The sequence below is a fragment of the Macrotis lagotis genome, chromosome 2 (genome assembly GCF_037893015.1).
Source record: "Macrotis lagotis isolate mMagLag1 chromosome 2, bilby.v1.9.chrom.fasta, whole genome shotgun sequence".
Taxonomy (NCBI): domain Eukaryota; kingdom Metazoa; phylum Chordata; class Mammalia; order Peramelemorphia; family Peramelidae; genus Macrotis; species Macrotis lagotis.
Genome location: NC_133659.1, coordinates 18,790,404 through 18,862,492, shown reverse-complemented (window position 1 = coordinate 18,862,492; position 72,089 = coordinate 18,790,404). Strand labels below are relative to the sequence as shown.

The 72,089-nt window shown below is 41.6% G+C and overlaps 1 protein-coding gene across 1 annotated transcript; it reads left to right on the top strand.

Moving 5' to 3' along the window:
* Nucleotides 1–27,909: 27,909 nt before the first annotated feature.
* Nucleotides 27,910–71,884, top strand: HOOK1 (hook microtubule tethering protein 1). The gene is made up of 22 exons (XM_074221305.1): nucleotides 27,910–28,081; nucleotides 31,941–32,026; nucleotides 36,642–36,714; nucleotides 39,678–39,728; nucleotides 41,197–41,329; nucleotides 43,443–43,510; nucleotides 44,718–44,777; nucleotides 46,178–46,261; nucleotides 47,080–47,246; nucleotides 48,237–48,377; nucleotides 49,433–49,634; nucleotides 50,223–50,333; nucleotides 52,210–52,297; nucleotides 52,397–52,457; nucleotides 53,502–53,642; nucleotides 55,082–55,175; nucleotides 56,861–56,895; nucleotides 57,626–57,708; nucleotides 59,930–60,030; nucleotides 64,757–64,858; nucleotides 66,265–66,333; nucleotides 71,695–71,884. Exons 1-22 carry the CDS (start codon nucleotides 28,022–28,024, stop codon nucleotides 71,863–71,865), a joined length of 2,181 nt encoding a protein of 726 aa, XP_074077406.1. The 5' UTR covers nucleotides 27,910–28,021; the 3' UTR covers nucleotides 71,866–71,884.
* Nucleotides 71,885–72,089: the final 205 nt, after the last annotated feature.

The window sequence follows — 72,089 nt, the reverse complement described above, 5'->3', positions numbered from 1 at the left end:
CCTGGGCTATCCATTCTTCATTTAGTTAAAAAAGCACATGTCTGATCATATCACTTCCATGCTCAATAAACTCTAGTGGCTCCCTATCACCTTTTTTCTTGCTGTTTTTTTTTTCTCTAAGCACTAGGTTATTGGACACTGATCACAAGATGAGTGTCTTAGTCCTTAGTGACTTCTCAAACTCATGATACTTCTTCCAAGGATAAAAATATAGACCTCCAAGATTGCTGTTTATTTACTGGTGCTCAGGGAAAGAAATATCAAGAAGACATTGAGTATAAAGAGAGAAAGAGAATCAGAGAAATAGAAACAGAGAAATAGAGGGAGATTGAGAAAAAAACAAGATAGAGATATCAACAGAAGGAGAGAACATAATACAAGCATAATAGAATGTACATTATTTTCATATGCACATATATGTGTGTGTGTGTGTATTTACATATATATGAAAATAATCCTGCAGGTCAGGAGAAAACTCTCTTGATCACTTCCAGGACTCCTACTGCCTTAAATTACTAAATAAATGTGAGCTATTTCAATATCTGGATACATTTAGGATCTCATCAATATGAAAATAGAAACCTATCCATATCTCCTCATCTTGTGTGATTTTTTTACCCATATTATTCCCATATTTGGCCATATTAATGAAGCAATGGGCATTTATCAAGCATCTTTTACGAGTCAGACAATCTATCAGAAAGAAAAAGAAATTTCAAAATAAATTGGACATAAATTAGAAAGAAAAAAGACAAATCATGGAACAACCACTCCTCTCAAGGACCTTGTATATTCTATCTCCCAGCTATCACCAATCTAGCATAAAGGCTAGAGATGTGCCATTAGTCCTTTTCTTCTCTCACAGATACCAGAGTAGCACATGAATTTTCTGTTTTCTGACTCATCACAAGCTTCTCCAGACTTCTTTTATAGTTTCACTTGTTCTAGAGGATGACTCACATGATGGTCCCCGAGTGTCAATCCTCTTTGATAAGATGCTACTACTCACCTAGACCCACCATGTATTTTGTCATTTTCTTTGAATTTACCTAAAGTTTCATGAGTCCTCAGATTGTTCTGGGTTCTAAAACTAGCAGCTAGATAATATTACCAAAATAATATGTCTAAAAAACTTAATAGACTGTCCATTGCCTAAGAAATTAGACAATGTACATTTTTTCATCTCATTATTTTCTTCTCATGTGGATTGTTAAGTAACCAGGAATAATCAATAGACAGTCTAGCTTAGTTAAAAGTTCACTGGTCCTTGAGTCAGGGGAGAACTGAATTTAATCCTGTCCCCCAATACACACCAACCTTGTGAACCTGAACATCATGTAAGTTCTCTGACCCTAGTGTCTTTTTTCCTTTTCATCATAATTAGAAAATCAGATAAAATAAACTATTTTGTCTACCCAACCTGGTTTCTTTGAAAATTGAAAACAATATCAGTGATTTTTATCCCATGAATGGCCATATTTTATAATAGATTTGTTATAAGCAGACAGACCTTAAGTTAGGCAACCACCCTTAAAAAATAAATTCACAGGGTAAAAGGTCACCCAAGAAATCATGTCTCCTATTCGGTTTTTGTAGTTGATGCTTATTTGTTTGCTTTACTTTGTATCCTATACAAACTGTCAGATATTCTCATCCTGCTTCCTACTTCTCAGATGGAAGTTAGGTTTTAAGAGTTAGACTGACTACATTTGCTCCCTTAATGTTCTAGTTGTACTATCGAAGTGGGTTCTTGAGTGCTATCAGCTTGGATCCCCACTGGAGGGTTCTCAGTTGAGACGTATCGAGTCAGCCATCCCTTTTCATGAACAATTCATGCAAAATATTTCTCCAAAGACATGAAGCACCCTCTCCCACAAGAAATCAGTAGTCTAAGGGATAGTGGGTTTACGTTGAAAGAGCAAATACGGACAAGGGTTTGGTTTCTACAAGTTACTTTCTCCCATTAGTGGGGGATTCAGGAAGTTCCCTTGAAACATGGCAAATATATTTCCATCTGTCTTTGGTTTCCAAAGTGCTGAATGCTACCAAGTAATCCAAGTTTACCACTAGGACACTAATGGGAAGATGGCAGCTACCAATGTCCTAGGAGAAAATAGGACATTGATGGGAACATGACAAACCCAACATCCTTCGGATCCTTTAAACCTGGCAAGATAACTCTTCTAGTCAAAAGTAGGTGGGGAGAAAGATCTGCCCCCACCCTTGCTGTTCCTTTTCAGGGGTTTAACTAGAATTCTACACATAGCAATTCCTCAACTCTGGAGTCCAGAGGCATAAAGAATACCCATAGCTACTTGTCCAGTACCATTTCACTTTATTAAAAGGCTTTCAAATACTCTTAGTACTCAGTCTGAATCTTTTGACTGACTGATTGATCAAAATGTGTTCATTGTGGCACCAGGCTAAAGTAGGGTGGGCTGAATTTGACCCCATCCTTAACATCATTTTGAGGTTAAATTTGCCAGCAGGAGACATCTCATGAAGCATGCTCAGACTTGCTATTCATTCTGGTTCTGATCAAATATATGGGATATTGTGGATCTGATTTCAAACAATACTGAAAGGACTTTACATTTTGGCATGTAGTCATTGGTCCTTCCTAATACTTGAAAGATACTGAAGGGAAGGATGCCACGTTTCTGCTCATCCTACATTCACAGAGAGGGGGATGTCTTACAGGTTAGTTTGATCTGAGTGAGGTAGAACTGTGCAAAGTCATCAGTCTCTTTCCTCCAGAGGCATCAGAGTCCAGTGGCAAGGCATAGTTCAGGACAGCCTAGACTCTCTCTTTGCTTCAATTCAAGTGGTAAGTAGTATACTTTAAATTCCAGAGTATTTGGAGAATGATCTGAGCTCTTACTCCCATTCCACCATGGCTCACACATCAACCCCAAAGAATATTAACTTAAGGAAGGCTGGGTCACTGCACCTTTTTGACTTGTCATCCTTTCCAATTAGAAAATTAAACACCAGCATCAAGGTGAATGTGAACAGGTTCTGAGAGAATCTTGTAGTTTTTGGTGAGACACCCAACATACAAAGAAAGGGGCAGTTGGTTTTAGCAGAGGCAACAACAGTTGGTCTGACGGATGGAAGAATGTTGCTCTTAAGGTTCAGAAGAAATCCAGGTTTGGCATGGAGGGATAATGGAGACCTGAGGTAAACCTTAAAATGTTTTACTTAGCAGGTCTGCAAATTATTTTATGTCCTGATGACATTAAATTCCAGCTAATACTTACAACTGTTTTAAGTCACTAAACTTATTTAAGCTGTTGTGTTAAAATACATAATGTGGACTCTTCATGGATAACATTTCTTTGCAACTAAGACTATATTGCAATCATGTCATACATTGAGTTCCTTTTATATGCCCCAAGACATGAGCCATAACATAAAGCCTGAAGAAAATTATCCACAGGGGTTGAGGGATTAATGAGCCACAGAGCATGAGTACAGGGAGCCTAGCCCCTCTTGCTGGTCCCTCTAATTAGAGGGTTGTTCTCCATTGGACAGAACGGAGTCCAAACCACAGGTCTGCAACAGAACAGGGAATGGAAATAGCATCCCCCATTCCCTATGGGTCTAGCAACACTTCCTCAAGATTAATTTGGGTTTTTCTTTTATTATTAACATGCAATGCCACCACAAATTTAATGGAAAAAAATAAGTGCCCAAAGTTTAGTAATGAGGTGCTATATTAACCACTCGTGATTATTCTGCCATGGTCAGCACAGTGACACTTAATATTAACTTAAGGATTGGGGGTTTTAGATGGAAGCTTTTCTCAAAGTCTCTCCTGTGTCCCAGATGTGACCTAGATTCTTCCCAAGAAAGGAAAGCACGGAGCATGCTTAGTGGTGTACCAACACTATGCTTTGCATCTTGCCGGGAAAAAAAGGTTTCAGCTATTCTAGGAGCTATTAATTCATTTTGCAACCAGAAACAAAATACCCAATGCCAGCTGCCTATGGAAAAATGTAGTGGAAGCTGGAGAACAGAGTCCATTAAAACAACCACATCAAAACAATAAAAAAGGACCAAGATCTCTCATTTAAAAATTGTCCAAATCATTATTATTTTTAGACATGGATAATATTCTCAATCTTTCTTTACTTCAAGAACCATAAGTTAATCCATTTGAGTCTGAGCTCCATAAATTCAGAAGATTCCTCTACCTTTCAATAGGTGGTCTTTTGGATCAATATGGGAGAAAAGAGAAAATTAGTCACCTGGAGAACAAGATCAGGTAATGAGCCTCCAGGCTGGTTCTTGGCATGCAGTCACAAAATTTGTCTCCAAGACCAACTTACTAAGACTCATCATAACTTGTGCCCCACTGGCAAAAGAAACCAGTCACCATCTTGGTTCTCAAATTCCTCATGTATAAGATGAAGTCATTGGATTATTCTTAAACTCCTTCCCTCTCCCATCCCTGGTTCTACATCTTCCAATTTGTAATTGTCTGGATTGCAAGAAAAAATGGAAATATTCTGTGTTTTAAATTTGCCTAAAACTTTTGAGTTTTGCCTCTGATACATACTGGCTACATTACCTTGAACAAGTCTTAAGAGTTGTTTAAACTTCTGGTACTTCCAGAAAATTCTAATTTCCTTATGGAAGTGAAGTCAACAAGAATATGTATAAAGAAGGGTGGAAAAAAGACTGTCCCTGTCCTCAAGGAACTTACTATCCAAGGACAGGAAACAAGATGCAAATAACTTTATATGAATAAGATCCATTGGAAATAATCAATGGTGGGGGGGTGATCTTGAAAGACTTCTTGGTGAGATTTTAGCTGAAATTAAGAGCATCTAGAGGAGCCAGGAAAAGATGAGGAGAGAGTCAATCAAATATGAGGGAAAGGATCAATATTTCACCACCAGAGTTCACTCTCTCCCCCAAGATTCTTCCTATTCCAATCCAACTCCAACTCAACATCCAAGATGATTTCACCATGTCACACTTTCCCCCTCAATTACCCTTAGGACCAAATACAGATTCCTTTGCTTCTGATCCCAATTTCTTTAGTGATCTCTTTAACTTAGAAGAAAGCTTGTGAGAAAATCCTGGATCAAATGGCCTTAAACCATGAATGTCAATAGCAAAGGGCTGCAGTGTTAATGGTTTGATTTCTTTGAATTCCTGTCTGTGTTCTTTATCTTTTTAATGTCTCTAGTTTTATACAGGGCTGGATCTGGCATCAAGAAGACCTGAGCTCAAATCTGATCTTTGACCTTACTAGATGGGTGATAGTGAATGAGTGAGTCATTTTACCTTTTTCTGTCCCTGTTTTCCTTCTGGGATCACTTCCAGGAAATGAACAAATGGATTCTTTCAATGACTATTTTATTCTTTGCTTTTAGATTTTCCTTGAAGTTTTCCTTGGTAATTTCTTTCTTTTTTATTTTTTTTACTCATTTAAGGCAATGGGGTTAAGTGACTTGGCCACAAAGCTAGGCAATTATTAAGTATCTGAGTCTAGATTTGAAATCAGGTCCTCCTGACTCCAGGGCCAGTGCTCTATCCACTTTGCCACCTAGCTGCCCCCATTAGTAGTTTCTTGAAAGATGTTGTACAGGCTCTTTATTTTTATCATGGCTCCTAGAAGTCCAATAATTCTTCAATTATCTCTTCTAGATCTATTTTCTAGGTCACTTGTTTCTTTCACTGAAATATTTTATACTTTCTTTTCTTTTTTTTCATTTTTTGATTTTGTTTGAATAATTTTTGATGTCTCATAAAGTTATTAGTTTATACTTGACCAATTCTAAATGTTATGGAATTGTTTTTTTCAGTAAGCTTTTATATCTCCATTAAACGAATTCTAATTTTAAAGGAGTTTTCTTCAAAGTATTTTCCCCTTTTGACCAATTCTATTTTTTAGGGAGTTGCTTTCTTCAGTTAATTTTTGTGCTTTCTTTTCTAAGCTGTAAACTCCTTTTTCATGATGCTCCAGCATTACTCATTTTTTCCTCATTTTTTTCTTCTACTTCTCTAACTTGATTTTTAAAATCCTTTTTGAGCTCTTTTAAGAGAACATTTTTTGGCTTGAGATCAATTCATTATCCCCTTTCAGGCTTTGACTTTTTTCCAATTTCTTCTTCTGAGTTTGTGTTTTTATATTCCCAATGACATTATGAGTTTTCTATGGTTATGATTATGGTTATGATTGTTATATTTTATTTTCTAGTTCACTTATTTTTTCAATGAGATATTTGATAATTTCTTCTCTTTTTAAATCTTTTGATTTTGTTTGACTGATTTTTGATGTCTCATAGAGTCATTAACTTCCACTTGCCCAATTCTAAATGTTCAGAAAGTATTTCCTTCAGTTAGCTTTTTAAATCTCCTTTTAACCAATTCTACTTTTAAAGGAGTTGTTTTCTTCAGAGGATTTTTCCCCCTTTGGAAAATTCTACTTTTTTAGGAGTTGTTTTCTTCAGTCAATTTTTGTGCTTCTTTTTCTAAGTTGTAGACCCTTTTTTCATAATTCTCCAGCATAACTCATTTCTTTTCCCATTTTTTCTTTTATCTTTCTAACTTGGTTTTTAAAATCCTTTTTTGAGGTTTTCCAAGAGAACATTTTTGGTCTGAGATGAATTCATGATCCCCTGAAGCTTCACATATAGGTATTTGTTTCCATTTTCTTCTGAGTTGATGTTTTTAGCTTCCCTATCACATTAGTACTTTTTTTTTTATCATTATGGCTCTTATAGTTTTTTACTCATTTTTGAAAGTTGAGCTCTGTTCCTATGGCACAAAAGGGACACTGTGCCAAGCTTCTTGTGCTGGGGGATCAGTGGCCTGGTCACTGGTGCTGATTGCCCACTGCCATATTATTGGCTGGGGTGGCCAAGTCTAGTTGCCTCTGTTGTGCTGGGCTTCCAGGGCCTGTCATTTGCCTGCTATCCTGGGACTGGAGGTCTCACTGCTAGCCAGCAGGCTACTGCCTTATTGATCCAGGACTGAGGAGCACCATTGAAGATCTGTTGGTGGCTAAGAGCTCCCTGCTTGTTTTCCCACATCCCACAGGACTGGACTGGACTGGGCTGCCCTCCTCTCTTGCCCAAGTAAAACAGACTTTTCCTTAAATCTTTCTAAGTTAACTTAAGCTGGAAAAAATTGTTTTACTCCATCTTGTTGTGGAGTCTGTCACTCCAGAATCTACTTAGAGGCTCGATTCAATGTTGTGTCTAAGGGAAACTGGGAAGAGTTCAGGAAATCTCCTGGCTTCTCTCCATCATCTGAAGTGCCTCAGTTTTCCAGTCTGTAAAATGTGGATGATAATAGCACCTATCTCCCAGGATTTTGTGAGAATGAAATAAGATAAGATTGCTAAAGTTCTTGTAAACCTTCAAAAACTATAAATACTGGTTATTACTTGTAGAATTTGGGGGAGGAGAAAGGAAAGGACCAGGTTTCTACTCTATACCAGCCACTGGATTAAACCCTAAAGATATTATCTCATTTGATAATAAGGGTTGGGTTCAGTCTTGGATAATTTCAAAGAAATAAATGGAATGTCCTACTTATCTACAGTCTGTTTTTAGGTACCTGACCAAAACACAACAAAACAAAAAAAAGTGCAAAAATAGCTCCTCACAGAGGATTCGAATTCACCTCAGCCTCCACAAGGTTTTTATATAGCTTTATGTATCACCTTTTTTCCCCTTAGTTTTCCCAGGATACAATAGAAATGACTCTTTGTCATACTCTATCTCCTAAAAGAAAATCAAGTTTTAAATGTTTTCATCACCCCGTTTTCTAGCTCCATTCCTTCTCTTGTTGATTTCTCAAATACTAAATAAAATCTGAATTATAGAAACTAAAGTTTGAAGAGACTTTAATAGTCATATTGACCTCCAATATCATTTAAATTGTGACCCAGCAAAATTGTGACTGCCCAGTTTTGCAGAGCGAGGTCTCATATACAGATGTTTTGATTCCAGATGAAATTTTCTTTTCGTTGCTCCTCTTGCAAGACCTAGAATGGGTCCAAGTCATCTCCCAGGCCCCCAAGTTAATCCATTCTTTCTCAGGTACCCAAATCTATCATGTTTTTAAAAGCTTTTTGTCCTCTTTATATGCCTTTAAAAGCTTTGGTGATTGGCACATGTCAGATTAAAGATGATTCTTACTCAAAAAGGCATAAAAGATGATCTTAGAAGGCATCAGAAATGGAATTTTGGCTCTTGGAATAGGAAAGCCCCTGCAAGGTGATGGGAATATGAGTAGGAAGGTATTTGACTTCAGGGAGGTCCAAGAGTAGGTAGCAATGGGGTATCCTGGCAGGTGGGCAGAACATCAAGTTAAGTAGGTAGCAGGTAATGGGCAGTGGTCCAAGACAGTAGGTGGTCTTCCTCTGAAAGTTCTGGCAGAAGATAAACCTATTCATTCATAGGAGCTACTTCCTTGCCCAGGTCAGAGCTAACAATTCCAATCATTTGTAATTTCAGATTAAAGCTAATAAAGAGTTCTTGTAGACCATATTGTACTTTTTTCATGGGAAGGATCTTTAGTATTGCTGAGTTTCTCCATTCATAGGGGAAGGGTTTGTGATAGAGGAAAAGGAATATATACAGATGAGAGTATGCTCCTTCTTGGGTGTGGGTGGGGGGAGAATGAACAGGATCCAAGTCATGATTGAATCAATGACTAGAATCCATACTGGTCCAAGTAAAGTACATCTCAATATAAATCCATCAAATAGAGATGATTTTAATAGTCCAAAGCCAAAAGAGGGGCTGGGAGAAACAAGAGAGACATGCCAGCATGGAATGGACCGGAAACGTAAAATTCATTACATGCATCATTTCCATCTAAGATAAAAATCTTTCCACATAACAGCAACATGTCAGCTGCTCCCTATTACAGCTCAGGAGTTAGGAGTCCATGGAAGTTGTGAGCTGAAACACCAGGGTTCGAATCTTGAAGAAGTCACTTAACCACACTAACCTTAGTTTCTCCATTTCTAAAATGAAGAGGTCGGAAAAGATGATCTATTAAGTTCCTCCCCCTCTCTAATGCCATGATCTGTGATCTAGTCATAATCTACCTTTCTTACCTATTCTTCATGTAGATGCTCTTGGCAGTTGTGTAGTACAGGGAATAGAGCACTAGACCTGGACACAGGAAGATCTGGGTTCAGATCCAGCCTCTGATATTCATTTACCAATTATGTGACCTGGACAAATCACTTAACCTGCCTGCCTCGGTTTCCTCAACTATAAATAATAATAGCACCTACCTCCCAGGATTGTTGAGAGAATCAAATGAGGTCATATCTGCAAAACAGAGAACAGACAGTTTATAAATAATGATACTACTCCCCAGTAGACACACTAGTCCTCAACTTGTTCTCTGAATGTACAATGTACAATCCTGCTTCCCTTTTTTAATCAAATTTTTATCTTTCCAAGAATATTCTTCCTCTCCTTCCCTATCTATCTAAGGCAGGGGTGGGGAACCTTTTTTCTGCCAAGGGACATTTGGATATTTAAAACATCATTTGCCTGCTATATTGGATCACACATTTAATTCACCCCCCCCAAATTCCTAGATTTATTGAACCTCAAGTCTCTCCTGAAGTTGCTTTATCAGTGCCAGACCAAATGATTTTCCAGATCCCATTAACCCCCTCCCCACTACCACCTACCCTTGATGTAAATAAAGTCCTTTGTTCACAGTTTCACTCTAGCATCGGGGTTTAGTTGTGCTGGAGATGGCTCTTAACCTCATTTGTGTATTGGACACTTTGACAGCTATCTGGGAAGCCTTAGATCTTCTCAGAATCATGTTTTCAAATGCAGCAAATAAAATGCATAGGCTTACAAAAGAAACCAATTCTATATAAATACTAATATCAAAATATTTTTAAATGTTTTCCATTTTTTCCATTGTTTCTCCCTTATCCTTGTCCATAATGTGTTCCACTCATTTCTAATATACAATAAAACGTAGCTCCTCTTTACCTGGAGCCAAAATGTAGACAGCAATATTTAGTTGTAAACATGCCTGCTCCTCAGGACAGGTGAAATAGAGAAGGAGGAAGTGGAGAGAGGATAAACTCATCAATACTAAACTAGTTCAGCAGGAAATTCTGTCCAAGGCAGATCACACCTTAAGCCAGTCAATTGTTCATGATTATATTCCATTCAGAGGAATAGCCCTGCCCTGGCTGCTGGTGCATGCCCAGGGCTGGGCTGGAGCTAGGTAGAACTGCCTTTGAGCTGATTGTTAAATATCCAGTCTCTCAGTGGATTGTTAAATATTCAATGGCAACATTCACACCTTGGAAAACAGCAGATGCTACAAATCAGCACTTGATTCATTTTTTTGGTAGTTGTCTAGACTTTGAAAAGTGATAGAGAAAATGCTGATAAAAATGCAGATTAACCTTGTGACTTTTTTTTTCAGAAAGGTAAATGCTTACCATAACTGCTCCCCACTTCCATCTCCACTTCCCTCTAACCTCTCCATGGGGCGCAAGAGGTCTAGGACTTCCTTTTTGCCATGGCTCTCTCATTTCAAAGATTTATACCTTATGAACCTTCAGCCTCTCTTCCCAACTCAGAAATACTACTCATCTTCCTCCTTTCTGATAAGGGGTTATAGCAGACATTCCCTTTCTCAAGGCTTATCACTTTCATTAAGATTTTCTGGACAGGGTCCCGTGGTCACTCCCCTTTTTTTAAATCTCAGTAGTTCTTATGATCTATACTTTTTGACATGCTGATTACAATATGGAAAACTTAAGTTATTTATCTTTTACTGGTGGTCAATAAACATTTTCTGAAAATGAAGCCAGAGGTGCCCTGGAGCCAGTTCATTTACACGCTCAAGAGCTGATTATTGAATTGCCAAAAACTAAAATTTTCTCACCTCAGAAACTGGCAAATGCTACAAATCAGCGCTTGGTTCATTATTCTGTTGATTGTCTTATCTTAAGAGAGTGAGGGAGGAAATTTTAATAATGGAAAGTTAATTTAAAAGGCTATGCACACATTTATTTTTTACAGGAAGTTGTTATGATTGCCAGCTCACCCGTGAGAATAACGCTTATTTATAGACTATGAGAGTTACAAAATATTAAACAAATAAAGCCAAGGAGCATTTGTTTTATTCTCTACTAAAGACTTTGTAAATCCTGAAGACATAACTGGAAAAAGTTGAAGTACTGTAACCATGTTAATTAACTAAGATAAATTTTCAGCTACTTTTTTTAATTTAAAAAAAGAAAGAGGAAAAGGGAGACAGAGACAGAGAGAGAGAGAGAGAGAGAGAGAGAGAGAGAGAGAGACAGAGACAGAGAGAGAGAGAGAGACAGACAGAGACACAGAGAGAGACAGAGAGAGGAGAGGAGAGAGAAGGGGAGGGAAAGAGGGGAGAAAGGAAGGAAGGAAGGAAGGAAGGAAGGAAGGAAGGAAGGAAGGAAGGAAGGAAGGAAGGAGGGACTGAGGGAAGGAAGATGGGAGTAAGGGAAGGAGGAAACAGCAGAGACGGGGAGGGACCTTGGATCAAACTGACAAAATTTTAGACTGCTTTCAGCCCTGATTAATTAATAACATAGTGGAAATAGTAATAGTATTTTAGAAGACTTCCATTATAGTGAGCTGCCTGAACCTGTTTTCCATATCCTGGCCCCCATCCTTTCATGTTGATCTTTCCCCTCTCCTCTTCTTCCTCCCCAGCACCTCCTTTCCACATTTACCAATTTGTTGGGTCTGGCCATGAAGAAATATGTCAGTCTGCCCTTTGATTTAATTTTTTCTTAAAAGGCTGATATGTCTGAGTTTATGTCTTAAGTTTTCTTAAAAGCCTGATATGCCTGGTACATGAGGCAGCTAAGATTAAGTCATCAAAGAAACCAACCAATTGACTAATCCAGTAGATGATGGGGGGTGCTATTGAGATTCATTCTCTTTAGACATTCTCTACACATTCTACAAAACCCTTCCAGACTTGATTAATAATCTTATATCAGTTCTGCCCTCTGCCCACTTGGTGAGCTGTACTAGCACAATGGTGTGAGACAATATAATGTGCTCCCCCAAGGCCACTTCCATACCTGGCAAACCAGGAGAAAACCAAGACTTACTCTTCTGCTATTCACCCCTGTGAGGCTGGTAATCAAATCATGGCTCTTCTTATTTCATAGACCAGGAAGCATGAGGTTTGGAGAGTTTAAAGTCACAGCTCATGGTCATAAGCATCTAGTTAAGTCTCACAGCCAAAATCAAACTCAAGAGTGTTAACTCAGATTCAGACCTCTTTCTAAGCGAACCCTCTTGGCCTCTATGTAGATAATGTATTATACAGATGAGTTAGCTGAAGCCTAGAATGTTCAAGAGAATGGTCCAATTGAGTATCTTCTAGAATACAGAATAGAAGTCAATATTTTTACAACTTTTGTACAGTCCTGCCTTTTTTTCCCTTTAAAATCTGCCGCTTTTCCAGTCAATCACTTTGTCCAATCATAGAACATTTATTAACGACCTACTGTATGCTGATTATTGTTGGTGGTGGTATTGAGTCATTTCAGTACAGTTCCACTCTTCCTGATGCCATTTCAGGCAAGGATACTGAGTAGTTCCTACAGATAGAAACTGAGCCAGTTAAGTGACTTACTCACGGTCACACAGCTACTGTCTAAGACCAATTCGAATTCAGGAAGATAGGTGCTCAGTACTGTGTTAGATGTGAAGTGAGAGTTACCAAGGTGATATAAAAGATAGTCCCTGTCCTCAAGGAGTTTATAAACTTGGAAAATACAAAAAAAAATCAAAATATTGGGCACAGAGGTAAGAGATGTGGGGTCTAATTTCCTATCTGTTGACCATGGGAAAGTGACTTGAAGGCTAAAAGCCTCAGTTCTTCACTTGCTAAATGGAGTTAATGATATTTCCATAGACTATCTTAAGAGGGAATAAAAGGCTAAACCATTAATCTGATGAATTATAGAGGGATACTTGGTCAGCAATACCTCTTTGGTCCCTTCCAGAGTCTAAGACTACATGATTCTGTTAATAATCCTCTGTTTTGGAGTAGTAAAACAGTGCTCCATGAGGTCCCATCAGTTTAATGATCTCTTATAAGCCTTGAAGACAGAGTTCCCACAACTAGGAGTAACCTCTTGGGCATCAGTAAGAAATAGCTTTAAAAAAGTCTAATTGAGACTGCGCTCAACTGGTGATGCCTATCTATAGCTTTTGAAACTCTGTCTGAAAGGAGAAATAGAAATAGCCTTAATGAACATCAGAGGGAGAACACTGAGATCTTATCCTGAAGGGCAGGACAATGCTCCTGTGGTTGGCCACTCAATTTTCAAAGAGCATCCTATGGCAATACCTGCAGGAATAGAATAACAGCCGTCAACTCTCTTGTTCCTTCCACCCTATTTGTGGGGGATCTTCTTACAGATCCCCCCAATCCAGATAGCCTGTGTTCTCAGGTATTTTCCAACGCTATAAAATTTTCTTCTCAAGAAAAGGTAAAAGAGAGCCCACAGTTCTCCCCAGCATTGCTAAAATAGATTAAAATGTAATTGAGAGATAATTAACAAAAGAAAATTAAAAATATAACACAGATATAACATTTTAAAATTAAGTCAATATAAAGACCATAGGGATGTTTATATATGGTTCAGTCATTTTTGTTTGTTTGTTGTAAGTCATGTCTGATTCTTCCTGACTCTTTGGGGCTTTTTTGGCAAGATACTGGAGTGGTTGGACATTTTCTTCTCCAGCTCCTTTTACAGATGAGGAAACTGAGGCAAATAGGATGAAGTGACTTGCCCAGGTCACACAGGTAGGAAGTGTCTGAGGCTACATTTGAACTCAGGAAGGTGAGTCTTCTGACTCCAGACCTGGAGCTCTTTGCATTTGGAGTCACCTAGCTATCTAGCAATTCTGAGTTGAACATGGGTTATGGACTCAATTTGTAATTTCATTAGTAAAGGTCAGTGATTCCCCAAAATTTTTCACCTCAAACCCCTTGCAACAACAACAAAAATGTATGATGAGTTCTCAGGGTAATTTAATATACTACCTATATTATTCTGCAATTATTTGCTCCTTAAGGTGCTATTAAATAATTTTATCCTGAATCATCCTGGAGAACTGTTGTAAGATCTACTTATTAAGAATTAACTGGTGGAAGTAAGTCTAAGATGAAGAAGCTTCCTCTACTAATACAAACTTATATAAACTTTCTGCAATGTCCAGATCACAAAGGATATGACTTGCCCAGATTAGAAAGTCAGTCAACTTGAATCTAAGCCTGTCTGATTGACTCTTTTAGATCCTTGTCCAAGCAGAGTGTCTCTGAACTAATTCATATTAAAGTAGAAATGACTTAGTAGACTTTTCTTTCTTCTTGGGGATTGTGCATTTTAAAAGCAGACTAGTTTGCATTTGCAAGGGAATTTCAAGCTGCAGTGGAGTCCAGGGAAGCTATCTGAGGGAATAAATAGGCCTTCCCAGCCTCATGGAATCCTTGTTCCATAGGCAGCTTTTCTTTGAAAGACTCATCTAAGGTATTCAAGTCTTGTGGCTCACGCACACACATCCTTCCCAGATTCTTGCAAGGATTAAAAAGGAACATGAGACAATTAGCTCTTGTCCTAAAATCACAGAGGTCAGTTTTATGATATTTAAATCATCTTGCCTAGCCCTCAGGAGTCAGGCAACTATTTCCCTGAAAGGTAATACTCATCCATCTTACTTGTCTAGGCAAGAACCTGCTTTTTACTTTCTTATGCTATAAATGATAAGACTTCACTAAGCACCTTTCAGTGAAAAGGAAACGTTTACACGTGACAACTGAAGAAGGGACTGTTCATATTGGAGTAATAGAATTTTGAAAACTCAGGAATGCATGCTCCAACCTCCTTATAAAACAACGAGGGCTACATGGACCAGATGTCATCATCTTCATTTTGTAGGTGAGGAAACAGATTTAGAGAAGCTAGAACATGTTCTCAAATGACAGAACCAATTCATAGTATCTCTTCCTAAATTAATTAAACAATGGTGCCTCTCATAATTTTATTATCTCAATAGCCTCCTGATGATAATCAAATATTGATTTGACCTTTTAATTAATATTGAATTACCATAGTTAATAATATTTCATATTTACTCAGAAGTTTCAACTGAGATGATTAAATGTTTGATTAACTGACAATGATAAGTATTTCTTTATAGAAAGAGCAAAGCTACCCTTTCCACCCAAGCTACTTTCCCCAGCTGTTTAAATATGTTAACATAAATCAAGGTGTTGACAGTCTCTTTTGGCAAAATATCATGCCCAGTTACAACATAAAAAGTTGTATGGGGTGAAAAATTAAAAGATAATTGAAAAGTTATAATTAAATATTGATTTGATTTTAATTAGGAAGGCCACTGGGTGGCATGGTGGAGAGTGTGTCTGGCCTCAGACAATTGCTAGCTGTGTGACTTTGGAAAAGTCACTTAACCTCTGACTCAGTTTCCACATCTATAAAATGAGGATAATAATAGCATCTACCTCCCAGGGTTGTTGCAAGGACCAAATAAAGTAATATTTGTACCCCAGCACAGTGACAGGTACAAACTAAGTATTATGTGTTGTTTTTATTCACTTGAGTCTGACTCTTTGTGGGTTTTTTTAAGTCATTTGGGGTTTTGTTGGCAAAGATACCGGAGTTGTCATTTCCTTCTTCAATTCATTTTACAATTGAGGAAACTGAGGCAAACCGAGTTAAGTGACTTGTCTAGGGTCACACAGCTAAGAAGTATCCGAGACTGGATTTGGCCTCAGGAACATCAGTCTTCTTGACTCCAGGGCTGGTACAGCACCAGACCTCAAGTCTGTCCTCAAGTTTCTATATAAATGTTAGCTATATAAATGTTAGCTATAAATAGTTTCTATATAAATGTTAGCTATAAATTACTATTTTAATCAAATACTCCATTCTTAGCATATCAGAAAAATAGACTGATCAACAGCATCAAATATGTCTTCTTCAGTTCAGTAAGGGTTAGGTTGTTTTGGGAAAAAAAGTCTCTTCCAGTGACATCATTATGATTTATTGCACTGAAATGACTTGGGCCAAGCTTTATGGATATGAGCACTATTTATTTTCCCATCTCCATGATTACTTTAGGGTCAATAATGTGAGAATTAGGAAGAGGAATTACTGATCTTCACAGACATAGCCCTCATTTATTTCCAGTTAACATTCACATAAAGGCTTCATCAGCCTAAATTTAATCATAATTTTTTCATCTCTCCTCATGCTTTCCTAAACAATAATAAAATATATCAAAAATATGTCCAAGCTAGTGATTTACAGCCTTTTTGTAGTTTCAACGTTGTTTTTTGCTTATTGCTGACCCTTCTAAGCACACACGTCGTATATGGTGTATCTTTTCACATAGAGTAACTTAAAATTAATTTGGTTTTTAAAATGCTTAATGAAATTCACCTCATTTTTTGAGATTAATGGAGGTATCTGAGATAAATGAAGGTATTATCTCTGTAAATGAATTTTGATTTGATTAGAGGGAATAAAAAACCTGGGTAGATCACAGAACTGACCACTATGTGTCACTGTTTTCTTTATTTCTTTAATCAGATTAAATAGATACACAGAAAGAATTTGAATATAAATAAAATAGATCAGCTCTTTAAAAGAGTAACTGAATCCATTTTATTCTAAAAAGAAGAAAACTTTCTATATGCCATTGTGCTTAGAAGAGATTGACCACTTGGGTCTATTTCAAGAAGATTGACTACTTGGGTCTATTTCAAGAAATTAAACTGTTCTATAAACTGTTTCATTTGCTTTAATGATCTGAAGATTAATAAGTGAAATGAGATCATTTTTAAAGATTTGAAATTTAAGTTCTTCATATAAATCATGCTAATACATACTATCAACTTTTTGGTAGAATACCCATGATCCTCACTAGTTATTTTTTAATTGTTGAACAGATGATGATAGCTCAAAAATCTTATTCACTTAAAACACAATATTAAATCATTGCAGTTAATCAGAGTTTCTATTTGTTCAGAAGCTTTGTATAAGATGATTAAGTGTTTGATTAACTTAAAATGATCATTGCATTTTTACAGAAGGAGCAAAGCTATCCTTTCCACCCTGGCCATCTTCACCATCTGTTTAAATATGTTTATTCATTTAAGTCAAAGTGTTAACGATCTCTTTTGGCACAGATAGAAATTGAGAGTTATGGAGAGTGAGAAATTGCAGAGACTCTCTGGGGCATCAAACAATCAATCCCATTGTAAATTTACTTGAAGTGATAAAAACCCAGTTCCCATATCTCCTTGTCCCACTGTCCAAGCTTCTATAGGATCAGTTCATCTTAGTGCTCAACTTTATCCGTGGTAACAGCTGCTGATGAAAAAAAGGCTTTACAACCCATCAAACGATGGGGACACCAGGATTTTGTGGCTGTTCACCTCCTAGATCTTATTGGAAATGTATTCATTTCAGGTATTCTTCCTGCTGTTCTCACCCTTTCAAATTCTTCCCTAGCAGGTTCCCTTCATTTTGAAAGCACACTAGCATAGCCATATCCAGTTGATTCCCTTTTAACACTTGAAATAGTCATTTAAATAACTTTTTGGAGGGATGACACCCTAGAAGGTGTCCCTCTTATGTTGAAGAGCTATATGGTAAAGTCATCCTTGAAACCCAGAACTGGATTCAAGTCCCACCTTTGGTGGGACTTTATTGGTGTGGTAGTGGGAAAGATACTTTGCATTGATGTGAAGGAAGTAACCTTCATTGGTCAAAGGAGTTTCTATGCCAATGAAATCCCAGGTCCTGTACCTATCCTTTTATCTCAACTTTTCTTCTGACATGGATTGGGAAAACCCAAGAGTCACATTCTTAAATAAGAATCTATTTCACCTAACCTAGAGTCCTCTTTCATGAGTAGAAAGGAAGCCTTGCAATCTGGTCATCTAAGGCCATGACAATTAGAAATAAAAAAAAACTGTGAAGTCTTCCATCACGCCTCTGAGTGGGTCCCATACCTACAGGAACACAATCATAGAGGGTCTCCCGGTCTACCAGTGCTTAAGGTTCTGTAGTGGATCATGCCAAATTCAAACATGGGACTACTGGAGGGAAATTAGAAGCTCTCTGTGATAGTAAAATAGACATCAAAGGATTTTTAAATTATTTATTATCATTAGATGCTAATGACCCTATGAGTAATATAGGTAGTGAAAGTATTACTTTCCCATTGTACAGATGAAACAACTGAGGCTGAATGACATTATTTGCACAAAGACACACAACTGGTAAATAGCAGAAATTGTGGTCTTAGCAGGGGAGTTCTGATGATTTAACAGCTGGCATTATTTGCATTTTCTCCATCGCTTTCTTATGTCTAGACAATCAACAAAACAATATACCAAACCCTGAATTATTTCATTTTCCAATTTCTGTGATAACAGTAAGAAATAAATTTATCATTTGATGCCTTGAAGGCTATCTGTGCTATCTCTAGAATATCCCTGAGTCTGAAATTCAGATCTTCTGAATGCAATTTTATATTACTTTGAGTGACTTTAAAAGGGAGGGGATGTATATAATAAAGACCTATTGACAAAAAAACCTTGCCATGAGGGAGAAAAATGATTCCCAAGTTTCCCCTGGTCCCCAGTTGAAGCATTTCCCACAAGAATGTGAAGATCATTCCAGATTCCATGGCAGACCCAGCTGTAGTGGCCATTGTGAATAATAGTCCACATTGGCTTTTGGCATCAAATAAGCCATAAAATAAGGAAGTAGATGATAGCCCAAGCCATTTGCAAATTCTATCAAAGACTACTCCTTCAAAATGCAAATAAGGGAGGCATTCCCAATTGATCATGGAGGTCTTTAGATATTTCTTCTAGTAGAAGATTTTAAACTAATTGTATCAAGCAACAGGACAGAACAGATTCAATACTGCCACTAAGAGATGGTCCTGGTCAGCAGCCTTGGGAAAACCAAGGGAATGAAGAATGCCTACTGCTTAGATATTAAAGTGAAGGGACATGTTGCGGTGATTTGTTAATACATGATGCACATGTCAAAGAAGGACAAAAGATAAGGCCATAAGAAAAGAAGAAAAGAGAAGGCAAAATTGGGTTCCATTATATAAATAACACAGAGCTTTCAATGAACCCCTATCCTGAAAAAACCCACTTTTATTGTTTATTTTATGTTTTTTTTGCTTCATTTCCAAATATATCACTTCATCTCCCCTACCCAGATAGCTATACCCTATGATGAATAAAGAGAAAAAAAGGAAGGCCACTTAGCAAAAGTAACCACCATATCAACTGAATAACACAATATATGTGAAATGTTACAGATATGGTTTTCACTTCTACAAAGGAGGGAGGGGGTGCATTTTCTCATCTTTTCTTCAGGGACATATTTAGTAATTACAATTACAGCAGAGTAGTATTCCATTATGGTCACCTGTCACAATTCATTTAGCCATTCTCCATTTAAAGGGCTTCTACTTTGTGTCCAAGTCTTTGCTACCATGCAAAATTTTGTTATAAATATTGTGGTGGATATGAGGTCTTTCTGCCTTTGCTTTCTCTTTGAATCAATGATTGATCCTCAAGGTAGAGGCCCACCAAATGATGGGTAACTGTCTTATCATTCTAAGTTGATTTCCAGAATGTTAGGACCAAATCACAGCATCTCCAATACTGACTACTCCTACCTTTTGCCATCCCCCAATTTTTGGAGGGTAAGATAAAATTTGAGATACTTAGATATGCTCTTATTTTGAATTATATGGTTTCAGTTATACTTCATTTTAATAGTTCATATTTTTTCTCTTTTTAAGAATTATTCATGTTTATTGATAACTTCTCCATTGAATCATTGTTCTTGTTCATCTTGGATACTGTCAGAAATTCTTGACAGCTTCCCTTATCCTAGCTGCTCAGCTCTTTCTCTTGCAATCAGGGAGGAATTAAACTAAATAACCATATAAGAGAATGTGATCCAGCTGATAGCATTGTAGATTGGTCATGGGATGCAATCAATTCATTGGCCAGCTGAATATTAGCCATATTTCCTTTACTGTGGGAAAAAAGCAAGATGACCTTGTTTGAAGTAGTGAGTTCTGTAGGGTCAACCCTGGAGAAAGAATTGAGCTGTTGAGGGTAATCATAGATGGCCTCTATAGCTTAAGATGCTGAAGCAGTGGGACAGACATGAAATCAAAATGGGACTAGTGGAAGACAGTTACAAAATAGGGTAAATACTCTTCATAATAACAAAAACATAATATTAACAAAAGGTGTCTGTGCAGCTTTCATAAGGACAATTCAAGGATATTGCTTCTTGGATCCCAATCTTTTAGTAAAAGGATAGCGGTTCTGAATTCCCTAGGCAACATGATCCTAGAATATATCTTGCTAGCAGAGAAAGATGGTTTCCGGAATGGTGATATTTTTGAGTGTTCTCTCATGAGTAATTGCAGGTCTGAAAATTTCTGGCATGGAGATTGATGTTCTAGACTCTCTAGAGAGAGAAAGTATTTTATGATGCATCCCACTCCTTAAGAGAAGGAAAAAAAGAGAGCCTTGTCCTTGGAATAGATTCTCCTTTAATTGTTTACAGATTCTTGGGTAGAGTACGACACCTGTTTTTTCTGAATTCAGGGAATTGTACTTCTTCATTTTGTCCTCCCAATTTGGAAAGTCACTAATCTTTCATGTAATTAGAATCAGAGCGCCAAATATTTTTTGTAATTTATTAGTCTTGATTGTTTTTAATGTATTTGGGGTCCAGGATGAGGATGAGGCTTGGTCCTGATTTGTTGGGCATCTGCCATCTATTGCCTGATAAATCGATATGCTCGGAAGAGCAGACCTTTGTTTCCTAAGTTATTTCATCTTTCACCCACCACAATATATTAATCTATACACATATGTACATGTGTATTACATATGTACACATGTTTGTCTGCAAATACATGTATATAAGGTATTATATTGTATGCTATGCATATTATATATTTGTATATATAATATATACAATATCATTCTTTCTATGATAAAGATCTTTGACTACGAACTCTGAATCACTGTGGAAAATTGAAACTTTTAAAATGAAATTTGGTAGGGATGAATGCAAAAAGACCCATACTTATATTTAAAAAAGGTAAATTCACAAGAGATGAAGGGTTGCAATGATATCATGGATGATGTCTTGACTTGTGCATGAATTGAATTAAAGTGATGCAGATCTGCCCAAAGTAAATCATCAAAATCCAGTGGCAAAACAAAAGTCAAGACAACTGGTTGTGGCCAGGGGTGCCATCTTTCTTTGTTGCTGTTTTTAATGCCTGACCAACTATTAAGAGCTACCCAGCACTTCTTCAGCCGCCTCCATGGCCATTGGAACAAATTATTCTCATGTCCTTATTCCACAGCAGGACTTCTTTGCATGTTTGAAATAGAAATCCCCCAACTCACTGATAGTGAGAGGTGAAGGTTGTCAATTTGGCTAAATCTGCCCCAGTATCCTCAACTTTAAAATGGGGATATTAGTAAAACCCACTACTTGGGCTGTAAGGAACAAGCAATCAATATTAGGTATTAAACACTTTATTAAATGACATACTATTTGTAAAAGTACACAAAACCATAACTGATATTCAGTAGGTATTATCTAAATGTTAGTTATTATTATTCCATGAAAGTCTTTTTATTCTGATGCCTCATGTAGGCTCAGTGACAATCTTGGCTTCTTGGAGAGAAGTAAAAGGTTGGGCTCAGTGAATGACCCTTCCCAGGGGAGACCCCTCTGACTCAGGACAAGGCAGGGTGCTGGCCACCACCTGCCAGGTCATGCTGTACTGTATGGTGGTTTGCTTTTTTAATCACAGCGATTCAAGAAGAAAGGAAGAGATATTCAACAGAAGAGGCGATATTCTGCCTCTATAGTGAAATCTGGGCTCCTTCAAGCATTGTAAGGACACATTCAAGAGCATAGATGGGTCTCCGTGGCTTCTCAACTAGTCCTGTGTCAGTAATTATCTAAATACCCTAAAGTCCTTGTATTAATATCAATAAACATCGAATAGTTGCTGTGTACAAATCAACAGAGACACCAAGAAAGCCATGCCACCCACTTTGTTTTTAAGGAATGCGTTATGTTGTCATGGGGAATGACAAGAACCAAATAACTGGGAGAGAAACAAAAAAACTGTGAAATCACGGCAAAGAAGGTGAAGGGACGTGCTCTAAAAATGGAGATGTGTGCATGTAGGGATGCATTCAGTGGGTGAGTGTGAGTGCATTGTGAAAGTGGGTGTGCTTGAGTGTGAGTGTGTGTGTGAGACTGTGTGTGTGTGATTTGTGTATGAGACTGTGTGTATGTGTGTGAGAGTGTGCATGTGTGTGTGTGTGTGTGTGTGAGTGTTGAGTGTGATGGCATCTAAGTGAATATGTGAATAAATTGTAAGTAGTTCAGGGAAGAGTATGTATATGTGCATGAGTGTCTTTGTATGGATTATTCATGGGAAGGATCTGCTGAAGAGGTGGCATCTAAATGGGAACTGAAAAAGGGGGGACATTCAAGAGAGAGATGGTGGGGAAGGAGAGTGGGGAGTCCATTCCAGACATCAGCAAAAGGCAAGGTGACATTGGAACACAGGACAAGAATGGGGATTCTTGAGAACCCTAGTATAATATAGGATAAATGAGTAAGCATGTAAACAACATCACACTGGCACATTGGAGCCAGATTATAGTCTTGAGTATGGAGCTGGAGTTGGGAAAACCTGAGTTCAAGTTCCATCTTAGACACTAGTTGTAACACCTTGATCTGGTCACTTAAACTCTGTTTGCTTTAACTTCTTCATTTGTAAAATGGGAGAAACAGAGAAGTGTCACAACAACCTAGAAGGAAGTAGATCTCCAGTAGAAGGTCACAGTCAATGGCAAATGCTTCTGGAGGTGCAGAAGAATGGTGATGGTTGAGAAAGGGACATCAGACTAAGACTAGATCCATGGTAACTTTGAAGGAAATAGTTCCAGTTGAGAGCAATAAAGGATAAGGAAGGGGATGAGACCCTGATAAGAGTGGAAAGGTATGTGGTGCCCTTAACTGAAATAGGGAAGTTTGCAAGAAGGGTAGATTAAAGGGAATGATGATGGAATTGCAAGTTAACTGGGTAACATAAAATATTTATGTTAGTCTTGAGCTACTCACTCTTTCTCCCCGCCCCCCCCAAGGCTTAGGTGTGGTTACTCTGTGATACTTCCTTGGAATGAACAACACTTGAGGGGAGTCTAAGGCAACAACAAAATGATGGGACAAAGGGGGTTGGGTAAAGTTATAAACACTCCAAGGGGCCCATACCCAACAAAAGACATATGGGAGGCATTGGTGGAAGAGGAGAGATAGTGCAGTTGTGTAGGAGATAAGCTATTAGGTGTAGGTTCATCTTCTCAAGTTTCACATATATCAGGGGATCAAGTCATGGCCTTCTTGGATTTGTTTAATGATCTCCACTTTGAAGACTTCTGGTCTATTGTTCATCATTTTTCGAAGAGAACCAATGACATCATGTGAATGCTATCTTGACTAGTGGGTGAACTAGATTTAAGGGAGGTAAAGCTGCACAAGGTTGTTAGCCTCACTCTCTCCTCCAGTCATCCAAGTCCAGCAGCAAGCTAAAAGTCAAGACCACTGGTGGAGAGAAGCAATGAAGATGTCATTGGTGATTGTTGAACTGAAATGTTGAAGTTTCTCATATAGAGGCCAAGTTTGTAGTTGCCTTCATTAACATTGAGATTCCACTTAAGGAGGCATATTTATATTTTTATGCAGTATATTTTATATTAATTGGCATAAATTCTTGGATACATTTATTAAACAGCGTCATGGTGGAAAGAAGCTGAGAGTAGAAATCAGGTGTTTTCTTCTCCAGTTTCTAGTACTAACTCATGATTTTTCTGAACCTCAACTTCCTTATCTATAAAGTGGAAATGTCACCCTCATAGGGTTGTCAATGAAAGAATGTAGGTAACGCCAGAGTGGAGAAAGTAATTTAGGAACAGAGACTGACCATCATTGTGAAATACTTCAGAGAGGGAGGGGAGGGCCACAGCTGGGAAAAGTCCACTATGTGTGGTAACCAAGAGATCACTTTAAAGGGGTGCTTTGTAAACCATAAAGCTATATAAATGGGGGCTATTGCTTTTCTCTTATTTGATCCTCACAACAACTCTGTTAATTAGCTATTATTATCGCCATTTTACAGATGGGGGACAGAGTCTGATAGGAATTAAAGTCATGGGCCACAGAGGTAGGAAGCTTCTGAGATGAGGGTTTTTAACTCAGACCTTCCTACCTCAAAATTCAGCACTCTCATACTTGGACAGTATCCATCACTTTTTTCTTTCTCTTCCTATCTTTCCTTTTCTTCTGTTTTTCTTTCTTTTCCTTCCTTCCTTCCTTCCTTCCTTCCTTCCTTCCTTCCTATCCTTTTCTTTCTCTCTGAAGTGAAGTTGTGACTTGCCCAGGGTCATCCAGCTAACAAATGTCTGAGGCCAAATTTAAATTCAGATCTTCAGCTCCAAGACACCGTCTAACTGCCCCAATGTTTTACTTCTCAAAAAGAAATTCATTCCAAATTTCATTTATATGTGAGGAAGATACGAGGTATATGGAAGCAATCTGAGTAATGAAATTAAGGAGGGGAAATAGAGCATAAGAAAGAAAGTGGAAAAGATGCATTAGGAACAGGGGGAATCATTCTCTAAAGAAATTCACTTTTGGAGTAGCCTGCTAGAGGTTCCAGGAGAGAGATCAAATTGGGGTGGGCCAGAAATGTGACTAAAAATAATACACACTGAGTAAACAGAGAGTTGTTAGATTTGTTTTGACACCTGTGAATAATGTACTTGGTCATAAGTTCAAATCCAGCTTCAGGCACTTACTATTGAATGCAAAGCAAATCTAAACTTACCCTGTGTCTATTTACTCATCTGTAAAATGGGACTATAAAAAACAATGAACACCCAGAATTATCATGAGGATAAAATGAAATGTTTGTAAGGTATTTTGCAAACTTTAAAGTGCTCTACCCATGTGAGTTATATTGAATATTATTATTATTATTATTATCATCTCCACTCAGCTACTATGGAGGCTCATCTGGACTTAGTCAAATGGGCGTGAGGGTGTCATGGGAGGAAAGTGACAGCAGGAAAGCTGCATCCTAGATTCAGAGCTAGAAGGAATATTCCAGTTAAGTCAGTCCAGCTCTTGAATTTTACAAATGAGGAAATGCAGATGTCCTTGAGATGTCCCCCAAGGTCATGTCTCCAGCTTCATATTCTCATCTTCTTCCACCAGCTGATTCAACCCCTTTCCTTATCTGAATAACACCTGAGAAGTTTCTCACATCATTCTTCTTTTCCACCTCAGAATGCTGCTGTATTTTTATTTCAATGTCAGACCATGGTTACTTGTCCATATGGCAGAACTTATACCTGAAAAAAAAATAAAGTTTCACGACACACTATGTTAAACAAGAGACTCTGGAACTTGTTTGACAATCTTCAGGAGCCATCTGTGCCACTTTTGGACAGCTCTCACTATTTGGAAGGTTGGAGAATGAGAGAGAGAGAGAGAGAGAGAGAGAGAGAGAGAGAGAGAGAGAGAGAGAGAGAGAGAGAGAGAGTAACTAGGGCTGCAGTTGTCTCTGCTGTGTTGGGGGGGGGCAGCTCTGCAGGTGGCAGCGACAATTCTTCATTCTTCCTCTTGTATGAGTCATATGAGGAACAAAAAGATGTGGAACAGGTTCTCACCAAAAGGGCAAGTTCTACCTTCAGCCTCCTGGTGACTATCAAAGACCAAAACCAATAGGATCTGCAGGCTTGGGAAGAGGCAGCACGTCCTCAGCACTGGCGAGCTGGCAGGGATGCTTCCCTAGGGCCATGGCCACCCTAGGCTGCCCCTTTCCCTCGGAAATACCAGAGTGGTTGGACTCTCCTTCCTTCTTCAGTCAAGTGAAAACTCTGGGGAACGTGATGGACTAATCCTGGCTCCAAACTGGAAGGGAGCTGCTGCTGCAGTCTCCTTTTACAGATGAGGAGACTGAGGCCCTGGGGAGGTGCTGGGTTGGTTCTTAAGAACTTCCCCAGACACACAGACAGCTGTGGTGAGTTAGCAGTGCACAGTAGGCATTTAATATTTCTTAGATTTTTGAATTGACATTTCCATCATGCCATCCTGCCTTAAGAATTGAGAAATATGAAAAACAAAAGGGGCTTTGGGGCCTCAGTTGGACCCTGACCCCCAACTGACTTGAATGAGGAATATAGCCTTATTGTATATCAAGCTGGGTGCCAGGTGTTGTGCTGAGAGGTGGGGATGCAAAGGAAACCCTACCATGTATGGAGGGTTGGGGACACACAGAAAGAAGCAGAACTACTGGGTTCTGATCACTGGGGATGCAGAGAAGGAAGCAGCTCTACTGTGTGCTGAATACTGGGAACACACAGGCAGAAGCAGTCTTACTGGGTGCTGAGAACTAGGGATGCACAGGCAGAAGTAGGGGTGCTGAGCAGTGGGGACATGGAGGCAGAAGCAGCCCCACTGTGTGCTGAATAATGGGAATGCAGCCCTAGTGGGTGCTGAATACTGCGGGTGCATAGGCAGAAGCAGCCCTACTGGGTGCTGGGCACTGGGGGGACACAGAGGCAGAAGCAGCCCCACTGGGTGCTGGGCACTGGGGGGACACAGAGGCAGAAGCAGCCCCACTGGGTGCTGGGCACTGGGGGGACACAGAGGCAGAAGCAGCCCCACTGGGTGCTGGGCACTGGGGGGACACAGAGGCAGAAGCAGCCCCACTGGGTGCTGGGCACTGGGGGGACACAGAGGCAGAAGCAGCCCCACTGGGTGCTGGGCACTGGGGGGACACACAGGCAGAAGCAGCCCCACTGGGTGCTGGGCACTGGGGGGACACACAGGCAGAAGCAGCCCCACTGGGTGCTGGGCACTGGGGACACAGAGGCAGAAGCAGCCCCACTGGGTGGTGGGAACTGGGGGCACACAGGCAGAAGCAGCCCCACTGGGTGCTGGGCACTGGGGACACAGAGGCAGAAGCAGCCCCACTGGGTGGTGGGAACTGGGGGCACACAGGCAGAAGCAGCCCCACTGGGTGCTGGGCACTGGGGACACACAGGCAGAAGCAGCCCCACTGGGTGCTGGGCACTGGGGGGACACACAGGCAGAAGCAGCCCCACTGGGTGCTGGGCACTGGGGGGACACAGAGGCAGAAGCAGCCCCACTGGGTGCTGGGCACTGGGGGGACACACAGGCAGAAGCAGCCCCACTGGGTGCTGGGCACTGGGGGGACACAGAGGCAGAAGCAGCCCCACTGGGTGCTGGGCACTGGGGGGACACACAGGCAGAAGCAGCCCCACTGGGTGCTGGGCACTTGGGACACAGAGGCAGAAGCAGCCCCACTGGGTGCTGGGCACTGGGGGGACACCGTGCGCCAGGCCCTGTGGGGGTGCTTCGGGGGGACCCCACCCCCCAGTCCCTTGGAGCAGGCCCAGTGCCATCTCCGCGGACAGGGAGCTGGAGGTGAGTCCAGGTAAGTCTCCGGAGGCCCCGCCCCCGGCAGGTCACAAACCCGCCCCACCCCTTCGCGTTCATTGGCCCGGACGCAGGGGGCGTGCCCTCGCGCCGGCCCCGCCTCCTCCTCACCCCCCCCTCCCCTCCCCCTGCAGGGGCCCCCGCGCACGCGCGCCGCCTTCCCTGGGACGGGTGAGCGGGGCGGGGCGGGGCGGGGCGGGGCGGGGGCGCGGCGGCGCGCGTGCGCGGGGGCGCGCCGGGGGACGCCGCCTACGTAGCGCGCGGCCCCGGCGGCGGCGGCCGCAGCTGGCTCCGAGGTCCCGAGCCCCGCGCGGCCGCAGCGGACACGGCTCCGGGCTCCGGCGGCTGAGGAGCGTCATGGAGGGGCCGCCGGCCCCGCGGGCCCAGGTGCAGCTCTGCGACAGCCTCATGATCTGGGTGAGCGCCGGGGCCGCGCGCCGCCCCGCCCGCCGCCCCTGCGGGAGCCCGGGCCCGGGCCGGGGTGCGGGGGTCCGGAGGGGGCCCCCGGGAAGCGCCGCCGGGGCTGAGTGAGGTCACGGCGGCCCGGCACATCGGCGGGTGCGTGTGTCCGTGGGCCCGGCCCCGGGGCTGCCGCTCACACTCACCCGCGCGGGCGGGGCGCCGCGGGCGTGACTCGGCCAAGGTCACCCAGCCGGGAGCCGCCTGTCCGCCCTGGTCCGCGGGGCCGCGGACTGAGCCTCGGACTTAGATGGGGGGCCGGGCCGGCCGGGCCGGGGCCGGGGCCGGGCCTGGGGAGCCGGAGCCGGGCGGGGGCCGGGCGGGGGCCGGGCCTGGGGAGCCGGAGCCGGGGCCAGGGCCGGGGGGCCTGGGGGGCCGGGCAGGAAGACTGTGACACCAAGGCAAGGAAGGGCCCCCGGGCCGGGCCTTGTGAGGGGCCGATGGGGGAGCGGGGGGGGGGGGGGCCGGGGCCGCGGGTCCGGGTGCTGCGCCTTGGCCCCGGGGCCCCGCCCCGCCCTCTGGTCCCGGACTTGTGTCTGTACTGAGCCCGGCTCGAGGCTGTGCCAACGGGGCCCGGCCCCGGCCGCCGGGGCCCGAGGGGAGCTGGGGGAAGGGCCCGTGTGGCCCGTGAAGGGTCCGACGGCCGCGGGAGGCAAGAGCTAGGGATGGCCCGGGGGTCCCTGCCGCCGCCCCCCTGCCAGGCCGCCCCGGGAGCCCCAGGAGCCGCTCCCAGCCAGCCCCCCTCGGCTTCCCTGAGCCCATCTCACAGGAAGTGAATTTAAGGCTCTTAACCATTTTGCGGGGCTCCTGGGGAAAAAAAAACCCTTTTATCCCTGCCCTTCCCAAGCCCCCCCCCAGGCACAGCCGCACCGGACCCGGACCTGGACATGGCCCCCAGGGATGCGCCTGCCGCCCGCCCGGCCATCCACCCCCGATTATTTCAGATGAAGGTCTTCTAGTCTTGCCTTGCCCAGAGGCTGCTCTGAAACGGATACATTGGTCCTGATTAAATTTTTTCTTGCTCGATTCGCCCCGAGACTGGGGCTGCTGGGACATTTCGGGCTCCCAGCGCCTTCAGACGGCTCCCAACTCTGTATTTTGTGCCGGACCGCTTTGGAGGGAGGGTCCTAAGCCAAAGCGCCTAGCCTCGGCATGGCAGCAGAGCGGTGGGTCCGGCGTAGCCTTTGGCATCTGAAAAGGCACAGTCACTTAGAAAGAAGTGCGAATGGCAGACCCAGGACCAAATGGGGGATGAGGAAAAGGAGTCGAAAGGTGACTCTGAAGTTTTGACTTTGAGAGACTAGAAGAATGCTGGGGCTGTTCATAGAAATGAAGGCTGGGGAGGAGCAGGTTGGGCAGGTGCCGTGGGGTGAGTCAGAAGAGTTGGAGACAGCAGTAGGACATCGTGGGGTGACCAGGAATGCTCAGCTACCTCGGAGGCCCGGTGTGGGAGCCCAGAGCCTCAGGGAGAGTTCAGAGCTCAGAAGTCGTGTGTGTGTGTGTGTGTGAACATATATGTGGTGTATACATCTGTTTCCAAATGCATGTATGCATACTCATGTATTCACACATTTAGATGTCAGACCAAGAATAGTGGAAATAATGGGGAAATTAAGGAAACTGTAGACAGAGAGGAGCAGCAGCACCAAGGACAGAAGAATTCTAGCCCCAGTTGGGTTGTCAGACAGCAACATCCCAGTGGGGCCCTGCAGACTGGGGGAGGGGGGCTTGTGATGCAGACAGCCCTTCTCAGAAGGATTCCAGGGGCCAGGCATGGGAGCTGGCTGTCAGGTTGGGCTAGTGAAAAGGGAATGGATGAGAAGCAGCATTTCAGCCTTGACAGTTGACTTTCAATGTTATCTTAGAGTAAAGCAAATAAGAGCAATTCCCAGGACTCCGTTGTCATTGCCTGGCCCTGGGATTAGTGGAGGACCTCCTTTGTGGCCCTGGGAGGATAGCTGTTATTTTGGGGTCACACACTAAAGAGGCTTTGCTCTTAAATCTCATTGTTAAGTAGTATGAAGACGACGGCTCCCTCCATCCTCCCAGCCCTTTCTTCCCCCTCCCCCCACTGTTTTCATTCATTTGCTGCACTTGGTTATATAATTTTTCAATTTATCCAAATGAAATTACATTTTACTCTTATCTAATTTATTTTGTAACTAAATTAAGATCTGCTAAGCGGCCCTTCTGTCTTGTATGACTGTCAGGAGATGAAGCTGACCTCAATATGGGCATCTGAGCACTGAGGGCAGATAACTTAGCTAGGGAAAGAGGAATTAGCTTATTACGTTTCACAGAATACCATACCCATTCAGAATGGGCTGATGTTTCTCAACAGATTTCAGCAAATAAAACACTAATGGGGTGGTTAATAGCTCTGTATTTAAGATTAAGGCATTTTAACTTTATCCTGTTGACCCCTGGGGAGGTTCAGAATTTATTCTCAGGCTTATTGATAATAAGCCTTTTCTACTTTTGTCTGCACCATCTTTTCAGATTCAGCCTTAGCTATACGGAAGAGGCAGCTGGGTGGTGGAGCCTGCGAGACTGAGTTCAAATCCTGCCTCAGACATTTAACTTGCTGTGGGACACTGAGCGAATCAGTTGTGTGAGGACCAAATGAGAACATTTGTAAAGTGTTTTGTAAACCTTAAAGTCACATAGAAATGCTGACTCCCATATTCTAGCCAAACAATTAACAGTCATTCTCAAAAAATAGACTTAAGAAGGCAGTAGGTTTTTTTTTTTTTCTAGGGCAGGCAGGTATAAACTGAGGAATTTGCACCTTGGCCAAAAGATTGTTTGAGCTGGAGGAGGTTGGGGAGTGATACTTTGAAAGGAGTTATATGATCATTATGTTTGAGAGGGGATTGGGATCAAATGAACAAAGAAGCTGGTAGGAAGGGAAGTTCTCTGGCTGAATTGTGGAAATTTGGAGTTCATACTAAAATTTTCCTGGCGGTCCTTAATGCTGATTTTTTTTTTTTAAGGAGGGAATCTTGTTTCTCACTACCATTTAATCACTTACTTTCTCTCCTTGGTATAGATTGGCCTGTGAAGTCCCTTCCCTTCCCAGGTCAGGGTGTAGAACAGTGTCCATGTGATAATGTCAGCTTGAAATGGAACAGTAATAAAATCAGAATGAATACAAAATGGAAACCACCCTAGAGGAAGCTTGATTTCTCATGCCCTGAGGAAGGTTTACAAGGCCCTGTTATAGGTTAACTAGCCTCAGGCTAGCCCTGGCATGGGGCCAATAATGGGACAGCAGGCATCTTGTCAGACTGCCTTTTCTTCTTATTTTCAGAACTAAATGACATACTTTGCAAACAGTTTTAGACTTGAAGTTTTCTAGCCTTGGGCATGTCATAAGGTGGTAATGTGTGAGTGGAATTTTAAAGTCACAAATGGAGAAGATACTTTTTAAATAGTTTGCTACTTCAAGGAGTATATTTCCATTGAGCAGTTTTCAAAGTTGCTGTGGTGGGGCAGGGAGAATTTTACCCTCTAGTTACTAAAAAAACACCCCCATTCCCACTCCAGATTCACCTACCTGGGTGGCTTATTGCTCTTTTGCCCAGAGAAGAAATACACCTTTAAATTGTATGGTTTTTTTTTTTTGTCTCACTGATTTTATAAAAGATAGGTGGATTATTATTTTTATTTAATATATTTTGTAACCAGGGAAATTTGATGATTGAATTTTCTTGGGGTCTGTTTAGAGCTATTTTTGGCCTTTTCCCCTTCTCCCCTTCTGTCTTGTTTTCAATATCAGCTTGATTTTTGTCATTTCATTCTGTTTTTTGTTGTTTAGTTGCAGACATTCAATACTGCCGCCCCTTGTAAGAATGTCCGGCAGTTAACGAATGGGGTTGCCATGGCTCAAGTTCTTCATCAGATGTAAGTAATGCTTGTCCTTTGTCGTTCTGAATACTTGAGAAGCTACTGAGATGCATGAGGCTTCTCTACCTGCTTAGCTTCCATTTGAACACTTCAGCTTTATTTTCTAATAGGAATCTTTTTTTAACTTCTCAGGTTTTTTTTAAGGATCTTTAAAATTCACTTCATCTCCACCAGTGTTCATTAAGTATCTAACTGTGTGCCACCCACCACACTAATGAGGGTCCAGGGATTGCTGGCCAGTCCCTGCCTTCAAGCACCTTAGTTCTGATGCAGAACTATTTGTATATAGATGAGTAAGGACAGAATAAAGACAAAGTCATTTTGTGGGCCTGGGGGAGAGAGAGGTAAAGGAAGGGGGGGGGGGATAGAGTTGTGTGTTAAGGGGGAGCCAGAGAGAGGTCTATTCTAGACACAGCCACAAGTAAGGGGTGGAGGCTTGGGAGATCAGCAGCAACCTCTCTGGTGGGCTGGTGATGGAACCTGCAGCTAGAAAGGGGCTGAAGCCAAAAGGAGCAGACAGACAAGAGAGCTTGAAGTCTGAAACAGAGGAGTTTGTAATTTGGCATTTGGACCACAAACTTAGCTTTCTCTTCAGAAAGAAGTATAAGCTTTGTCATCACCCTTTGATGAAGCATCTTAGTCTCTTAGAGTGTGGCAGATACTGGGCTTTATGATGAACAGAACAAGCCAAGAATGAACTGCTCCCTTCTGCTATTGACTTTGCATTTTCTATGGAGAGATTGCATGTATATGTGTAAATAAATAAACATGAATATATACCAGAGAAGCACAAACTGATTTTCAGGAGTGGCGTAGGGAGGGTCTGACTACTGAGGTTATCAGGAAAGACTTCACGGAGGGGAAACGAGGAGGCATTCCAGGCATCAAACAAGCTCAATTAGTATGATGAATGTGAAGAACATTAAAGCCAATTGGGCCTGACCAACAGTTACTTGAAGGGGAAGGTGCAGTATTTGACAAGCCTGAAAAGGTTGTTGAGAGCTAAACTGTGAAAAACTAAATACCAAATGGAAGAGTAAGACTAGTTGCAATAAGAGGAAGCTACTGAAGCACAGACATGATGGGGGAGCTCTGTAAAGGAAGACTTGGAGAGGGGAAAGCTGTATACAGGAAAATCAGTTAAGAGACTGATGCAAGAGTCCAGGCAATGACCACTGAACTAGAATGACTCTCATCTGAATGGAGAGAAGGGGCAGATGGGAGAGATGGTGCCAGGGAGAATCAGGAAGTCTTGGCAATCAGCCAGGTGTTTGGGTTGAGAGAATGATACTGACTGGAAGGATGGATGGTGCCTTCTAATACTGGGAAGGTTTAAAAGACAGGTGAGAGTATGGGCAGGAAAGATGGTCATTTCTACTTTGGTCATGGTGAGTTTGAAATCTATTTAAAACAGTCAAGTGGTGATATAGAGCTGAAGATCAGAGGAGAAAATGGGAAGGGGGGCATAGCTTGGTAGCTAGCTAGCTTGGCAGAGATAGGGGTAGCCAGCTAGCAAGATGGACCGATAGAGTTATACAGGTGGATCTGGGAACCCCCTTCTAACAGCTGGTGATTGAGCGCAAGGGAGATGATGTCACCCATGAGAAGAGGGATGTAGACAAAGCTTTGGACCCTAACCACAGGTGAAGGAAGTCACAGAAAAAAAATAATGCCTCTAGTTTTTATTGAAACCTTGCCTTTTGTCAGTGAAGGTCAGCATGTTGCTTTGAAAGTCTTAGAACTAACCCAAAAGTTACTGATGAAAGACAGAGAGGGTGGAGGGCAGCTTTGGCAATATTACTGACCTTTTCAGTAAACTAGAAAAGGAATGAGCCAGGGAGGGGTTCAGAAACCACGATTCGAAGGCAAATGCATTTTTTATAATCATGTTTAATAATGTTTAACTTGCAACACACATAAATGGAGGTGACATCATAGGATTAGAGTTAGAAAGAAATCTCAGAGATCATCTCCTCCCATACTGCCACCCCCACTTTTATCCCTTGCTTTTGTTTTTGCATTTGAGGAGGTGAAGCTGCAGCAGCTTGAGCCTGGATCAGAACCCAGGGAGACCACCTCTCTCCTGTTCTGTGTCAGTCAGACAAATGAAGGGGAGCACCAAAGCAAGTCTTGAGTCCTATTATCTTAGGAAGTAAATGAAAAAAATTTGGCTTCGCTGGAAAAGGGAAACCTAGCCTTTCTGCGGTGTTCAGTGTTTGCAGATGATTTGCTGGAAACACACTGGGGATGCCATCCAAGGTGTTGGGGAGCATGCCCATTAGCATGTAAGCGTTTGGAGAGCAGTAGCTGGTGCCTAGCATAGTGACAGACACAGAGGGCAGCCTTCCACTGGCTCAGGCCATAGTTTCATGAAGACCTTGGCTACCAAGTGCTGAGGGTCTTGTCCTCAGGTGATCTGAGGCCTTTATAAACTCTGGGTCAAAGATTTTCCAGCTTACTAGGACTTCTGTGTGCTCCTTGATTACTGGCCCAGATAACCCGGGTCACTTCCAGTTCTCATTAAGGCATGGGAGGGGGGAGAAATAGGTGAATAAAATGAAATTCACCTATTATAGAAGTTTGTTTTATGGGAGCCAAATAAAAGGCATGTGGAAGAAACTACCTTAAATCAGGAGGTTAAGTGGAGAAACTTGAAATTAAATAAGAATATGTAGGATGACATCAGTAAGAAGTTAGAGTTAACAATTTCTTTCTCTCTATGTGAAAGTGAATTTTTATTCTTATGGCAATATCAGTCTTATAAGGTGAAAAAGCAGAATAATTGGGTAATTTTTATAAAGCCTTTCTGTTTTTTTAAAATGATATTTTGTTTACATTTTAACTTGATAAATGAAGAAAGGGAGAACTTTATATATATAGATATATATATTTCATCTAACCTTAAAATATAAATTTGGTTTTTATTATTAAAAATATTTGATTAAATTTTCATTTTTTTTTCCAGAAATCTTACTATTATAGAAAAATCTTAGTTTGAACTCAGTTAGCAAGAAACAGGATTTTATTGTTCAGATACACTTCTGGGAATTATGATTTTGAAAGTTGCAACCCCAAAGAAAAGTACTTAGAAAGTTCCAAATTTTAGGTTTAAGTTTGAAGTTGTCATTTGTTTTTGTTTTTATATTTCATATATTATATAGAATATTCCATATATTCCAGTATATTTCATATTTTATTTTTATGTTCATTCTTCTAAAATAATCTCAGTATGGCTAGCCAAATTTCTTTCATTTACTTCCTAAGATAATAAGTCCCAATATGGGACCAATAGTGAAGAAGCTACCTCTTGTTTCTAATATTTCATATTAGAAATGAATTTGGAAGAGAAGAAAGAATCATGGGGGGAAAGAGCAGAGTGCCCTTGAAAAATGAAGAGGAAGTTGACTCTGGTTCTTTTGGGAAAGCTGCTATGTGTAAAGCTTTATAGCTAACTATTAAAATCATAGTCACCACAAACCTGGTGCGATTTAGTGTTAAAATTCTCAGCCTTTACTTCGACATCAGATCGAGAGTGGAACTGAGTGTCCTAAGCCACCCTGGATTGCAACCTATCAAGTTGGTCCAGTTGGTTCTGCTAAACTGGTTACTAATAGGCTACTTTGTCAAAATCTTTTAATTGCTTTATATAGGTCATGGCCATGTCTGATTTTTGAGAAAGGATTAAAAAAAAACATTAATACGATTTCTCTGGGGGCAGCTAGGTGGTACAATGGATAGAGCACCAGCCCTGGAGTCAGAATGACCAGAGTTAAAATCCAGCCTCAGAGACTTAATAATTATCTGGCTGTGTGACCTTGGGTGAAAAATATACTGTTTCTCTGGTAGCACATATTTTCAGAGAGCACAATTGCCACTAAACAATCTTAGACATCCCCCATTTCCTCAAGGCAACTTTCTCTGATCTCCTTCGATGGAAGGAGACTTCCCGACCTCAGAACCCTGATGACTCCTAGTTTGTTCCCATCCCTTGGCATATCAAAGACATGAGCTCCTTCCTCTCCTCCTAAATGAGAAAATCGTTGAGACAGAGTGTGTCTTATTTTTACATATCAGCTTTCACATGATGATAGACCAATAAACATTTGTTGAATGAATAAATGTTATAGATAACCAGAGTCCCACAGTACCCTCCAAATTTAGCTGCAGTAAAGCACTGTGATGGGGGGGCAGCTAGGTGGCACAGTGGATAGAACACTGACCCTGGAGCCAGGAGGACCGGAGTTCAAATTTGACCTCAGGCAATTACCTAGCTGTGTGACCCTGAGCAAGTCACTTAACTCCATTGCTTTGCAAAAATAAAAATGACAGAGCAGAAACTTGTCTTCCCCTATCCTATGGTTATGGTTCTAGAATCGAAGATGAGCTTGTACTTACACATTTTATTTATGCACAATAGTAATTATATTGAAAGCTTTATACAAGAAGTAACTTTGAGTAGACCCCAAAGACTATTCAGTTCAATATTTGAGAGCACTGTTTGCTTTGAATAGTAAAGGGATTGCTTTCTTGGTGAAGTAGTTGAGCATTCTTGATGTATTTTCACTGTATTCAAACGTTTTAATGGTTGGCTTCTGTGTGTCTTTTATTTCAGAGACGTTGCTTGGTTTAATGAATCTTGGTTAGGCCGAATCAAAGAAGATGTTGGTGACAATTGGAGAATAAAGGTATCCATGATGACATTGACTAGTTTGCTGAAGTTCAAAGACATCTTGGTACAATGGAAAGAGTACTGTGTCTGGAGCCAGAAGACCTGGGTTCAGATCCTGCCTCTAAAGCATACCACTTGGTTACTTCTGGAAACTCACCTCTTCTCCCTGGGCTTTTGGTTAAGCCTCATCTCTAAAATTAGGGAGTTTTACTAGATGACTTCTTAGTTCCCTTCTTACCCTAGGTATATGATCTTATGCTTTCATAAGTTAATGAAATCTGATCTGAATTAAATTTCCTAAAAAAAATTATGATGTGGTCTTAAAATAATTTGAATTTATCTAAAAGTAAAAGTTATTTTCTCATATATTTTTATCTAATTTAATTACATAGACTCATCTCAGTTAAATCAAAGACAAGAATTGAATGTACAAGTTTATCCCATTCTTAAATATATCAATTCAAAGTACAAAGAGAAAAAAAAGGTTTTTAGCAGAAAAAAACTAAACCTACTAAGTGGGCATTTCCTTCTTAAAAATTACAAAATATAAGTTCATGTTCCTTTTTTTCCTTTTTCCCTTTCCAAAGGAGGAAGTCAGTTTAGTGTTTTCCCTACCCTCAGTGGAAGTTGATGAAAGTTAGAACTTCTCTAAAGTTTTTCTTATAACATTCAGACTGTATATTGAGCTTTTTAATATGTAAACATGTTCTGGCTGTTAATTCAAGTCAGAGATTTTTGGTATTAGTCAGCCAACAGCAAGATCAGTATTAAACTTAGTATTTGACGTACAAAAGACTTCACACAAATTTTAAGCCTTTTGGACCTTTATGAGCCAGTTGTCCTAACAGTGAGCCATTCTAGTGGCTGAGAAATCAGTGATAGATGAAGTCAGGGAAGAAAAGAAGAAGAGATGCAGGCTGCCCACACTGTAGGGCTTTTCTGGGTAGAAAATGACCATCTGCTGTCTGACCTGGTACTCCCTGGGCACTCTTTAGGGAGCTATCCCCTTGCTTGAAGGCCATGTCCTGGCTCCTGGGACAAGTCACTTCCCTCTCCCTGACTTCTTGCCCATCCTGCTATCCAGAGCTGTTGGGGAGCAGTGGGAAGACATGATGGTGTGAGTGTGGTCCTTGATGCTAGTGAGACAGGTTGCCTAGACACTCTGAGCCCGTTTCCTTGTCTGTAGAATGGGAATGGTAGCATCTGTACTTTGACCTCCTAGTATTGTAATGAGGAAAGCACATGAGAACATGGAGAGTGTTGTTGAGGTAAGCCCTTGTCTTCTCTGCTGTGTGTGAACAAGAGGTAATCCCACTCCTGGGGAGGGCAACTTGCACACAGAGACAAGTCTGAGACATTGGAGCACTGCAGACTTGGCCAGTCTAGGCCAGGATGTATCCTAGGTTGTGGCCCCCTGAGCTGGGTCCAGGAGGATGAGGAACCTGAGCTAGATTAGCAGGGGTCCAACACAGGCCAGTTCCCAAAGGTCTTTGGCCAGGACCTGGATATAATGGAGTTTCCCATGAAATTAGTTTGGAGTCAGTCTGGAGGACCAGATCAGGCAGCAGCTGCTGGGAGTGCTGGCAGAGCCGGAGCTCAACTACATCATCTGGCTATGTGTCTGCTGTGGGCCTGGCCGGAAAGATTTAGGTGCTGTCTATTATTGACCATGAAGTAGATGATGGCAGGTGTATATCAGGAGCCAGCAGTGTGCAGGAAGGAGGGGGCCCCGCCACCTTCCCCCACCAAGTGCTGGGCTGACCTCAATGGAGCAGTCAGGGGTTTGGGAAGTGGGGGTGTGGTGCCTCAATGCCACCAGGGGATGGGCAACAAGAGGGTGGCAGCTGATTTGTACAGTGCCCAGACCAAGGGGGAGGGGAATTGCCAGCCACAGTTCTTTCAGGAGAGTGGAGGAACGGAAGCACCTCCAGAACCAGCCACTGTCTGGCTGCCAGCCCCACTGACCTCGCTGCTCCTCATTCACGCACCACCTGCTGTCTCTTCTGAGCTTCCACAGAGTCAGTTCACAGGTCCTGGAATCCTGGACCTCACAATCTAATATACTCACAGTTCTATAATGCTCACTTAGAGACATTGTCTCCTTGGATCCTCATAATAACCCTAGGAGCTAAGCACTATTATTATTCCCTTCATACAAATGAGGAAACAGAGGCAGAAAGGTGACGTGTAGTAGGTCCCCCACAGCTAGCTGACATCTGGGGTCAAATATGAATTCAGATCCTCCTGGCTTGGGGCCCTCTGGCACCCCCTGGCTATCTCTAGGCACTAGCCTTAGGGACATAGACTTTTATAAAGACCAGGAGGCGGACAAACAGATGGACCAGAAGGTTCTGGGAAGAGCCTAAGACAGCTCTCAGATGTGGCTTAAGCCAGATTAAACTGTACTTGAGGAATACTTTAAAAATACAAATACCAAAAGACAAACTGATGCTTCCATGTGGTGTGTAAATTAATGTATATACCTGTGGGGTCTCCTGCAGCCTTCTTGGACGTGTCCTGGTGCTTTCCTGCAGAAGATCACCCTGGGTTTGGCATTTCTGTATCTGGACCGTGCACATCCTTAGATGGGAGGGGTAACTCAGCCCACGGTGGGAGGGGGTAGGATGGGGGGGACTGCCTCTGGCACTTCCTGGCAGTACCACTCTGAGTGAGTCCTTTCAGGCTCAGGAATCTCTCTGCCAACCTGCACATTCTGCACCTGGGTGTTCCCAGAGCTTTTCTTAGATGTGCACATGTGGCCTCTGGGGACAGAGGTCAGAGCCTTTTTCAGAGGGTTCCTTTTCCAGCACCTAGGATAGCATCTGGCCCAAGGCAGGCTCATAAGGCAAATACTGGATGATTGATAGATAGATAATGGTGGAACTCTGCTTTAGGAGAAAATTTGTGACATTCACATTAGTATGAAACAGATGGTTCTTGGTTTCATCTGTTTATCTTTGTCATCCTTTTGCATTTTAGGCTAGTAATTTGAAGAAGGTTCTTCAAGGAATTACAAGCTATTATCATGAGGTATGAACAGTGAATGACTACCTATCCTTTAATTTTGATTCTCATTCAAATCTGGTTATAATCAGAACAGGAAGATGAACACTGCTTTCTTTCTAACAGTCACTGTGGAATGGTTCAATTGTTACTTGAGCTTAATTTTTTTCAAACGAGCTTCATTTTCAGAAGTTGTGACATTCTGACCATTGATGACCAGTCAGTTTGACAGTTATGGGGCACTTCCTAGTGCAGAAAGTGCCAGGCCTGGAGTCAGGAGGACTTGAGTTCAAATCTGGCCTTGGATATTTGTAAGCTATGTAACCTTGGGAAAGTCACTTAATCCTCCTCAGTTCCTCTTCTGCAAAATGAACTGATGGCAGGAATAGTATTTTTGCCTAGAAAATGCTGAATAACAACAACACTGCTTACCACTAGGGAGTTCATATAAGGTGATAACAGGTGGCAGCATGATGAGAGCATCCAGTGTCCCAGTGTCTGACCTTGTATCAAGAAACTGCATTAGACTGTAAACTTCCTAAGGTCTTTGCTCTGCCCATAGTGTTGGCACTTAGAAAAGTGGGGAATATGACTTATTGCCTTGTGTCAACCTTAGCCTGAAGGTTTGGGACAGGAAGAGCCTGAAAGCTCATTATATGGGTTCGGCTAGCCTCCTGCATTATTGAGAGGAAGAATATTGCAATTTTTCTTATCAAGATAATTTCGATACCTTTTTAAACTCATTACACAATTATTTGTTGTTGTTCAGTCATTTCAATTGTGAACCACTCTTCATAACCCCATTTGGGATTTTCTTGGCAAAGATACTAGAGTGTTTTGCCATTTCCTTCTTCAACTCATTTTATAAATAAGGAAACAGGCACATAGGGTCAGGGGACTTGCTCAGCATCACACAGCTGGGAAGTATCTGAGTGTGAACTCAGGTATTCTTAATTCAAAAAAGAACTGTTTGAGAGGTTTCTTTCCAAACTGTCTCTGAATTTTATCTAAATTTACCCATTTCCCAGAGTGCTTTTTATATTCATTTGAGAATTGAAAGATGAACTCCATACATTTCCAAATAGATCTCTGCAGGTTTTTCTTTCCAATTATTCTTTACCAAAAAATGATGTCACTAGGCCTCATTGACTTACACATTTTTACAATCTAAAAATCTGTATGATGGCTCTGTTACATTTTTTGACTGCTGAGAGCTGCACAAAGTGACATTTTGTGACAAAGTTTTATAGTTTGCCTTGATGTTTAGGGTATACTTTTTTTGTTTTTACTTTTCTAACTCATCTTTATTAATTTTTTGTTGAATCAATGATCCCAATCTTTGAGACTTTATTTGTGCTTTTAAACTGCAACTTTTAATGTTTTTCTTATATTAATAAAATGTGTACTTATGAAATGAGATTGTAACTGTCATTGATTTGTTCTTTGCATTACATAAAATTAAATAACTGACTCAATGTCGTTTTGATATTAACAGTTTTTAGGTCAACAGATTTCTGAAGAACTTCTACCTGATTTAAGCCAAATAACTGAACGTTCAGACCCTGTGGAGCTTGGCAGGCTATTACAGCTTATTTTAGGCTGTGCTGTCAACTGTGAAAAGAAACAAGGTATTTGTGCAATGTGGACAGTGCGGGGGGGTGGTATTTGATTCCTGAAAATGACCCTTGTGGGGACTTGTGCTACAACACTGTGAGCCCTTTGTGTGAACGGTGCTAAGTCCTGTGTGATCCTGACTGTAGTTCCATGGTATTTGAATTATTTCTTTCTGGTTGTGATATTTTCTCCTTGACTTGGAAATTCTGGGATTTGGCTATAATATTTCTGGCAGTTTTCCTTTTGGGATCTCTTTCAGAAGGTCATTGGTGGATTCCCTCAATTTTTATTTTACCCTCTGCTTCTAGGATATCAGGGCAATTGAAAAGTGAAGTCTAGGCTCTTTTTTTGATCATGATTTTCAGGTAGTCCAATTATTTTTAAATTGCCTCTTCTAGATCTGTTTTCCAGGTCAGTTGTTTTTCCAGTGAGATAGTTCACATTGTCTTCTAGTTTTTCATTCTTTTGGTTTTGTTTTATTGTTCATTGATGTCTCACAAAGTCATCAGCTTCCCTTCTACATTTGAGGGAGTTATTTTCTTCAGAGAACTTTTGCATCTCCTTTTCCATCTGGTCAGTTCTATTTTTTTAAGACATTCCTCTCCTCATTGACCTTCTGGCTTGCTTTTTCCATTTGATCCAAACTGGTTTTTAAGACATTATTCAGTATTTTTTTTGTAATTTTTTCACTTTGTTTTCATGCTTTTCCAGCATTGCTCTCATCTGTCTTCACAATTTTTCCTCTACCTCCCTGACTTGATTTTCAAAATCTTTTTTGAGCTCTACCATAGCCACACAGCTAGGCAATTATTGAATGTCTGAGGCTGGATTTGAACTCAGGTACTCCTGACTCCAGGGCCAGTGCTCTATCTTCTGTGCCACCCAGTTTATATTTTTCTTGGAGACTTAGGATGCAGAAGCTTTGACTGTTTTGTTCTGAGTGTGTATTTTGATCTTTCGTATGACCACAGTAGCTGTCTAGGGTCAGATTTTTTTTTCTTGTTTCTTCATTTCCCCAACCTATGACCTGATTTTAATTCTTTGTTAAGGTGTTGGGGGTGGGGAGGGTCTGCTTCCAGGGTGGAGGATGCATGCACTATCCCAAGCTTTTGAGGGGAAAGCTGTTTTGACAACTGTTTTGGGGGACAACCCCAGGAACCTCAATTCCTTCAAGGTTTTATGAGATACTCTGACTGCTCTCCTGATCACAAGTTGACCACAAGTTCTCCCCTCTGCCCTGGAACCATGAGGGTCTTTGTTCTACTATGGCAGTAGGCCCCAGAGGTGACCTAGATCTGAGTGTGGGCAAAGCAACAGTCCTACCCCAGGGATAGCGGAGAGACTTCTGCAGTCTACCCTGACTCCCTTACCGTTTATGGGCTGAGTGCTTCAGAAACAGCTGCCAGATGGCTCCCCAGACCTGCTCCTGGTTCCCAAAGAGGAATTCTGTGCTGAAGCCTGCACTAGCCTGGACTCCACTCACTCTCAGGTGTGGCAGAGTTTTCCTACTGAATTTCCCGATTATTCTTCTTAATCCCTGGGCTGAGAGTTCTGGAAACTGCAGTCACCCCTGGGGACTCAGACATTCTATCTGTTCCTGGAAGACTGATGCTGGTTTACTCCTGTGCAGCCCTAGTTCAACAATCCTAGTTCAATAGACCCTTTCCACAAATCTTCCAAATTGTCTTGGGCTGGAAAATTGTTTCAGTCAGTTTCTTTTTCTTTTTCTGCAAAGCAATGGGGTTAAGTGACTTGCCCGAGGCCACATGGCTAGGTAATTATTAAATGTCTGAGGCTGGATTTGAACTCGGGTTCTCCTGATTCCAGGACTGGTGCTCTGTCTACTGTGCCACCTAGCCTCCCTTCATTCAGTCTTTTTGTGGTTTCTGCCAGTCTAGAATTTGGTTAGTATTATTTGAAGGTATTTGGAGTGGTCTGGGGCCTGGGGGGAGCTTGTGGGAATTCCCGCCACCACTCCACCATCTTGATTCAAACTCCCCCAAGACTCTGAGCTTCTTGAAGGCCATTCCCAGGGCTGATTGGAGTAGCTCACTCTTTGTGGCTCTTTTTTATTGTGGATCAGAACAAGGCAAGTGTTTCTCACATTTTGTGTACTTTGTACCCTAGAACACATTCAGAAAATTATGACTCTTGAAGAATCTGTTCAGCATGTTGTGATGACTGCTATCCAGGAGGTAAGTGAGAGGGTGATTAAAACAGGAAATGGAGAGCACAGGTGGCAAGGAGCATTTCATGAACTTGGGAAACGGGGGAAAATCAGACTTAGATGGTACACACATGTAAGCCCCCAGAAATTCTTGTGGGTCGATTGAGGGAGAGATGGAGCCCCTTACCTGGGCTGCCTCGAGCCAGGGCTGTTCAAGCCTCAACTTGGGAGCCCATGGACGTCTGCAGGAAGGGAAGGGGTCAGAGCTGATGGCCCTTCTCAGGCTGACAGTTCGGGCTTTCCCCTAGGTTCCTCTAATCTGTGGCCCTGGTACCCCTTGGACCCTGAAAGATGAGGCCAGGGAAGATGGACCAAGAGCCAAAAACAGTTGTGTTCTGAATGACAGCAGTGCCTGAGCAGGTTTTGAGAGGGATGATATTTAGGGAGTCATTGGGTAGTCGACCTTTAATGGGTACATGGTTAGCACTTTAATGAATACTTTTGCATCTGTTGTCATCTTGTTAGAGTTTTGTGCAGTTCTAATTTGTCTCCAAAGAATGTGTCATAGTCTGTCATACATATACATATGAATTACCTGTACATATGAGAGACTGTTTTACAGAATCAGTTTTTTTGTCATATCTATATAAATTCTAATTTGAAAATAGCCTTTCTAAATAGGTAGTCATTTAGTATGTTGTACTTTTGAAATGTTTAATGCTGGAACTAATTTTATTAGCATTCTAAAACCAGGCTTATGATTTTTCAGTTAAAATTTGTAATTTTTACCAAAATATTGAGTATTGGCATTTATGCCATCCTTCTACTTGATTTAATTGGCCGATGTGCATATTTCCTAAGCTCAGAACAGCCCAGGTCAGAGATCAAACAGACACTTTTGTGGCTTGCCATGCAAATATATGTGACCTGGATGCCACTGCTTCTGGGGCTGATCTCTCACCTAGCCTAGAAATGCAGAGTCCAATGACATGAGCCAGGCACCAGCGGAGCTGCCCGGGGAGACTCCCTAGGACCCTGAACCTAGATGTCCACCTTTTCTTTATCTCTTCTGCTTGACCGTCAGTCTTTTCAGGTCCACTCTGATTCTTGAGAAGTCTATCTTCTAGGAGTCATTTAAATTCAGACTATTATAGCCATTTCTAAGTTTTTAAATGTGTGTTGCTGCTGATCTTTATTATTGTGTTTGACTGATTTTTGACCCTTCTCTTTCATAGTTAATGAGTAAAGAAATAGTGAACTGTGCTTCAAGTGATGCTGGAGAGCTAGAAAATCAGGTAAAGAACATACTCAGAGGCTCCCATGCTTCCTTTCAGAATGGGTGGGGCCTGGCACAAAGTAGACATTCATGATCCGCCTCTACAAAGCACCTACTCTGTGCTCAGCACTGTGTGAAGAGCTTTAAACTTGCCTGGTGATTGTGTTTTCCCTTCAGAATGTGGTAGGGCCACTTGGATAGAATCAGGTCTAGGTGATGTCAGAGGCAATCTGTTGCCCCAGAGACAGTTATGAAGTGGAAGATTAAGAATTCTGACATCAGATGTCTAAGGAGCTGCTGGATGAGATGAAGCCTCCCATAAAAATCCTTGTGCCTTCCTTTCATTGCCTTGTAACCATCAATGCAAGTAGAAACAGTTAATTTGTTCCTAGATAACCCATTTCCAAGCTATGTGAGGTCTTGGGGGGGGGGGGGGAAGCAGGATGAGAAGCAAAGGGTGGTTAGACTACTTCCCTCTCTCCCAGACTTGGGATTTCTTTCCCCATGGGAGGCAGTCAGTGCAAAACTGATTATGGATGTATTGGTCTTTTATTGTCAAATGAGATCATTTGCCAAAATGCCTTTGGTTGGGCTGCAAGAGCTAATAAAGCATGTACTCCCCTGTTTTGATCTTAAATACTTAAGTTTTAAGCAACCAGATGGAAGTACACACTCTTCTCAATTTGCCTAACTAAATAACAGGCCTCTGTTGTACTGCCTGCCCATCAGCTGCTCTGCTAGCGCAGGAGAGCCCTCTTTTCATCCTCTGTGTGACACCCTTCCCCAGTTTCATGCTCTCCTTTATTGTCCATTTCCCTTCTCCAGGAACTGACCTTAACCCTGCTGGTCTTCCCAGGGTGCTTTTTTGGGAACTGCCTTTGTCCCCCTACCCAAGCCATGCTCATGGGGTCTGTTGGGTCATGAAGTTACCTCAAAAGCATTTGAATTTGAACTCTTTGATTTTTACTCTGTGTCTGTGTGTGTGTGTGTGTGTGTGTGTGTGTGTGTGTGTGTGTGTGTGTGTGTTAGGTTGGATTATAAACCTCAATAAGTTCCTAGTAATTCCATAAATTAGGGGTTACTGTGTTGTGCTGTTTTTTAAGAAGTCAATTAAGTCATACTACTTTCTGTTGGCTTTATACAGTGTTCTTGAGGGTTGTATAGTTCCTGTGGAAATTTATTTATAAATAATGAGGCTCTGTAAGTAGTGTTTTCATTATACCTCTTTGTGTGTGGATCTTCTGAAAATTTAAGAGATAGATAACATTTTAAATTATTTCCAAGCCTCTCATATGTGACTTTGTATAGAAAGGTCCATCTCTCTGTCACATTGCTTTGTCTGCTCCTGCACACCAGGCAAAATAGACATTTTTCAGTTTAAGAAATTTGAAACTTAATTTTTACCTTTTCCTATTGTAGCTTAAAAGAGCCTTAGAAGAACTTCAGGATGCATTAGCAGAAAAAGAGGAACTAAAGCAAAGATGCCAAGAACTAGACATGCAGGTAAGTGTGGAAGCTAGTTGGGGCCGATCTTGGGGCAGAACGGGGGGTGGTGGTGCTTTTTGTGTGATTCAGTCCTGGACACTCACCTCTTGCCCTTTGACCCACACATTTTCACTGCCCACCCTTGACCCCATTCCACCCTAGTGTAGATAACTCACCACAATATGTATAGGCTGAGAATTTTTCTGTTTAACTGAATAGGTAATGTTAAACCTCTCCTCTCTGTGATCAGTAGAGCAAGGGGCCCAGTGTCATAAAGGCCTCTAACACTTAATAGCTGTGTAACCTTGGACAAGTCACTAAATATCTACTTAAGTTTCCTGTAAAATGGGATGATTAATAAAACCTCTCTCCCAGGATGGTTGTCAAATGAGAGCTGATTTGTGAAGCCTTTGAAACGTTAAGCACTGAATCAATGCTGTATCCAACAGTTGTTGGTATTATTTCAAAGCCACTTAATGAAGACTTGAAAGTAGAATTCATACTGCCACCAAGCAATGGTTAGCGATATGTTCATTTTAGACAATGAGTTGATCATTTGCTGTCTTGACATCAGTGATTTCCTCAGAATACCAGCCATAGATGGAAGAGGTTGGGATGACGGTAGTAAGATAGTGCTTGTTTTAAAATATATGAGGAAACAGTCCTCTCAGGTGTTCAGATCTAAAGAGGTACAAGTTGTAGCCAAGTGGTAATCATTAGACCAACCTCCAGATTTAGATTAATGGGGTGGGTGTGGGGAGGGAGAAGACTTGCCCTTGGATTGGGACATCTTCTTGTGTTGAGGCTGTGCTGACCCAGGAGTCTTGGTTCTTTAGGTGACAGCCCTTCAAGACGAGAAGAACACACTGGTGTCTGAGAATGAGATGATGAATGAGAGGTTGGATCAACTTGACGGCTCCTTGGAAGACCCCCACACAGTGGTGGCCAAAAAATATTTCCAGACCCAGTTACAGCTTGAGCAGCTACAAGAAGAGAACTTTCGGTAGGAACTCAGTTTGTTGGAACTGTCCTGGTCTGGGCCGCTGTATCTTTGTTTCATGATTCCTTTTTTTTTCCTTCCATGTCACTTGTCATGAAGACAACCATAGCTCATTTTGATATAGTGTGCCAGATCCTCAGTGGTATACGTTATTGTCCTGTCTAATCCTCACTCAGGGAAGCAAGAGGGACTTGATCAGGGTCACCCAGATCCACTGCATCACCTGGCTGCCCCATCTGTCTTATTTACATAGACCATATAAATATGTATTCACACACACACACACACACACACACACACACACACACACACAAATTTACATAACTCTGAATTTCCATTAAATTCAGTAGAGTGTAAATGAACACCTACCAGTGGGTCTAGAAGTATCTGTCTCAGGAATTCCCCAGGGGCCGAGCAGTGGTTGAACATTGCTTGTCTGCCTTCAGGCCAAGGCTTCCAAGGCTTGGTAGCCACCTGGTCCCAGGTCCTGCTGCTAGTTATCTGACCAGCCTATCTACTGTCCCTGAACTTAAAATTTTCTGTGAGGATTATGGACTAAATAAGTTGCCTGCTGCTCATGAAAGCAAAAATCCCAATGTCCATGCCTAAGAGTCAATGAAATGCTTTGCTCCCAGCAGACCTGTCAGGTGGATGCCTCTCTTTTTTATCGCTTGTCTCTCTGGAGAGAAGGAGTTGCTGGGCCCTGGTCATCCTGGCAGGACATTGAGGCCTGGAGAGGCTGAGATCTGCCCACAGTAGCACAGGTTTCTTCCTAAGAAAGTAGCAGCCTTGGAATTCAAGGTGGGGATGGCAGCAGGAAGGCACAGGGTGTTTCATTTTCCCTTCCTGAAAGGTCTGTTCTCCAGATCTTTCCCAAACCATCACTGGGAGGTCTCGAAGTCCAGAGTTGTATTTTTGTCTTTATCAGAGATCAGCTGCACACCTGGTAGGAACCATCCCAACGTATTGGTGCTTTGTCTTTCTTTATAAAAGGCTGGAGGCAGCAAAAGATGACTACCGACTTCACTGTGAGGAGCTTGAGAAGCAGCTGATTGAGTTTCAGCATCGGAATGATGAGTTGACAATCCTGGCTGAGGAAAGCCGAGCCCTCAAGGATGAGATCGATGTGCTCAGGTGGGCCAGAGCCAGTGCCAGCACCCTGGTCAATGCAGTTCTGGGATGTGCTAGAGCATCCTCACGTTCTCCGTCTTCCTCTTGAAGGGCCCCGTTTCTCCTTGCTTCAGGCCCACACTGTCACTGGGACCCTGTTCAATTCCATCCCAGCTCAAATGCTGGAGGCCCTCCAAAAATGGGTCAGATGGGCATGTGCTTCCCCTTAGAATCCTGCAGTTGTCTCATCTGCCTTTGGAAAGGGGAAAATTGACTTTGCTTTTCCTCCTCATCAAGCATTGGGGCCTGATCTATGCCCAGTGTTTGACTTGGAGGTCTCTCGACTTCTTGGGGCATGGCCATGCCCTGGCTCACCTCATCTAGGGGGGAGGCATGAATGGCAGAGTAAGAGCTTGTTTGGGCTACTGTGCTCCCCCTGACCTGAGTATCTGGGGTAGAGCTGGAGGGGGCTGACAGAGCCCCTTCCCTCAGGTTCATTACAATCTGAGAAACAGATTCCAGTGTGTGTGCTTGGGGGGGAGGGGGAGGAAGGACATGAATCTGAAGGGGAATCAGTTTGTGTTTGCTTTGGCAGTGAGAATGCTGAGGGTGTTGGTGGAACTTTGGAACTTCATAGGTGCAAGAAGGAATGAGGGCTGCCATGGGGGGAGGACCTCAAATAAATCCTGGCTCTTTTTTCCCCAATGAGTGAGTGGAAACGATCTATAGGCTCTAGAGAGGCTTTTAATTCAGTTCTTTGTCTTAGTGAATCACTATTAGAAAGGATTCTACTAATAATGAAATAGAATTAGGGAAAAATAGAATTTAGGGAAAAAAACCCAGGATATAGGTCTACAAAGGAGGATTCTCATTTAGACTCAGAAGCTTTTACAAAGTGCTCATAAAACAAAAGCTGTCATTTAGTTTGAGCATTCAGGGCTCTGGCCAGCATCCAGTGTTAGCAGCTGACTTTCTAACTGTGATCCATTATTTTTCCCCCCTGTGATATTTAGGACGCCTCCTAAAGTCCATTATGGGACTTTGGTGGCTTGCTCTAATTTCTGATTTTTTAACTGTAGGACTACATCTGATAAAGCAAGCAAATTGGAGTCTACAGTCGAGGTTTATCGTCAAAAGCTCCAAGATCTGAATGACCTCAGGAGGCAGGTCAAGTCACTGCAGGACACGAACATGATGTACATGCACAACACAGTCAGCTTGGAGGAAGAGCTCAAGAAGGCAAACGCTGCTCGCACACAGCTGGAAATGTACAAGAGGCAGGTGAGGGCCGCTTGTGGCTCCGCCTCTGTTGGGGTAGGAGGGCCCTGGGGACACTTGCTTCATGGTTTCCCATCCTCGGACATTCGACTATTTATTTGCTCTTTTGCTGAGAGGAGGTCAAACACCTGGACAGAGATGACATGATCTTAGTCCAGAGTGCAGATAATTTGACTGGGGTTCAGCTTGAAGCTTCCCTCTTAGTTTCTGGGATCTTTTGGCTGCGGCTCTTTCATTTATCCTTTTTTCATTGCTGGAGGAATTGCTGTTCTGCTGCAAACTTTCAGGACCTGTCCTCAGCTGCTTGCAATCCCAAGGCCTCATGGGTCACCCAAGGGGCTTCTTTGTGCCCTCTACAGATATCACGTGGGGTTCTGTCACATAGCCAGGAGGATATTTGGGTTCTGAAGTCCAGAAACGAGTCCAGCTGGGAAGTGTTTCAGGCCCAGTGTCAGCCTCATGATCTGGTTCGATTCTCTTCTGAATTTGTCATTGTCCTTTATAAATTCCTGACTTCTTTCCTTTTGACCTCATTGGAGGGTCCACGTGTTGTATTTTAAACCTTGTTTTGTTGCTGTTTTTAAACAACAGGTTCAGGACCTTCATCTTAAACTCTCTGATGAATCCAAAAGGGCCGACACTTTAGCCTTTGAGATGAAACGCTTGGAAGAGAAGCACGAAGCTTTACTTAAGGAAAAAGATGTGAGTGTTCTTCATTTAGTAACTGTGCACGTGAGTGAAGCAGTCTGAGTAGGACGTCCTGGGAATGGGAAACGAGATTGAGGAAGCCGGGCTTCTTTGTCTTTTTTTAGAATATATCCATTCTGGACATGACTGTTAATCATGTCTACTGTCTATCCCCACATTGGAAGCCAGAAAAGTCTAAAGGGGAGGTGTCATGGATCCCTAATAATGTTAGCTAGAAAAAGTTGTGGTCATTCTCTGATTTGATCATCATAAGGTACAAGCTATTGATTGATGCAATTTTAATTTTTTCCTCGAAAGTCAATAAGACAGAATTTGTCCAGCAGATAGGTAGTTCATGGCCCTGCTTCTGTGTGTACATTGGTTTTTCCCACAATTTTAAAATAACTTACGATATGAAGACCCATCTGTACAGTCCCTGCCACCCCCTGCATTCCTGAGCATCCCTCCAACGACCCTTCTTTCTTCTGTGCTCTCCCTCCCCCTTGATCCCCATTCCCTCTATTGCTTCAGGAGACCTCTCTTGCCATGAAATGATTCCTTGTGCTGCCTCAACGGTAAACCCAACTCAGGGTCAGCATCAAGACTTCAAGTTCTGGGCTGAACTCTAGGTCTCTGGCGTATTCCAGGGTGAGGGAGGAAAATTTGTTTCAAATCCCCCCAATTTTTTTTATTTCCAAAAAGCTTCGGTCCTTCCTGCTCTCCAGACTTTGGTTGGAGGAACTGAGGACATTTACCCATAGGAGAGAAGATTTGACCTTGGTAGCTATGGGTTTTTTTTTAAGTTTTTGCAAGGCAATGGGGTTAAGTGGCTTGTCCAAGGCCACACAGCTAGGTCATTATTAAGTGTCTGAGGCGGGATTTGAACTCAGGTACTCCTGACTCCAGGGCCGGTGCTCTATCCACTGCACCACCTAGACGTCCCCAGCTATTTCCACAAGTATGGGAGGCTTGCTTCCAAGCTTCCATTTTACTCAGACCCAGTGGGTATGACAGGCTTCCTGGGGTCTGAGGGGACTAGAAGCAGAACAACCTGCCTCATGAGACTCAGTGTTGAGGCTGAAGGGGCTGCTATTTTTCCGATGGGTTCATAGGACAGAAGGGGTCAAGTCACCCATGAGGGTTGTCCTCTACTCTAGGATTCTTGGCATTTTGAGGACACTCCAAAGGCCTTTATGGTCCTGCTTTGCTAAGCGATAGAGTCATTAAAAGAAAGTCGACTGGAGTCAAGAGAACCTGAATTCACATCCAGTCTCAGTCTAACTTTGTGACCCTGGACAAGTCACTTAACCCTAGATGTCTCATCGAAAAAAAAAAATCTGAGTCAGGTCATGGGCTCCAAACAATGAAGTCACTTGCCCATGGTTAATCATACAGCCAGGAAGTATGTTGGGCTTGGACTTTGCCTTGGACAGTGAGGATTCAGTCAGAAAATCTCCCCTCAGGGTCTCTTTATGACTAGGAAAAATGAGCCCTATTCTCTGCAGGCACAGCTAACAGGCCTCCTGGGCCCAGGGATGGGCAGACTGGTCTCTGAGGGCTCAACTAGCCTGGCTGAGTCCAGAAATGCTTGCCCCCAGGCTGCTGCCAGGATGGCTGGTGAAGACCAATCAGTGGGGATGTACTGGAGAATTTGCCCTGATTCTACCCACCTGAGATTTAGCCCCAGAATTATCTGAAATAGGAGGTGTGCATTTGCTGAAGAGGAGAAGCTTCAGGCCAGGCAGAAAAACCTCTCTGGGCACCGGGCAGGGGCTTTGGGCAAGGCAGCACATTTCCAGGAATCCCTAGCAGCTTGTGGAAGGGGGCTGCAGAGATGACAGTAACTGACCCTGAAAAGCATCCAACTCCCCCCTTCCTCCTTTGTTTTTAGAGACTCATCATACAACGCGATGCTCTGAAGGAGACCAACGAGGAGCTCCGGTGTTCCCAAGTGCAGCAGGATCATCTCAAGCAAGCAGGTCAGTGATCCCGTCTGGCGGCAGGTCGGTGAGAGGCCGCATCTGGCCCCCCCTGCTTCCTCGAGGAGGGTTTGCTTCTCACAGACTCTGTCTTTGCAGGTACCTCTGTCTCAGCAAGTTTTGAGAACCTGGCTGCTGAAATTATGCCAGTCGAATATAGGTAAGAAAGTGTCAAGTGGAATTTTTAGATCTGCTAACTGTGACCATTCCAAAAAAAGTTTTCTCCGGATTGTAAATTGAATGGTGGAGCTGGGAGGTTGTTCAGCGGGTGAACTAGTTTGCTTCAGCTTTCCAAAAGTTGCTTTGGGGATTTACAAGTTGAGTGGAGAAAGCCTAGCTCCCACTCTCAGCATATCCCAGTCTTGAACATCATTAACATTTCTGGGAACGCTTCCTGTTGGCTTCTGTTCAGTTAGGTGCAGCTTGTCACTTTTCCTTCTTTACGTTCAGACTTCATTCAGGCTTGTTCAGGAATATTCAGAATGACCATTTTGAGCATCTGGCCTCCAGACTGGGTTCTGCTCCTAAATGATTAAGCCCCTCCCCTTTCAGTGTAGACCCCTCCCCCCAGGCCAGGGTTATTTTCTCATGACATTGGATATGATGCCAGCCCCTGTTTTTCTTGCTTGGTACTTAGGTTATGAGAGCCAGGATTAAATGACTTCTCAAATTCTACAGGGAGTGCATCTGCTACTTCTCATTAATTTATGTGGCTTTTTCATGGGTAAAATGAACATTTTTAGGCATGGCTTGTACTTCATACATCTAGATCAGTTCCAATTTAGAATTTTATATTCATTTGTGAGTAGAACCTTATTTCACCTTCATGAAATAAGATCTTATATTGAGAGGGTAAAAATATTCATATTCCTTTTTCATTTGTGTAGGAAACTTTACACTTTATAGTAGCATCCACTGTGCTTTTTTTTTCTTTGAATCTTGATAGACAGTTTGTCACAAATAATAGTTGATCAGGAATTCGTGAATTTTCCAAGGTTCTCTTAAGTGTCAGAATAATTCATCTCTAAATGTTTTTAGGCAATGGGTTGCCCCTCTCAGAGGGTCTCACCACTTTTGTCAGGTTGTATAATAAACAGTTGAATAGACAGCTGAATTTTAAAAATTTTTTTTAAATGTAAATAACGAAAGGGAAAACTCCTAAGACCTTTAGAATTAAAACTGAGCTTCTACTTTTCAAAAACAGAGAAGTGTTTATACGTCTTCAGCATGAAAATAAGATGCTTCGATTACAGCAGGAAGGGTCTGAAAATGAACGGATTGCGGAGCTCCAAGAACAGCTAGAAGAGAAACACCGGAAAACCAACGAGATGGAGACAGAGCAAAGGTCACTGTGCTATCAGTCATTGGTTTCCCCACCACGTTCCTTCCTTCCCTCCCTCCTCGTTCCCTCCCTTGCTGAGCTGGGGCCCCAGGAGAAACAGTCTTAGGTTTTCTGGAAAAAGAGTTAAGGCTGTTTCTTTCTCAACAGCAGATGAACTGATCCTGAATTCAGGGTGGGAAAATCTGGACATAGCATCATGGGAGAGAGAAAGATGCTGTGTGACCCTGGCCAGTCACTGCCCCACTCAGAGTACCCGGCAGTTCCAGGAGCCCACTGCAGCCTGAACTGGGACTGCCTCCTCTTCAGGAGTAGCTCACTGAGCAAGACTTAAGAAGTCTCTAGCATATAGTCAGGCTACTTAATTTGGCAGCATTTAATCAATGCTTTGTCATTCCTTTTTAAAAATTAGGGATGATAATCACTTAGGTTACTGTCTTCACTGTGAAAGAAGAATCAGAGCAAAATGGGAGAGAAAAACAAAAAATGAATACCTAAGACAACTTTTTTTTTTTTTTAGTTTTTGCAAGGCAATGGGGTTAAAATGGCTTACCTAAGGCCACACAGCTAGCTAAGACAACTTTTAAAAATTGAGAATAGTAAACTTTGGTGTGCATTCAAAATCCACAATGCCTTCTCTGGATTTGAATTTTTTTTTTCCCCTCAAAAGTCTTTTGGAATTGTCTTTGATTACTGTACTGCTGAAATGCAGTCCAGTATAGTTGATCATCACCCAGGTGTGGCTTCTTCCAAGAAGTTTTCTCTGCTTTTTTCCAAACCCAAAATCCTCTCTCCTTCCTGGTGCCCCTCTTGGACATGAATAAAGTCTTGCATATCTCTTTTAATGGGAAAATGGAGTCAATGAATGAAAAAGTATTTATTTAATGCTAAGTTTAGGCTGCAAATACAAACATGAACTGTGAGTGTTGTGAGGAGACAAGCTCACAGAGGGAAAGTTCAGCTGTAGGGGGTGGAGAGATCTGGCAACCCTCAGGTTGCCCTAAGGTGAGGGAAGGAGTGAATGATCCAGGGACCCTTAGAAATAAGGAGTTTTGGGGGATTGCCCTAAATGTCCCTGTGGGCAGTGGAGAAACATAGGTTTGAGTTCTAGTCCAGCTGTTTGTTGTCTATGAGCAACTCATTTTACCCTGTGTTTTCAGTTTCCACATCTAGAAAATGGATCAGAAGTTCCTTTACAGGGTTTTTGTAATAAAGCGCTTTTGAAGTCATTGTGTACAATAGGATTATCAAACTCTTAATTTGGGTCTACTTATGTTGTGGACTTGAACCCCCCCCCCCCATCTTAACCTTGCCTACCACCTGTCTTGGTTTTCTTGGCTCAGCCTAGAATCAGGGTCTCTTACTGCTCTGCCCTGGACTGCTTTCATATGCCAGAGTGCCATCTTTAAATACAAATGAGTGAAAATGATTTCTTTTTGTCATAGGCTTAGCAAAGAATATATTAGAGGTTTGCAGCAGCAGATTGAAGACCTTCAGAAGACTCTACAAGAACAAGGACCCAAACCTGAAGGGGAAAGTGTAAGTAACTTTAAAAGTCAAGGAGTTCTGCATGTGATGCCTAACAGGTAGGGGGATGGGGGAAGGCAAAGGACTTTCATGCTTTCACTTCCAAATCTGTCTTAGAAATGAAGCTACCATCAAATACCGTATATATCTGCATTCCAGATGCAGCAATTTGTGCAGACTGGGTGCCTATCAACTGAATATCTATATGATAAGCTAATTCCTCCTTTTACTGACACTTTGGCTGCTCCTTGGGTCAGGATAGTGCCAGGATGAGCCTAGGGAGGGCCCTCAACACACCTGAGGTTCCTGCTGTTCTGGAATTCTCATTGGACTGCAAGCTAGGCGTGGTGGCATGGGAGAGTCGAGCCAAAACCCAGGATCTAAGAATAGGGAAGAGAGGTTTACAAAAGGAGTTTCCTGTGCTGCCGTCCCTATGGATAGCACTTGAATGCGTTGTTGGCATTCTCCATTTTCTTTTCAAGACCTTCCATGAACATGTTTTTCCTTGTCAGCCACTGACAGTGAGAAAAAACTTTGAATTTTACCAGACTCTTCGTGTGATGAAACTGGTGTAGGCCTTAGTATCTCCATGTTACCTCCAGAGGACTACCTTGCCTCTTCTCCAAGGACACTGCCTCTCAGTCTCTCCTGGCCTTTGCCAGGAGCTTCAAGATCCAGTTTCATTAAACCCAGAGATCCCTTAGCTTTGTCACCAGTTTAGTTTCCTTGGCTTACTGGGGAAAGAGAGGAAAAGCCAGGCACAAGGGAGGGATTAACTTAACCTGTAGAGAAGAAATATTCATGTCTGTGTGTCTGTCTTTCTGTCACCATGTCTATCACCCTCAGCTAATTCTTAAGTTAGCATATCGGGGTTCCTGGGGAAGGGAGGAAAGTTAGTGGGCAGAATGAGGGAGTGGTAATCCCAAAAGGGAGTTGAGTTTCCTTTCTAGCTTATGTGCACTATGTATGATTTTCTTTTTTTTCCCCTGGGGGCTTGGAAAATAGAAAACATCTCATGTGTGGCGACATCTCATATGCGCATATATACGGTATTGTAACCTCTCTCATACAAATCTTTGTTGTTAAGCCATCCTGCACCATCCCTTGGGGTGAAGTCTCTTTCAAAGAGTTCTGCCGCTTAATGCCTTGCCTCTGGAATTCCCGCAGGATTCAGGGGCACTTCCCTCTATAATTAAGGGCCTAGGTAGCAGGAATGCCCTCCTTTTTTGAAATTGGAATTACAGCCTTTAAAAATGCCTTTGTAGATAATTTATTATGATAGAGGGAGTCCAGCATTCAAATTTAAAGGTGAAAAAATCAAATTTTTAAGAGCAATTTAATAACATTTGGTCATTGACATTCGTGTACCTTGTTGAGTTCATAGACAGCCTTCTCAGACAGCATCAGCCTTTTGTGAATAGCATTCCTTTTTATTATGGATTTCCTTTTTAGCTTGCTTTCTTTTCTTCTGCCTTCCTCATTTTCGCTTTTCTAAGGTAGTTTTAAGTAAGACATTAACAGCTACCGAAAGTTTCACTTGATGACTTTAGCAATAAGAATTGGGCCTAACGCCCAAGTCTTCATAAATGCGATGAACATTAAATGGCAGCATGCAGCCTAGGGAGAGAACTCTGATTTGTGCTTGGTGTCTTTGTGACAGGCCTTCATCTAACAGTCATTTGTGTTTTATCTTGTAGTCCAGCAAATTAAAGCAGCAGCTGGAAGCTCATATGTAAGTCGGACTGATCAGTTTTGCATTTTCTATTTACAAGGAAGGTCACATGCTTATCAAACTTATGTCTTTTTGATTCTCTTTGCAAAAGTTAGCACTCTGATCCTAAACTACTCTTATGTCATGAAAACAATCACTTCAACTACAACCATGAAGATGCAAAAAGAGCTTTTCAATATCAGGGTACAAAGCCCCTATCTCCACATCTGTGCTGAACCCCCTCCCAATAATGGAATCATAAAAATACCATATTTAATGACAGTTCAGAAATTAAAGACATTCATCACATGTCAGTTCAATTCATTCATTAGCTTTTTAAAAACTCTTCTCAATCTGGCCACATTTCTGAAGAGAGACCTTAAATTGTACAGGTCTGCTGTGCTAGCCATCCTCAGGTAGGTTCCTGTGCAGAGCCGGGGACTTGACATGAACCCATAAAAGGAAGTCCTGTACCTGTTCTCCATACCTGGCATTTCTCAAGAGAGAGCGTTGTTCAGCATCACCTGTGTACCTGCAGTCCTCTTAGTCTATGCTTATTGAATATTCCTCTTTCCATAGCATAACCCCAGGCTTAGGACATTGGGGGCAAGTAAGTGGGGGCCTCCCTAGAACTCTAGGAGGCTAGGATGTAACCTTTTCTGAATGAATTAGCCAGAGCCCCTTATTGAAATTATGTGTACATGTGAGTGCTTAAGGACCTCTTATAAAGCACATCTTTTGAATTCTTTAGGGAAAAACTTACTGAAGTCCATGAAGAATTACAGAAAAAACAAGAACTTATTGAAGATCTCCAGCCTGATGTGACTCAAAATGGTAAAGATCAAAGGGCAGAAATATCTGGTGTTGGGTGTGCTTTTGGCCTCATCATTTTTACTTCCCCTCTCTCTCCTTCCTCACCCCCCCATCCTCTCCCCCATCCTTCTGTACCTCAAGAGTGTGAGCCTGGAGGGGGTAGGGCAGAAGGAAGGTGGAAGGTTCCTCTGTCCTGGCCCAGGCAATGTCTTCTCTGCCTTAGTGTTGGTACAAAGTGATTTTGGCTCTTAGGGCACAGGTGCTGATTCATCTAGAACATTTTAACTACTCCAGTGGCTTCCTAATTTTCTATTAAATAGTTTTTAAATTGTCAGGATTTTTTTAAGGATTTTTTTTTTTTAAAGATTGTTAATTCTTCATTCAAGAATTATTTTCTGGTTTGACAGCTTCCTTTCTTATAGTATCTTTTCTTATAACAAAGAAAAAAATGAAGTAAACCAAAATCACCAGGAGACTGTCTATTCTCAGTCTTCATCTAGATGTCCCCATCCCCCACCTCAGGGACTTTGTTGTCTGTCCTGGGAATCATCTTGGCCATTATATTGAATATTTTGACCAAATCCTTCATGCTGACTGGGCATAATGTCTGCTAAGATTGGGGTTTTATTTTCTTCACATGGCATCATATTCTACAAAGCTCCCAAGCTTTTCTCCATATTTGTCTGAATTCTTCATTAGCTTATATTTTCAAAGTACAACAATGCTGAATTACATTCATCTACCAGAATTGGTTACTGATTCAGATAGGTCCTCATCCATAGACATCAACTGTTGAAGGGTTTTTTGTTTGTCCTGTTTTGAATATTTTGGTGTAACTGGGATCTTTCTGTCTTTGATATACTTTTGTGATAAGTGCACTGTAGTATATAATTGCTGGCTCAAAAATATGAAAAATTTAGCTACTGTTTTTTAATTTTTTTAAAGTCCTATTTTTATTTTAACATCATTTGTTTTTATATTGCTTTCGTTTCCATGTATACTCATCCCTGACATCTGTATTCAGTAAGCTATCCCTTATAAAATTTTTTTAAAAAGACAAAAAAAAACATAATTCCACAAGCAGAGTAATAAATGAACTGTAACTAATAGTGCATGTAGTATCTGTAACCATGACTATCCCCCACTTCTGCACAAAAGTAAAAAGGTCCCTTTTTTTTTTTCCACTCTTTATCCAGGACCAAATTTAGGTAACCTAATCTGAGTGTGGTTGGTTTTATTTTTTTGATTCTTTACCTTTTTTTTTTTAACAAACACAGTGTCCATTTCCTGGTTTTCACTAGTTCTACATCAATTCCTCTAAGTCTTCCCACGTGTCACTAATATCTTGATATTTGTTGTTTCTTTGGGGATTGCAATAATCTGTCATCTCTCTGTATCATGAATCATTTGGCTGTTGCTCAATCACTTGGAATCTCTTTTGCTCCAAGTTCTTGGCTCTGATAATTGCCAAGAGCTTTTTAGTGACAGGGGAATATCTCCTTGCCTCAGGGTGAGCAGTTAAGCCCCTGTTAGAATCAGTCCAGTCTACGCACACAGCCCTGTTTTCTGACCATGGCTTTACATCATTGTTCTTAATATATTCCACAAGGCCATGCCCATGCCCATGACTCTCCATAGCCACACCCTGCCTATTAATTTTCATTTTTACCTGTGTCCAGGGGAGGTCAGAATTCCCAGTTGTTTGGCTGGCATATTTTGCATATTCTTGATTTGGAGGCTTTCCTACACTTCTTCATTGTTTGTGATCCTTCGGAGAGGTATTTGTAACTCTGTTTGATCCATCCCTTCAGTTTTAGAAAAGGGATTTTCATCTTTTACTTCTGTTACGGTCACTATTGATAGGGAATACAGACGCCTTCCTGATTATTTCCTTTGGTTTATTGTTTCCCTTTTCTGTAATATTTCCTTAATTGAGTTGCATTTACTTTGTTCATGTAAAAGCTTTTCAGTACCATATAATCCAATGTCCTGTTCTCCTTAAGTCTTACATTGAGGAACAAATCATAATACTGTCTCTTCTAAATAGTTATACTTTATGGGAAATTGGATTAAAGAAGAAAGTCAAAGATGAAATAAAAAAATTCTAAAGATTTTTTTCTCCATCAACCCTAGCCTTTCAGAAGATGAATAAAATGTAAACTATTTTATTTTTTTCTGTTCACGTAGTGACATAACTTGAATGAAGTTTGATGTGGTTGTTTTTATTCATTTTTCTCAATAGTACAAAAGATAAATGAACTTGAAGCAGCCCTGCAAAAGAAAGATGAAGATATGAAAGCAATGGAAGAGAGATATAAAATGTACCTAGAGAAAGCTAGAAATGTAAGTAGATCAACAGTTGCCTAATCATCATTATCTGTATTATTTTATCTGTCTTAGTTTTATGGGCTTTTATTTATTTAAAAAGTTAATATTTTATTTTTCCCTAATTACACGTAAAAACAAATTTTGACATTCATTTTTAAAACTTTTTTGAGTTCCAAATTCTCTCCCTCCCTATCATCTGTCCCTGCCCTTCGTTGAAGAAAGCAAACATTTTGATAAAAGGTTATGCATGTGAAGTCTTGCAAAATATATTTTACTATATTAATCACGTGAAAAGAAAACAAGCAAAAAGTCCAAGAAAAATAAAGAAAAACCATGCTTTGATCTATATTCACTTTTTGCCATGGAGGTTGAGCATTTTTTTATCTTCTAAATTATTCTGAATCGTTGTATTATTAAGAAGAGGTAAGTCATTCATGGTTGATCATCATACAATATTGCTGTGACTATGAACAGCATTCTCCTGGTTCTGCTCACTTCACTTTGCGTCAGTTCAAATAAAACTTGCCAGGTTTTTTGAGAACATCCTGTTCGTCATCTCTTAAGACACACAAGTATATTCCATCACAGGCATATTCGGCATCTTTGTTAGCTATTTACCATTTGGTGGATATCCCTTCAGTTTCCAATTCTTTGCCATCACTAAAAAGGCTGCTATGTTTTTGCACATATTTTTGTTTTTATCTCTTTTGGGATATAGATTGAGAAGTTGTATTGCTTTGTCAAAGGGTATGCATGGTTTTATAGTCTTTTGGCCATAGTTCTGTATTACTCTGCAGATTGAATCAGCATGTATAACTTCACCAACTTTCCATTAATGTCTCAATATTCCCTCCAACATTTGTCATTTTCCTTTTAATGTCATATTAGCCAGTCTGATAATTAGTAATACCTCAGAGTTATTTTAATTTGTATTTTTCTTTTCAATGGTGATTTGGAGCATTTTTCAGGTCTATTGATAAATTTGATTATTTCATTTGATAATTACTTATTCACATCCTTGACCTTATTTTTTTATAAATTTAACTCAGTTCTCTATGTATTTGAGAAATTAAGTCTTTGTTAAAAATTTTATTCATTTAAGGCAATGGGGTTAAGTGATGTCATGTAGCTAGGCAATTAATAAGTGTCTGAGGCCAGATTTGAACTCAGGTCCTCCTGACTCCAGGGTCAGTGCTCTATCTACTGTGCTACCTAGCTACTCTGAAATTAAGTCTTTATAAATTTTTTTTAGTTATGATTACTGTGTATTCTCCTTTATTCTATTTTCCCCCTGTTTATGTCTGTCTCTGTCTCTGTCTCTCTCTGTCTCTCTCTCTCTCTCTCTCTCTCTCTCTCTCTCTCTCTCTCTCTCTCTCTCTCTCCCCCCTCTCCTTTTACCCTTCTCAAAAGTCCTTGGCTACTAACTTTGCCTCCACCAATTTACCTTCCTTTCTATTAACAACTCTATTAGCCCCTTTCCTTATCTATTTATAGGATAAGATAGGTTTCTACAAACAAGTGTGTATGTTATTTCCTCTTTAAATCAATACCAATGAGATTAAGGTTCATACAATCCCCCACTTCCCACCTCTTCCCCCTTCACTACAAAAGTTCTTTCACACCTCTTTTATGTGAGATAATTTACCCCATTCTGTCTCCCTTTTTCTCTCTCATGCATTCCTGTTTCTCACCTCTTAATTGTTTTCAACTCACACCCATGACCTCTTTCTTTGTATTTTTCCTTCTAACTACCCTGATAACGAAAAATTTTTTAGGAGTTAAAAGTATCATTTTCTCATGTAGGAATACAAATAGTTTAACTTTATTGAATCCCTTATGCTTTCTCTTTCTTGTTTCCTTTTATATACTTCTCTTGTCTTGTATTAGTCAAATATTCTGTTAAGTTTTGGTCTTTTCATTAGGAATACTTGTAACTCTTCTATGTTATTGAATATCCATTTTTCCCCCTCTTTAAGTATTATATTCACTTTTGCTCTGTAGGTGATTTCTTGATTGTAATCCTAATTCTCTTATTCTCCAGAATATCCTATTCAAGCCCTCTGGTCTTTTAATATAGAAATTGCTAATCTTGTGTTTATCTTAATATAGAAGTTTCTAAATCTTGTGTTTATCTTGATTGTCACTCCACAGTATTTAAATTCTTATTTTTTTTTGGCTGCTTGCAATATTTTCTCCTTGACCTATGAATTCTGGAAATTGGCTATAATATTCCTGAGAGTTTTCATTTCAGGTAGTATGTCCAATTTCTATTTGACTCCCTGGTTCTAGAATAGTAGGACAGTTTTCCTTGACAATGTCTTGGAATTTGATGTCTCGGGACCCTTTGAAACCCATCTAGAGGGCAGCCTGAGACTCCACTGTGATAATCTGTGGGAGGGGCTTAGTCAACCTTAAAGTGCATCCTAAATATTAACTATTAGTGTATTATTAGCTGTTATTAAAAAGAAAATTAAAAATTATCTTTTTTATGAACTTTTTACATAGAGTAACATGTAAGTTGTTAATAATGTTAGTTGATAGAAGAAACAGAAGGCACTGTATTTCATTGCCCTTAAAACTAAAACCTTTGGGGGCGGCTAGGTGGCCCAGTGGATAGAGCACCGGCCCTGGAATCAGGAGGACCTGAGTTCAAATGTGGCCTCAGACACTTATGAATACCTAGCTGTGTGGCCTTGGGCAAGCCACTTAACCCCACTGCCTTGTAAAAACTTTAAAAAAAAGCCTAAAACTTTTTAGTCTTTTGTTTTTACAAAAAATAAGTTGTTTGCATCTATGTGTTGTTATTTCAGTTTGTATGGCTTTAATTTTTCAGCATTGAAAAAGTAATCACTCATTTAGTGAGTATGTTGATGCAGGTTTTCATCATATCAGATCCTTTTTAAAAAAAATCTTCCTCCAGTTTACTGAAATGCCTCCAGGGCAGTAGTGTTCTACACCTGAATTTTATTGTAAGAATTGGTCACAGCATTGTCATTGAATTTTCTGGATCATGATTTCTACAAAACATAATGGGAAGCTTCTTAATTATTAAACACAATAATGAATTCAGAGTTCAGCTTTAGAACACTATTTTGTTTCTACCCCTTTGCCTCTTTCTCCAGAGGTTGATCCCTGACAGATTATGGAGTTTCAAACAACTTTAATTGACAAATTTGGCGGACCCACAGTGTAACATTTCCATTGACTCTTAGGTCTTGGATGTCCTAGGTAGAGCCCTTGTGCTTTATATCCCTTGTGCTTTATCTGCCAGTGAGTCAGACCTGGTCTTTGAGGGAGGATGCTATTACTGTTGCCGTGTACAACCTGTGAGAACCTAGACCTTTTCCTGATTATTTATACCTGAAAAATTATTGAGGATGCCTCTAGCAAGGCAGTCCCTGGCAGGCTTAGCATTCTAGAGGTCCCTGTAAAACAGGTTGGGCAACCATTTTTCTGCTAAGGGCCATTTGAATGTTTAAAACATCATTTGTGGGCTATATTTGCCCAAACAGTTAGCTAATTCACCCCTAAAAAGCTCCTACATTTATTGAATTTTGAGTTCTGCCTTTGGTTGTCTTGGCAATGCCAGATCAATAAGACCCATGGACTAGAGGTCCCCTGCCCCTGCTGTAGAAGCTTTGTAAACAGATCAGTATAACTAGGCAAGCTGAATAATCTAAACCATGCTACTTACCTAATTTAAGTTGGGGGGAGATATTTATAACGCACATTAAGCATAATTTGCATATCATTGTAATAACATAATGAGTATCTATCTATAGATATATACTGCTTTAAAAACAGAATAATAGGTAGCATATACATAATGCTGTAGTAAGAGCAATAACCAGTATAGAAAGAGAATACAATACTACTAATAATAATGACAATAACAACACTAGCCAGTATAGATGCTATGTTGTGAAGTTTCCCAAGTCCTATATAGCTGTGTTCTCACCTGAGTTTCACCATGACACTGGCAAGAAGACATTGTCATTCTCCTACATGAGTGAGGGTCTCTCTCCCCACTACCCCCCAGCATCTGACATCTCTTCTGCTTGAATGACCCAGACTACTAATGCATTGCTCCATCTGTGAACCCTGTTTTCACAAAGCATGTTCTCTGGATGTGATGGCTGTAGGGAAGAGGCAAGTAGTCCAGACAGGAACCCACAGCCCAAATAGGGGGAAATGGGGGACTGGTAATTAGACTGAATGGGATTTTCCCTCTGTGAACCTTGTGCAGGGGGGCAGCCAGGGTGTGGTGTGTTTAGGACTCCTGCTCATTGGGAGGAGATCAGGTGGAGGAGGAAGAAAGGGGAAGATGGGGAGGACCTTGAAGGGGGCAGGATTTCTGGTAGGCAGAGAAGAAAAAAGAAGAGGGAGATGAAGTAGTGAGATCTTTCCTGGAAGATCTGTTAGTACTCAAGGTGCAGGGCAAGAGCATCTTGCCCTTTTTGAGTGGGGCATTCTGCATTTTAGAGACCTCGTTGATATTGAAGGACAGGAGGCAGTTGGGTGCTCCATTTACACAGACCTTGCTTTTTGTTTTTTTTTTCACCTAAACAGTTTCACAATGGAATTGTGTTGCTCCTGAACTCTGACTTAGCCAACAGTTCACCCTATTTCCATAATCATTATCATTTTCTCTTCAGTTTTTTCATTGTGTTTTTGTTCAGTTCTAGAATACTTTCCATCTTTAGTTAAATCTTGATATGCAGAATTTGTTTTCTCTCAACAGGTAATTAGAACCTTGGATCCCAAATTAAATCCAGCATCAGCTGAAATAATGCTGTTGAGAAAGCACTTGGCAGAGAGAGACAGAAGAATTGAGATCCTGGAGGTACCTTGGCCATCTTTGCTCAGGTCTCCTAGCACTATCCTTGGACTCTGGGAATGACTTTATCTGGGCATCATGGAGGAGGAGCACCTGACTCTGAGGACCCTGTGAATAAGGGACTGGTTCACGAGCTGGCTCAGGGCCCAGTTAAGGCTAGGATCTCCAGGCTTCTTTCCCACCCTGATCTGTACCAGTCAGTCCTGGTTGATGTTTTATGATGGAATAGGAGGAAGTGTTTCTAAAAATGTACTAGATCCCTTAGCACATTGTGGGGGAATGTTGGCTGTGGGTTGACTTCTCAAAAGTAGAATGAAACCAGGCCTGCAGGTAGACCTAGGAACAGCTTTGAACCCATGTTACAACTCCTCCATTCCAGGCCTGTATGGAGAAGGCTGACCAGCAGGGACCATTACAGAGCCCTTTAAGAATATTCCCCCAGCAGAAATTCTCATCCTTTCACAGATGAGAAAAGTGAAATTCAGAGAAGTTTTTCTCCAAAATCACATAGCAGAAGCTGTCACTCCCATTCAAGGCTTTCAACTTGTCTTTGGTGCACTCTGCCACATCCAGCACCACTTGCCACTTTGGAGGATGGCACTTCCCAGATTCCTGCTGAGTTCCTCATGACCTCCATCCTCTTCCCCACCCTCAGTAGTACAGTGTTGGTACTTTTGTGACCCTTCATTAGCCTCTTTGAATTTTGACTTTAAATATTACATTTAGCTATCATTATTTTGAAGGGAAGCAATGCATCCTGACCTTGGAGCTCCCTTTTCTGATGAGATCAGAGGTCAGATTTAAGCAAACAACAAAAAAACACTTGGATGTTTTTGAATAAACATACTAAACAAATAAAGCACATACTATGTGCCAGACACTGTGCTAAGCCTTGTGGTACAGAAACAGCTGAAAACCGTCCCCTTCTTGTCCATGGCTTGTCCATGTCCCCATGTAAACAACTATAAAAGAAATCAAGATGAAGGATAGGAAGAAGGCACTGGCAAAAGGGGGATCAGAGGGGAACTAGGGAACACAATGACATTGCCTGACAGATTTCATGTTCTGGATTCATTTAAAATATTGGAAATCACTTTAATCTTTACAACTGGACACACACATACATATATCCATCTAAACACAAATGTTGAGATACATATGGTACTTGATTAGTTCTGTTTATTACATTGACAAAAAGAACTGAGACGTCTATATAATATATCAGTTTCCTCTGACCATTGGGAGGAAGTATTTAAAAAATTACGGATATGTTTTATTTTCCTTTTACGTCTACTTCCCAGTACATTACTCCCTCACCCTCTCCCGGAAGTTCTGTTTGTTAGTCGTAATTCATCTGTTTATTACCTGGGACAGTCTGATCTTTCTAATATTTTTTTTTTCATTTTTTCCAGAGTGAGTGTAAGGTAGCAAAATTCCGTGATTATGAAGAGAAACTCATTGTGTCTGCCTGGTATAACAAGGTGGGTTGAAATCAAATTGATTTGATTAGAGAAAAAACAGATTAACTAACTGTACTTCATTGTTTTCTTATAGAAACAACTCCATACTCCATAAACATGTTCTTAAATCCTTTTCTAAATGTTTACCCAGTGGCTGCTTGTATTTAATATGCTTTGTTAAATTATGGGTATGTAGAGGTGAAAGGTCAAATAACCCTTGCCCTCTATGTGCTTATTGTCACTGGAATTCGAAGGTCCAGTGATATGGGAAATAACTGAGTTGTGTGATGGGAGTGAAGGTTGGGAGGCAGCGAGGTATCCTTGAAAAATCTGTGGGACAGAGAGGCCTCTGAGTGGGGCCTGAGGAGTGTCAGGAGGCTGGAAGGTGGTGGGAGCAAGGGCTGCAGGTAGACGGATAGGATATCCTCAGAAAACTGCAGAACAGCAAGGACACCTGCTTAGAGATGTTTGAGGAGGATAACGGTAACCTTGGATGGAGACAGGAAAATAGATGTGAAATGGAACTTGTCTATATGGACCTTTACAACACATGTTCTATGTCCTTGATAACAGTGGAGCCTAACTTCTGGACTGTGATGTCACATTGCTGTATATGCTTCTTGAGGAAATGACCTCAAAGAAATCAGAGCCCTGTGCCTGATCAGGAGACACATGCTGGAAAGGACACCTTGGTTAGGCCCCCGAGTCTGCCTTTATTAAACCCTCAGAGAAAAAAGAACCCTCCAAACTTGAACAAAATCTCATGACATGTCAAGGACATTCTTGTTGGGACTCTGACAAGAATAGGCAACCTTTCCCTCCTGGTCTCCTGCAGCGTTCACCAACCCCTGTCTGAAGGGTGTCAAGAAGGCAGGGTCCCACAAGACCAGCTCTCATGGAGAGTCTGCTTCACAGGTGACGCCCTCAATGTCCAAATCGTCTGGGTTTCTAAGAGATAACCAGCCCTCTGATTGCTGTCATCGGGCTGTGCACAAAGTGGTCCAACCAAGGACTTTATCTCCTTGACAGTGCAGATGGAAGAGAGGTTCTCCTTTTGGACGTGACATTGCTCTTACCCTTCATTACAGTCCCACAACTCTGCAACACTCCATCCTTAAGGTCCCATCATGATTGTTTTTTACAAGCAGGAGCGTGGATGGCTCACAGAGTAGTGCATGTCTCTTTAACTGTGTTGCCAGAGCCCAGATTATGCAGGAAGAGGATTGCTTTTGGGAAATTGTGCCATAGAATTCCAAGTTTATTCCTGCAACAAAGATCTTTTTTTCTTTTAATTAAGCATTTGATTTTCTTCCTTGAAAAAAAGGAGGGAAATCTTTCATTCCACATGGTCTTCTGAAAAGAAAATGATGTATGTGGCAGAAAAGAGGAAAAATGAGGCATTATACAGGAGAATTAACATAAAGGATGAGGTCTACAGGATTTGTCTACTGGAAGAAAGATGAGCTGGTTACATAGTAAGAAGGGAAGACAGTGGGGTGGGGGAGGGGTTGGAGGGGGAAATTTTCCCCTTTGATATATGTCAGGATATATGATATATATGAGGAGAGCTGTCTTCTGTCACTTCAGGTCAATGATGTTATACAAGGAGTTATCTAGGTCCATGGAAGTATGAATGGGGAGCTTTTTAAAAAAATCCTTGGGGTAAAAATCCATAACTGCCTTTCTAACTTAGGTAGTTGAATTTGAAGCTAGAACTGTTTCTTCTCTGTTGAATTACAGTTGTGCTATTTAGATTAAGAAGAAAAGTAAAGGGGAAATAAAAGAACTACTTTAATCTTATAATAATTTCTTTCTAATTATTATTGCAATAATACTGGCATTAAGGCAATAAAGTATTATTTGCATAATCCAAATGTTAGGTATTATGTACTTATTATAGATATAAAATAGAAATGGAAGTATGGGCTTCAGCTTTCCTTGAGATTGGAATAAGTAAGGGGAAGCTAGGTGGCACAGTGGATTGAGCACCAGTCCTGGAATCAGAAGGACCTGAGTTCAAATGGGACTTCAGAGGCTTACCTAACTGTGTGACCTTGAGCAAGTAAATTAACCCCATGTCTTGCAAAATCAAACAAACACACAAGATTTGAGTAAGTGGAGAATGATGTGGAACCAGTAATCTCCACTGTCCACCATTTTGGTATATTCTTTCACTGTCCTGGTGTCTCTTATATGCAAGACCCTAAGCTAACTTTTGGAGGAAAGGACAAATTAAATTTGACATGAGGTTCTAATAGCTCTTTGGCTTGCTTTAATGAGAATTTTTTAAAAATACATTTTTTATTGAATTTTTGTTTGTATTTTATCATCAACAGAATTTCCTCAGTATCCCCTCTTATAGAACTATATATAACAAATAGTATATTTTAAAAAATCAGAAAAAAATAAGGGGAAAAAATCAACATATCTGGGCTGATTCTTTGAAAAAATGTGAAAAATTATGAAACTTATAGGCCTCTTGCCTCTGCAAAGAAATGGGATTAAGGGATCATTTTCTCATAATTCTTCTTTCAAGATAGATTCAATCTTTTTTTTTTTTTTTTTTTTTTTTTTTACTTTTTGCAAGGCAGTGGGGTTAAGTGGTTTACCCAAGGCCACGCAGTTAGGTAATTATTAAGTATCTGAGGCCGGATTTGAACTCAGGTACTCCTGACTCCAGGGCTGGTGCTCTATCTACTGTGCCACCTAGCCGCCCCCCAAATTCAATCTTCATAAATTTTCAATATTCAATTTGTTTTGATATGTGTGATGCTGATTATTTTTTCTGTTTATTTTACATTGTTGTGATCATTATGTATATTGCTTTCTTGACTTTTGTTTTTGTCAGTTCACATAGCTCTTACCCTGTATTTGTTAACATTCATCGTTCTAGTCCTGGACCACATTTTATAGAGATGTTGCCCATTCAGTGGACGTCTCCTGTTTCCACTGTTTTCTATACAAAAAGGGACTACTAGAAATATTTTGGAGAGAGGAACTTGCTTGTCAAGGGCTTCCTTACAGTATGAGCCCAGGAATGAAAATTCCAGAGCAAAGGATATGGACATTTTAGTCCCATTATTTATATACTACCCGATTGCTTTCTACAACTGTCTTGATTCCCAACCCCACTTGCAGGGGCACCAGACCACCAGAACACTCACTTCCCACAATCCTTCCAGCAACGCAGAGGAGGAAAGGAAGCCTCAAGGTTGTAGGGTTTTGATTTGTATTTTCCTTAGCAGTGATTGGAGCATTTTTTCATGTAATTATTAACAGTTTTCCAATTGCTCTAAGGATTAGTTGTTCACATCCTTTGGCCATTTGTCTTCATGTCTTGCATTCTACAAAAGAAGCATCAATTAGGAAAGCATCTGTTCTGGATCTAATTCTCACCACCATGGAGAAGCGTCAGGATCCTTGTGGGAAAAACAACTGCAGTTTTCTAGACTTTGTAATAGGAAAGAAGCCAAGCGCTGCCAACACGCTCCTTTGATTTGGAAAAGCATGTTTTTTTGGAGGTCAGAGAGCAAAACCTAAAATGTTCTGGACAGGGGGCCAACCTTGGAGGGGGCCTGAGGTGTTGGGAATCACATTTCTAATGAGGTAGAGTCCTGTCTCACTAGCAGGGGCACCAGAGCACCCTCTTCCCACACCCTCCATCGACTTGCTATTGTGTTGTTAGTTTGCAGGGTAGTCTCCTATCTGGAGACTAGTGTGGACTCTGGGCATCACTGACCTATTCAGGTTGATGGAGAGCTTGTGCAGAAAGTGGAAGGAAGGGGGACAGCTAAGTGGCACAGTGAGTAGAGCACCAGCCCTGCTGTTAGGAGGACCTGAGTTCAAATCCAGACTCAGACATTTAATAATTACCTAGTTGTGTGGCCTTGGACAAGTCACTTAATTACCACCCCCCCCCCATTGCCTTGCCAAAAAATAAAAAGAAAGTGGAAGGAAGGGGGGGGGGGGGAGATAGTGAATGACATTTACTGGAAGAAGAGTATAAAGAGGCTTTGAGATTGAGGGACCTGCAACTGGCCAATGGTGTGAGAATGTCCATCTCTAACTGTTCATTATGGATATTGAAGAGAAGAGGGTCATCGGGGAAGGAGCCTGGTCAGGTGAGCATGGCAGCTGGTGAACAAAACTCTGAAGGACTGCATTTTTCACTTGTCTGAGAGTTTTAGATGGGGATGTTAAGTAGCAGAGGACTGTGAAGCCAACACAAGAGAACTTGGTGTCTCTGGATGCTTGGCTCGGCTAGATATACTTTGAGTCCAGGGTGGATGTACTTGTTGAACCTTCCCCTTTGCTCCTCAGGAGAGGCCTTGCAGGACTAGACTAAGGGGACATCTGGCTTTCCGAAGAAGGGAAGAAGAGGGGACCAATCATAGACCAGAGAGCTCGACTGGCATTTCTGGCAGGATTGTAGGGCTTGTTGCTCAAAGGCTCCTCAAGTTCTGGCCTGGCCTCATGGAGAGCAGATAGTGCTGCCTTCACCTCTCTATGATTTTGGATGAGGTGCCTAGCCTGTGCATCAGAGGAATGCTGTGGACATTGTGTACCAGATTGAAGAAGCAGAAGAAGCCTTTGAAATTGCTGACTGTTGTGACCAGCTGATGGAATGTCCAAACCCAGGGCCAGCTGAATGCTTCCATTGCCCTTGAGGGTCTTGAGCATGGGGCCATCTGGCCTACAGTCTAGAGATCCTGTTAGCTGCTTCTAGACAGTGACAGAGCATCCACAGCACCCTGGTCTTGGCCATAGGAACACTGACCAGTCTAGAATTCTGTTGGGACAGGGAGCAGTTGGGCACCCTGCTGCAGCATGAAAGCCCAATGGGCAGTGCCCATGAAATGCCTGGAATGCTGGGCAGCCACTGGTGCAGATGATCGCCAGGCACAGTGATGTAGGCATGGGTGGGCTCTTGTGTAGAGAGCCAGATCATGGTTCTCTTTGAAGCCTGGTGGTGGCAGGAAGATTAACAGGGCATTGAAGAGAAGGGTCTTTGGCAATAAGTGTCTTCCTTGAGCTGTGCCCTGTGCCAGGCGCTGGGAATGCAATTAAGACAACACAAAAGACACCCTGATCTTTAGAGTGCATGAAAGCCTAGAGTGCTTGGAGACCACAAGAGGGAGAGAAAGTTCAGGAAACTTGCAAAGGGAATGGTGGGGCCGGTAGATGGAGAGGCAGCTGGTAGACTTTATTTTATGGCAGACCTCAGAGAACCCCAAGCCTATCCACTGAAAGGTGTAGAAGTCACCCATATACCCATCAGGCTGGAGGCTGTCTCCACAGGGTTGTCCTGGCATGTCCTGGCTACCTCACCTTGCCTCCCGCCATCTCTAGTGAATGCTCTCCATGTTGTTTTCTCTTGTTCAGAGTCTCGCTTTCCAGAAACTGGGGATGGAATCCAGACTGACCGGAAGTAACGGTTCCTGCAAAGACATTGGTGCCTGCCCTCCTGTACGTTCCTTCCTCGCACAGCAGCGCCATATCACCAGTACCAGAAGAAATCTCTCTGTTAAAGTACCTGCTACAACATCTGATTAAATTCCAAAAGAAACATAGACCCTTAAGTGCCCTTAACCCGTTTGTAGCTTCCACGATCCTCGCTGCTCAAAGAGCCAGTCCTGGTGCTGGACAGACACAGAGAGACTCATCTCAAAGAAAGTCAAGGAAGGTGATTTGTAAAAGGTGGTTGTAGCAGCTCCATCCATCTTCTCAGATGGTCAGAAATGAGTTTTTGAAATGTATTAGAAAGCACATATCTCAAA

Bases quoted from the DNA above. Each gene is read 5' to 3' on its own strand.
- HOOK1 (XM_074221305.1), top strand. From the start codon at position 28,022: ATGGAGGGGCCGCCGGCCCCGCGGGCCCAGGTGCAGCTCTGCGACAGC. The intron at 47,247-48,236 runs GTAGGAACTCAG...TCTTTATAAAAG, and splicing joins CTACAAGAAGAGAACTTTCG to GCTGGAGGCAGCAAAAGATG. The intron at 55,176-56,860 runs GTAAGTAACTTT...TTTATCTTGTAG, and splicing joins CCAAACCTGAAGGGGAAAGT to TCCAGCAAATTAAAGCAGCA.